Here is a 72,089-nt window from a genome sequence, read left to right as displayed (position 1 = left end):
CCATAAAATTTTTAGTTCTTTAAGAAATGTAGGCATGCATGAAAGTTTAAGTCTCTAGAATTGACTTAATAGTTTCTTGAGGCAAAATCCTAGGAAGCATGGAATGTTGAAAATGATTTAGGCAACTCTTGTTTGGACCGTTTGAGCCTTCCAAGCCAATCTTGATGAAATTGTATCCTTTGAATCCCAACTTTAAAACTATATGGCCTAATTTTATTTGAATCCTTGTAATATCTCTCTTAATTATCTTTAAATTGTCCCAAACACTAGATAGACTCAGTACTATTCAGAATATTCTTTAAAAATAAGTTTGGGGGAGTTGAAAGAAGCATCAAATGCTGTAAAAATTGTAGTACATACAGTAAAATGCTCAGAAAAAAAAGAGAGCACATGTACTTGAAAGAAAATAGATGTAGAAAGGAGCATGTGAAAGCGAAGTAAGTTGGTGTATTGAGGGAAATTATTCCAAAGGTCCGATTGAAGCTAAGTCTAGGGTTTAAAAACCTAAATTTATCTATCTTTTACATACCTCTAGCCTAGCTATATTACAACCTTTTTAAACACCTATTGATTCAAGTTTTCTATGCTACCTACATTAGTGGAGAGAAATTGCTATGTTCAACATATGAAGGCATAAGTTAAACTTAATGATTGCAACTTCATCTTGAATAAGGAAATAAAATCAAATTGGTAAGGGTTAACATGTCTTTTTTAAGGAAGCATTTAGTCTAATTTTGCTATCATAATTGTTGTTGAGATTAATTTGAACAATATGTATACTTAAGTAGCATAACTATCAAATTTCTTGTTTTTGAGCATAAGTTTATTAAATTCATAATTCGGGAAGAATGTTATTCGAAGGAATTTTTCAAAGATGTTTTTCAAGTAATTCTTTTAATTTTGCATTACTCGGGACGAGCAATAAATTAAGTTTGGGGTGTGGAAACATAGAAATTTACACATTTTTACTTACCCTTTTTAACTTAAAATCATACAGTTTCGATAAAATTCTTGTCGAAAAATAATTAATTTTACAAAATAATTAAAGTGCACTTAAAATATGAACATGTTTAATTTTAGTTAATTTTATAATTAATTTTGATGAATTTTGGTTATTTTCAATAGATTTGCACAAAGGGAAAAAAATGGCTCGACAGACACTACTAGAAGCACAAAATCGAGAACCAATTTGAAGTATTGAGGCGAACTAAATTTTAGCCTAAGACGGTCCAAAATTATATGTATTAATTCATAATATAATTAATTTTAATTTATATCCCATTCAATTTGGGTTAATAAATTGTTATTAATCAATTATGAAAAGGTGGTCTAGTTGAACTAAACCAAGTGAACCAAACTGACCAAGAAATGGACAGCCCAAAAATCGTCCTAAGAGATGACCCAAATCAGCTTAGTAGCTGATTATTTGAGCTTGCAAAGAGGCCCTTGAAGACTTGTTCAAGTTGCATTCAAACCCCTCCACAATTGGTGGCTTTATAGATTTTCCCTAAGCCTAATTTAGCAAAGTTGAAACTATCAACCTTGCCACATGTGTGGCCAGCCAAGGGAGGGCTCTTTGGTTGATAATTTTAGCTATTTTTAGCAGCCCTCCTCAGCTATAAAAATCCCCTTAGGCTGGTCACCTGAAAAACACACATCAAGCATGCACATCTTTCCTCTTGTAACACCCCAAAATTCAAGTTTTTAATTTTTGCATGTTTTGTCAAAAATTAATTGTTTGCTTTAGTGGCTTAGTGATTTGGGTGTGTATGGGAGTGTTTGAGAAGCCTAGGTTCAAGTCTTGGCTTTTGCAAAATTTTTAGTTTTTCCCTTAAATGAATCTGGACGCTGGTATATGAGCCTTATTAATAATAGTGTTTGTTTTATGACACAAAAAGAGCCTGTGGTCTAGTGGCAAGGCGGCGTGTGGTGTAATTGTGAGGTCTGAGGTTCAAGTCCAAGGTTGCGCAATGGAATATTTCCTTTGTTGCTTGAGCTGTGTAGGTGGTGGAGTTGGATTAGAATACTATTGAATGGAATTTGAATTGGTCATAGAGAGAGTTGAAGAGGATTTGATGGAGAAAATCAAGGAGGGATAAGGGGAGAGATTTGAGAAGAAAATTTAGAAATGGGTTGAGAGGAGAGTTGTGCTGTTTGGGGAGTTTTCAGCTTGGGAATTTCAGCTGGGGTAAGGGTGAGCTGAATTTGGTCTTTGGCATTTTGGGTAATCGATGTCTTGTGTTATTTTCTCTGCTGGTCTTGGTTTTGGTCAATTTCGTATTGCAGTTATTGGTTTTTGGCAAGTTTCTTCTCAGGTTTGTACAATTTCATATTTCCATTTTTTTCTTTTCCTATTCTCTCTGCTGGTCGAATATCCCTCCCTTCTCTCCTCTTATTTTTGCTGCCAAATCCTCATTTCTCTTTTCCCTTTCCATTCTCTCTTGGCCGAATCCTTTTCCTCTCCTCCTCTTTTTCTTTGACTGAATGTTCTTCTCTTTCTTTCTGTTTTGATTCTTACCTAGTATTATTTTATTTTATTTTCCTTTTGAATTGAGAACTATCTCATTTCTTTGTGTTTAGCCGATTGTTGTTACTCTGTTCGATCACTCCCTACGCTGATCTTCTTTTCGTCGCTTTTGTTGTTCAAGTGCTGCAAGTATTGCACATTATCGGTAAGTTGCGATACTCCTCACCTTTTGTTTTAACCAGTTCCTTTCCATCCTTTTTCTTTAAGCCGAATACCCCACCTGGCCACTTTTATGGCCTAATTTAGTTTATGAAGGTCATTGTTGTGGTACAGATTATTGTTGCAGTATGTGATCACTGTTGGTTAGCAGTTTGGAGCAGTAGGGATGCCCTCATACAAGCAAGGTAAAAATGGTGATTTTTAGGTTGTGTCTTGTAAAAAAAAAAGGGTTTCTTTCCCTAACGGTTAAAGGACTGATGTTGGATTTTGTTGAATCTAGGTTGGGGTGTGTGGAGGTTGCGCTCTTCTCATAATCAGGTGTGTAATCGCACTCTCTCTCAAATGCAAATCGGCGAAAGCTGAAAAGTCGAAAAAGACAGCGCTGAGACCATATGGGCGTGCGAACACTTGTGTGGTAAATTGTGCCCACGAAACACGGAGTTGGACTGTAGATGCCTCTATGAGGATTTTCATGGGCTTAGGTCGAATGGGCTTAAAATGATTGAAATACACTCGAAGGGTAAAATGACCGAAATACCCCCGAAGGGTAAAATGACTGAAATACCCTTAAAGTGTAAAATGACTAAAATACCCCCATAGGGTAAAATGACTGTTATGTATGACTGATTTGATTCAGGATATATGTATAACTGTTACTGAGTATGACATACTGCATACACGTATTATTTATGACATGACATACTGCATGGGGTCAGAAGTCTGATATAGGGAAGTATCTCGAATCGGTAGCTATGCCACATATCTCATTCTTGCGACTTTGTTCCGTTCGATCTTGGCGACCTTTGCTGCGTTATTATTACTTGCAGCTTTGCTGTGATATTGGTGTGTTGGCTAGGTGGGTCGATTTTATCCCTACATGGTGTGTTGGTGGTACGGAGTGGTGTGTTGGCTGGATTGGGATGGGTTGCATCACTGCATTGTTCTGATTACTGTATTGGGCTAAGGCCACATTTATACTGTTTTGGGCTCGGGCCAACACACTGCGACTGTAATGGGCCAAGGCCCACACTATACTGATACTATACAGGGCTCAGGCCCAGACTGATTCTACATGTTGCATAGTGATTGTTAAAGGGGATTACACACTGAGTTTCGTAAACTCACCCTCTCCTTTAATTGTGCAGGTAATCCTCAGCCATAGGTGATTCGGTGCTGCGAAGGACTCGGAGATGGCCACACAATCACCGTTTTTATTATTTGCTACTATTTTAATATGATAATAAGTTGGGTGTCGTTTTCAATTGTAATAAGGCCTTTTATTTGGTTTAAATTTTTAATTGGGCTTTTGCTTTATTATTTTAAACTGCTAGTTAGGTGAAAATGAGTTTTCAAAATAATTACTATTTTCAAATACGTGAACTAAAAACGTTAGAGTTTTCTAATGCTTCCATATTTTAAAACAACCTAATATAACATTAGCAGTTAAGAAGGCAAACATTTGGATAATTGTTCACTTAAACTTTAATAAAGAGGTTTCCAAACTTAAGAAACAAGCTTTATCAACGAGTCTGAATTTTGAGAAACATTTTGATGTGACACACTAGATTCGACCATAACGTCTAGGCTGGGTTTGGGGCGTTACACCTCTCCTCTCTCCACTTTCTCTCTTCTTTTCCATTCCAAAATTCCCTTGGTCTCTTACTGATTTCTCCTATTGGGAAAGGGCCATTCATCAACCATTTGGAGCAGCAATTAAGTATTCATAGTAGCCTTGGTCGACGAGGACAACGGAGTAGGAAGAACGGAGCAACTAGTCAAGCCAAGGAAAAACACTGGATTTGATTCTTGTTCCCTATCTCTTTAATTTTTGTTACTATTATGCTGAACATATCTATGAATATTTATGTTGTTGGAATGGTTAATTTAATCAATTTAGCTTGAATTTTATTCGTGTTAGGTTGATTGCATTTCATTTGTTAAAATTATTAAAATTGTGTTTATGTTGTTATAGGCCTCGGTAAGATGCTTGATTAAGTAAAATCATGACTAAGTTATTATTGCATTACAATTATTAGGTAACTAATGAATTAATTATTTAAACGGATTGAAATTGTAATTAATGGACATAGTACTTAACCAGTGCATGTTTAATCATCTAAAGTGGCTGAGGGTTAGATTAGCAATGGTATCTGACGATACATTTGCCTTGCATAACTTGCAAGATTATTGTGATTAAATTGTTTCAAGGTAACGATACTTTCTTACCTCACATAGTCTTTTATGTGCTTATTAAATCGAGTTAATTGTTTGAATTGACATAGGGATATGTACAAGAGATTATTTTGATTTAATAAGTATGTATGTGCAACAACATACATATTAAGATTTGTTTAATCGGTTGAATTGACATAGGGATATAGTCAAGAGATAGATGGACTTTGGTAGGTGAGTATGTTCATAATTTAGCAAATTACCGAGTTGCCGTAAACTTATTCGTAACCATATAAACATGAATTTAATAATTCTAAGGTAAGAAATGTAATTAATCTAACACAATTATGTCATCTTGATTAAAATCGTATTTTGAAATCGTGCATTTGAGATTTATTTATTTATATAGTTTACTTAGTTTAAAATCTTAGTTTTTAATCACCCTCTTCAAACAAAATATTTTTCTTCACCAAAGTGTTTTAAACAGTATTTATAAATAATTATTTTCACAGTCTTGTCACTTTATTACTTGTTGCGATTGTGTACACTTACACATTTCCGTTGTTCCAATTACTTATAGTGTTAACTATCTATATGATCATTCGACTTGATATCATCATTGTCTCAACATCGTGAATATTTTGATACAGTCAAATGTATATCGTAACAAGTTGTACTAAAAAATTGATGTTGGATATACCACAATCCATGTAGTGGGATATGGTTGATCAAGACTAGATTTATCCCTCTTACATAATGGGAGCAATGTCTTAGGCCTCTTGATGGAGTGAGACTAGAAATGCATGGCCATGCTCGAATAAGTTGATATGAGATATCACACTTCTTTGTTTATTGTAGTATATTTAGAAAAGTCAAGAAATATGAGATTGGACTATACAAGTGTCATTATTCCATGACTTGTGTCCAATCTAGATATTAAGGATAAAACGATCTAATACATAAAAAGATTATCACAGAAATGTTATGTCGAATCATGACTTCTTGTAACTTAGGTAGCAATGATGCATTGCTAGATTCCACTCATTGCTTGTAATGTTAGAAACGTTCTAGTATTACTACCAACACTACAAAAGTCTACAAGGTCACACCCTATAGTTGAAGCGAATAGAATCCAAACAAATTTGGTACTCTATTTAGCTTTCATATGAATTAATTTAGTTGTTGAATTAATTTAATTTGATAGTTAAATATTAAACGCATTATATGTACAAACTTATTGTACATAAATAAAGAACATAGATAAAATTAATCTATGAATTTGATTCATACAAAATATTAATTATATATATTTTACCAAAATTATTAATATAAACCGTTATAATAATAATTTCGGTCAAAATATAAAAGGAAATGGAAAGTGATATTCTTTTGAAAGAATACAATATTTTCTTGACTTTCCATTTGTTTCTATAGTAATAAGAGAATAATCTCATTTTTATTTTCTGATATGATATCAGATTAAACAAAAAGGAAACGAATCCCTTAGTGTGTTAGGGTTACCAAGAAAACAAAAATAAAAGGTCTAGCAGCCTTTCTTGAAAATTCTGTCTGAAAAGTTAAGAGAATTTTGTTTTTCGTTCTTTGACTAGGTGGATTACGTAAAGGACAAGATGTTATTTTTGTGGCTTGTAATCGACATTTCCCAAAAGGATCCCATGAAGAACATCATTCATCGCTTTTCAGTTTTTGAAAGGTATATTTTTTACCCTTATTTCAACTCGATTCGTTCCTCGTACATGGATCATTGGTTTAAAATCGTTCGAATAATTTTTTTCGTTACGCTACGGGGCGTACTGGCAATCCAACATCTATGACATAGGTGGACTCAACTCGAGACATGGGGGAACCAGAGGTATGGGAAGAGAACACGTTAGAAAAATGAATGACGAAAATGTTGTATTGCGTACTGACGGAGGAGCAGGGGATTTGCTCTCCTAGAAGATTGACTGCTTTCCAAATCAGTGGTGGGGCAACTTGAAGCCACTACTTTCTGCAGCACTGCATGACCCCCCTTTTAGCTTTCAATCTCTTGTGATCACCATTACCTGCCCGTGCTCTCGAACCAACAACATCCATAGTTTGGCGTGCACTCTCAAATAGGGCCTCAAGATCCATGACTCCTAGGTGGATCAAGGGTATCGGGGGTGAGAAATGAGTAGGACCTGCAAGGGGAACATCATGGTCAACAACATTTTCAATTAAGTCCCTACTCAAAGACTCACCCCTGAACCCCAGATATGAGGTAAGCCAATGACGGCATGGAACATTGCATAGAGCATAGAAGACATCAAGGGGCTTTCTCTATCTTCCCACAAGAGCCCGAGCTAACTTGTCATCAGCCCCAAATGACCATTCGTTTTGTAACTCCCCGTGTCTGGTGGATCTGATTATGGACCATCACAATTGGACCTATACTTAATAGTTTCTAATTGCACAGCTATAAAACAGTCTAAAAATAAAACTATTTAATAATGAAAATTTTAAAATAATAATTCTTACATCTAAGGTCGTAAGCCACTGAATGTTCAATCCTTCAACTCATTTTTATCTCTAACCAAGTTGCTTGCTTACAATTCAACTCTTAAAATGTATCTAAGGACTATCTCTCCTAAAAGTCCAGATTCTAAGGAGGCTATCTAGCTTCATTGTTTCGATCTTGACGCGAAGCCCCCAAATGGTACCCCCTTCTTATGCGCATGACTCTAAACATATTGCAATCCTCAAAACCTACACTATCTGGCTTAGTCCCTCCTCAAAGTCCTCGATCATCCCTGCAAGTCCTACAAATATATGACAAACCCTTGTAAGTTCAATTTAACTTAGTGATTTCTTTTACTGCACCATAATTTAACCCTATTATATAAGGGTAACAAATGTAAAATAAAATAAACTTAAGTTTAATCCTTGCTTACTTAAGGTGAGAATTCTACATCAAAGTGGCAAACTCTATTTGAACCTTTGAGCTATCAGGCTCACCGTGAGACCTTCCTCAGGTCAGACTCTCCTCTAGCCCGTAATCCAGAAACCTCACCTTATCCGCAAATCCTATCCATACTTCTTGTCTTTCTTTCCTTTCATTTTTTCCCTTACACATGGTGTTCGTTGTCCTCTATCTGTCTTGGTTGTATACATGTGTACCATCTTATACCTTGATGGTAGCACTCTCTTATCTTCCTACCCAACGATCCTCAAGTCATACCCTCTTTGGCGGAGTTCTATGGTTGGACAAATACTTCCCATACTCTATCTTTCCATACACTAGTCTTGAAGGACTTCTTGATGTTTCTGTAATGTGCTGACCTTCAGTAGGTCTCACCCCTCTGGCAAACCCATAGTTTATCATTCCAATGATTATGTAATTCTACCATATTACATACTTGTTCCCTTCCTACGAAGTCTTGACAGACATTCTGTCCCTTGGACCCTTATCTTAGGAGTACATCCCCCAATATTCCTAAAGGTACGCTTTTGACCTCCTCCGTATGAAAAAATATCCAGAGTGTGAATACTGCAAATAAATATGTGAAATTAAGGTGGTGTCCGAAAGTATACATGTTATGTTCTAATATAGTTACAACGAAGTGGGTGAATACTGTGAGGATCGTACCCAAGGGAGGCGAGTACTAAATTAAAGTTAACCTAAATCCAAATAGAATTAATTAGTTAAAGAAATAAATTATATTATAATAAATCATAAAGAAGAATTTTTTGGGGGGGTTTATAAATAAGAATCAAAATTTCATAAATAAAATAGATTTTAGAAAACTAATTTCTGAACTTAATCAAATGTAAACATGGGTGATTAGCTCACTTTAGTGATCATAACCAATTCCTATTTTGGGGTTCTATTCAATCAACTAGTCGTTACCCTAGTAGGATCTCTCGATCTTCCATTAAACTAATGAGTCGACAAGAACTACTTATCTCTCGACCTTGCAGTTTAGACTGATTTAGGGTTAAGATATTCACGGATAGGTCATACAAATTTTAGGTTAATTCCCACCAAATTGACTTCCTTGGGTTTAAGTTCTTCCTCTCCTAATAGTTGATCCGGTAAGAAAACCCTACATAACAATTAGTAAAAAAAACCTCCACTCGCTAATCCCCCATAAAAATATTAGCTCCTCATGGAATCCATAAACATAATAAACTCAATGAAAAAGATATGCATAAAGAATAAATCAAGATAGAGTTTAGAGAATCCTGTTTGTATTTGATTGATGAAGTGCAATAACCCCCAAATGTTTGATCACACTTACAAAGAAAGTTATTTGAAGAACATGAATAGAAAACAACTGAAAATAAACCTAAAGCGTAAAAGAAAGGAAATTTGAAACTAAAATTATAGAGGAAAACTTAGACTATCAAAATTTGTCCTTAAACAACTGTGAAAAGAGCCTATTTATAGAGTTAGGGTTGGTCTTCGTCCTCAACCCTAACATAGCTGACATTTTTGTGTTAATTTCCATTGTGCAAACTAACATACCCCTCGCTCATAATTGTTCCTAAGCAGAGTCGATGTCGCGACACCTTAGTGCTTGTGTCGCGACACAGAAGGTAGTATGCTTGTTTCAGGTTTGACTTTAAGGGTATGTCGTGACATCATATGGTTGTGTCATGACATCAAAGACAGACTTGAAATTCTTGTATTCTTCACCCTATGATGTGACATTTGAACTTCTCATGTTGCAACACAACAACTAGCCTTGAGTTCCTATGCCTTTGAATGGTATCTTACACACTCACCAAGTACGTTAGCTTACCATTAGGCCTCATTTAGCCTATAAGGTTATAAAAAGACTCAGAAAAAACTTTTTATTGAATTTAAAGAAAATTTAGAAAGCTTAAAACATAATAAAAATACTTTTATTCAAGCTCATTAAGTATGAAAACTAGTTTAATATGTTACACTGTATTACGGTATATCAGCTTCCTACGTACAACTTCATTGAGCTCTCCTTGGTGGCTCTTCATTTTGGATCCTTGCTTGTGATCCTTGGACAATTTCTCCTCTTTTATTCCCATTACCAGCTTAGCTCCCACACGACCTATCTTTTCCTCTCGCTCATTGAGACTTCGGCGATACCTTGTTGGCTTTCATTTGTTTTGGCAGATTCCTAAAAGTTAAGTTTCCTCTACTCGTACTTTCTTTTAACTCTTTCCCCTCCTACGGAGTTTCTCATACTGGTCGTGCAAACCTATACCCTGCACCTAAGGTTCGGGGTTTCTTTAAGCGTTTGTGTCCTAGAAGACTCTATGGGATGTCGTAGCCAAGCTATGTTCTAATACCCTTCATACCTCAATTTCTCTCTCAGTCCAACAAACTTACCCGTGTTTACTAACCTGATGGACTTTCCTCATGTTCACTATCCCGGAGGACTATCTCTCTATTGATGCCATGGAGTCTTTCATCCATGGTCTTACACCTACCCGACATACTGGCATGCTATCTTATAATGACATGGAGTCTTTCATACATGGTCTTACTCATCATATATGGTAGCCATAGAGTCTTCTATCTATGGTCTAACATTTAGTACCTTCTATCATTTACCTTGTTACAATGGCATCTTTCATTTATGGTCTTACACCATACAATGTCGTCACAGTGTCGCCCCGAAGTACCAATCAATATTGTCATTATGGTAAATACCATTTCGTTATGTCATTTCCTGAATCCTCCTCCTATTACCTCTTTAACACCACCTGACATTGATGCTCAAACACTACAATGTTTATTCTGCAAGGTTTGAAACATCGCCCGAGGCGGTAATTAAAGGTTCTCTCCCCATTTCCCTTTCTAACTTCATCTATCCCATAAAGGTTTTTCCCATAGACATGCAATGCATGCTCATATAATCATCATTCATGCTTATGCAAACATGTCATACTTAAACAACGTAAACCATAACAGTGAGTTCCGAGTATAGAACTCACCTGAATCCTTATCATTCCAACAACTTAAGTTCCTTGAACACTAGAGCTTTCATTCTCCTAGAAGTAGTTAAGCATTCCAACCAAAAACCATGGGTTATACTCAATATCTCAACTTAGACCCATTTTTCCAAAAACATGTAGAACCATTAAGACAGTTTTGGAAATCCTTAACTTCATTTCATAACTCTTATGTACACAAAAAGGTTTAGAACCTTACCCACTTACTCTTTTCCCTACTTTCCCAGCTTCAACCCCATGGAGTTTGCTCCATGCAAAAACTTTCATGGTTGCTCCATAAAAACAAACTTACTCTTTTAGAAGAAAACGTACAAGACCATAATACTTGTCCAAGATGTTTAACAACCCTCTGCATGCATTCAGATCCTTTGTTTCAGCTCAATCAAGAAAGATTCATGCTTAGCTCCAAGACAAATCAACAATGGTGTTTTAAATGGAAGAAAGAATATCACCCTCTTTTTCTTCTTAAGCCCTTATCAATATATATAAATAAAAACCCATGTTCTTTTAGTAGAACTTGAGACATGTCACAAACTTTCAAAACTGCCTTTAGAAATGGTTTAGAGCTATAAATGGAATTCCAATAGATTTCTATATACTTGGTCCATCCTTTCATTCTTTCCTAGCTATCTAGTTAGAATGTAACCAATATAATAACTCAATAAACTGGCGTACACTACCTTTGGCGACAACTCAAATTACTCATAAATCCTTAATCCCCTTACCCATTTCTTCTTCGTTAAACACATTTAAAGAATTATCCTTGCATAAAACTCTAACATCAACTATGTGCCACTCAAATTACTTTCGGGTTACGCGCCCAACTTCGGACCTACAAAAACTAGGTGTTACTCACCCTGAAGGACCAATCGGTACAGCCTTCGTGATAAATACCTTTCCATAATTCATGTTCTCGAATCCTCTTCCCATTACCACATTTACACCACCTAAGATTGATGCTCAAACATCGTAATGTTCCCTCTACAAGGCTTGGAGCTTCGCCCGAGGTGGTATCTAATAGGTTCTCTCCCAATTTCCTTTCCTAACTTCATCTAACACCTTTAGGTTTTCCTACGATCAAGCAATGCATGCATATATCATCATATCTCATGTTTATGCAAACCTAGCATACTCAAATAGTGTAAATCATAATAACGGGTTTGGAGTTTTGAACTCATCTGAAGTTTCATCATTTCGCATAGCTTAACTTCCTTGAATACTAGAGCTTCCATTCTCCTAGTAGTAGCTTGTTAGTTTCCCTACTTTTCCATTTTAATCCTCATGAAGTATACTCCATGCAGAATCTTCCATGGATATTCCTTCTTTAAGCTATCGAATAAGATAAAGAATCAAAGAATTTGGTCAAGTTCGGGAAGAAATCATCCTAGGGAGCCATCTTCCAGCCATTTATATCCCTTCCCGCTCTACTATCAATACTATGAGAGCCATCCTTGGTTAATTATAATGTCTCCTACTAAGTAACCAGCTTGTTCCATTTTAACCAAACTAGAATTGGATCTCAACCATGTCCAATTTGGTTTCCAAGTTTCCTTTTCTTCCAATATAGGCCACCAACTTGTAGTTTCTTTCAATTTAGTCCCTTATCCATTCCTAATTTTAGGTTATTAGAACTCTAGGTATTACAACTCCACCCCCTAAAAAGAAATCTCGTCCCCAAAATTTCACATCACTCTATTCTCGGAGGTGGACTTGGGAATCCTTATTTATTCTTGCTATCTTAAAGTTCGATATACATTCATCTATTGTCCTTAACAATTCTTTTATCCTGGTTCTATTATGTACATTCTTATTTCTTTTCAGCTCTGCCCAATTGGCAGATTCCTCATATACTTAACGAAGTAGAGGTTCCCACTCCTTGGCGGATAACTGATTACTCTACTACCGGTACCTTCCGTACTATAGCGGCTCCTCACTATCTTAATTTTGGACTACCAAAAGACGCTTCCTTTCCCAATGTTAACAAGTATCCTACCATCATTTGTGGGTTTGAACGGTTTCTCATCACTCATTAAATTTCCATAACTTCCTACGGTCTCTCGTGGCTATAAATAACCAAGACATGGTGGGGAAGTTCATACTCATCCAAGCCCTTTATTTGATCCATCTTCAATTTATCTTCCAGACTCTTCTTCTATCTTTCTTTTCTCACTTATATACAATATTAGTGTGCAATTCCCTACCAGTCCCAGCACACGAGTTCTCTCCAAAACAAATCCCCTTATTTTTCAAAGCTAATTTCCTTCACCTCTATTTTTCCTATTTTAATAGCCTAATACTATATGGGAGTTTTTCCCAGGAAATTCATTTTCCCTACCTTATGGTCTCTATGTGAATCAAGGGAAGTGTTGACCAAGCACCTCCATCAACTACCTTACTCCCTCTTGGAGAAAAAGCCTTACCATTAGGAATTCTATACTAACTTTACTTACAATTAGCCTAAAACGTGGAGATAACCCTTTTCAAGAACTGGAGAGATTTCTCCCTTGTACCAAGCTCGTTGCGGCTCCTTTTGTAACATGGTGGGGAAACCATGTTAGCTTCGCTCCTTTTTCTTCTAATATAAGCCACAAACTTGCAGTTTCTTTCAAATTAGTTCCTTATTCATTCCTAATTTTGGGTTATTAGAAATTTGGGTGTTACATTTTTGTACTCCATTTTTGAAACGATGAATGATTTTTGTTGATTATGTATGCTACGAATAGGTGGAATTTGCATGTTATATGGGTGTCCGCTTAATGGAAGTTCTATGTGCATGAAATTGTTAGGGTTACATGTTTTAATGGATGGCGTACTTAATACTGGTAAGTAAGTGAGACACATGTATTATATGATTAGACAATGGGAAATATCGATGGGTTAGATGAAGTTAGGATTGCGTGAAGGGGTGGAATTGTTAGATACAACCATACAATATTGTAGAGTGAAAACCATGATAGGCGAAGCTCCGGGCCTTAGGTAGGGGACAGTGCGATGTTCGAGCATTAACGTATAGGATGGTGAACTAGAGGAATTGATGGAATGAAACATGAATATTAAAGATCATAACTAGGCCATGGGACCAAACAGAGGCTAAACAACTAAAAATCAGTAAGACCATAGCTAAAAAATGTTATGGTATCCTTTGATAGTCCATTGAGATGGTAAACATGAAGTTCTTTTGTGTAAGACCATAGTTGAAAGATACTATGGCATCAAGTGATGATTTGACAATAACATGAGTAAGACCTTAGGTGAAAGACACTTTGGCATCACAGATAGTCCGCTGGGACATTAATAGGATAATCCGCTGAGACACTAATCACAGATAGTTTGTTGGGACATTAATCACGGAAACTGTACGGGGTAAGATCATAGTTCAACTACGGCGATGTAAACTCTAAATTATATAGATTTTTTATAGTTGTTTATATCACCTTTTTACTTATAATTTATGTTAATACCGAGTATTTACATATTTAATTGGGTGGTTTTTGTTCATATTGAGACAATGGGCATACTTTTAGTAAAGTATGCAATTTTATGAATTTATGTATTAAGTTTTGCATAATTTAACTATTTTATGTTACATGGTAATTTCTATGTTTTAATTGTTACAGTGAAACCATTGAATTAACAACTACAGGAGCTAATTAATATCACATGGACACAAGTTAATTCTTACTCCATGTGGACGAAAATCTTATTAAATTGGACTCACAAATCCAATTCAACCCAATTTGAAAGAAAGTTGCTGAAAATAATGGAGTTTGCTCTCAATTGGGTTGTTAAAACCGTCTAACAAGGGGGAGAATGACCTAAATTCAGAAAGCCATCAAGAGCAGACCAAATTAGCTTTGGGATAATTAATTTGGAGGCCCTTGCACTTATGAAAGAATCATAAATCAACTCTCAACTAATACCCAAGAAATCGTCTAGCCCCTTGCATGATTCATGCATGAAATCAAGCATGAATCAAGCAACCATCAACTTCCCTCTCCACACTTCATGGTCGACCAAGCAAAGGAGAGAACTAAGGAATCATCAAGCTATTTTTAGAAAACTCCTATGCCATCCCTCTACTATAAATACAAACCCTCACTTTTCATTCCCTGATCCCTCATAATTCATTCATCTTTCATTCATAACATTTCTTTTCTCTCTTACACGCATAAACTCTTCAATTTCCCTATCTCCTTTAGCTAGAATTTTCCCTTGAGCAAAATCGCTCTTGGTCAGCCACCTTGAGGAGCATTTTGCAATCACAAGAATTGGAGGAAGCCACCATGATCAATCTTCGGAGAACCGCCAAAATCATTAAGAGTTCTTCTTCTTTAATCTTTTTTTTATTCAAAATGTTTGCAAATTATTTTGATGGTTTTCCATTGAAAATGATGACTTAAATTTTTTTCAGCTCGAATGATTACATTAATTTGATAAAGTCCATTTGATTCATGCTTATGATGTTTTGTGCCTCAGTCGTTCATGCTTCCAATTAAAATCATTATGTATTTCACGCATTAAAATATGTTTGAATGCATTAAAATTAGTTGATCGATCCTAACCAAATGGCAATTGATAGACACGGTAATTGGAAGATGCATGCCTAATTTATATCCTAATTAGAATAAATTTGAGGTTTGTAATATACTAAGAGAACTTTGTAACACCCCGAATTTTGGGACTAGAAGAAATAGGTTTTGAGCAAGGAAACAGTTAGGAACTGCACATAAATACTTAGTTGTGCAAGGAAGTCACATAAAGGAATGTTTGCTTCAGTGGTTAAGAGAGTTAGGAGTGTTTGGAGGTGTCTGAGAAGTTAGGGGTTCAAGCCTTGGCTTATGCAAAATTCTTATTTTAAGTGAATAAAATCCTGGGATCTAGATAGTAGGTTCTTAAATTATTGTGTTTAAATATGACACAAAAATAACTTGTGGTCTAGTGGCAAAGTGGCATGTTGTGTAATTGCGAGGTCTGAGGTTCAAGTCCTGGGTTGCGTAATGGAGTATTTATTTTGCTACTTGAGCTGTGTAGGTAGTGGCGTTGGATTCAAATACTGCTAAATGGAGTTTGAACTGGTCATAGAGAGAATTGAGGACGGATATTTGGAGAGATTTGAGGAGAGAATATTGGGATTTAAGGAGGTTGTTGTTGTGGAGTGATAATAGTAGAAAATTAAGGGATTTTGGGGTTATCAATTGGGATTTTTATTTTATTTTCAATTCTTTTTCAGTTCTTTTCAAAAATTTTAGACGTTTCAATTCTCCCAATCCCCTGTCGATTTTCTTTCTGCTAATTTTCCTTTCTCTTTTCCTCTCTTTTGTCTTTGGTACTTTCCAGTTCGGTATGGCTCGATTGCTGTTGGTGTTCTTGGTGTGTGTTCTAGTAAGTTTAGTTAACGTGTTTGAAATTTAGGTTCTGGTAATTGTTACTAAAGGGTTTGTCTTGTGTTAGGAGAAGATTAAGTGACTGGAGTTCTTGCCTAACAGAGTCGTCGTGTGTTGAATCGCCAATGTTTAGTCAAAGGTAAGGACTTTTGTTGCTGTTAAAGGTTGCTCACCTCGCTGGGGTTGCGAATAGGTGTTAATTGAATGATTGATTGGAGTTTTAATTGATCAAATTTAGGTTCTACTGGTCTCGGGTGTGTTTCGGCATCAAACCGCATCAGGTGTCTAACAGCACTCTATAATCGATATTGGTCAAATGCCGAGAAGTGTGTGTAATCACACCCCCTTAACTGCAAATCGGTAAAAACCAAAAAGCCAGAAATGACGGCGTTCGAGCCCACATGAGCGTACAAATGCTCATGGGGTAATTAGAGCCTACGAAACATGGTGCTTGACTATAGAGGCCGCCATGAGCATTTTCATGGGCTTAGGCCGAAATGGGTCGTGTGGGCCCAATGGGCTCATGGACCCCACACGGATGAAATCCACAAATTGTGACAAATACTAGACTGGGCTATGTAGATCTCATAGCCGTGGCGATTTCTGGGCTAAACGGGCCGCACGAGAGTATGGGCCCACTTGGACCGAGTATTGGCCTTTGGGCCCATTTACACTGTTATGACCATTTAGGTTACTTGAGTCGCTTGAGGCGACTACAGACCTTCCGAGAGGTCGATATCTGCACCGAGACCCCAAAATAGGTAAAATGACCAAAATACCCCTAAAGGGTAAAATGACTATTTTACCCCTAATAGATGAAAATGATTGAAATACCCTCATAGGGTAAAATGACTGAAATACCCCCATAGGGTAAAATGATCGAAATACCTCCATAGGGTAAAATGACTGAAATAGCCCCATATGGTAAAATCACCGAAATACCCTTATAGGGTAAAATGACCAAAATACTCCCATAGGGTAAAATGACTGAAATACCCTCATAGGGTAAAATAACCGAAATACCCCCATAGGGTAAAATGACTGAAATACCCCCATAGGGTAAAATGATCGAAATACCTCTATAGGGTAAAATAACTGAAATACCCCTATAGGGTGAAATGACCAAAATACCCCCACAGGGTAAAATGACTGTTATGGCCTTATGTTATGTATGACTGATTTGTGCTATGATATGTATGACTATGATTGAGCATGACATTTTGCATACACATGATATTATGTCACGACATGTTGCATGGGGTTGGGGGGTTATATTTGGAGGAAGTGTACTGAACTGTTAAGGTCGCATGGGTCGTCCAAGACGACTATGGACCTACTAGTGCCTTTGCCACATATCTCACATTCTTGGCGACTTTATTTGCGATCATCATTCTTGGCGACTTTATCGCGATATTGGTGTGTTGGCTGGGTGGGTCAATTTTATCCCTACATGGTGTGTTGGTGGTACGGAGTGGTGTGTTGCCTGGATTGGGATGGGTTGCATTATTGCACTGCATTGTTACTGTATTGGGCTAAGACCCACACTGATTCTATTTTGGGCTAAGGCCCACACTGTTATTATATTGGGCTAAAGCCCACATTGATACTGTATTAGGATAAGGCCTACACTGTACTGTCACTGAATAGGGCTCAGGGCAAGACTCTTACTCATACTTTTTACTATTTGATTGATAGGGGATTACACACTAAGTTTCGTAAACTCACCCTCTCCTCTTAACTGTGCAGGTAATCCTCAGCCGTGGACGATTCGATGCTGCGAGGGACTTAGAGGTGGCCGCACTACTGCTGATGTTACATTTGCATTTATTTTACTTTAAATTATAAGTTGGGTTTTGTTTTGTAATAAGGCCTTTAATTTGGTTTTTAACTTTAATTGGGCTTTGCTTACATATTTTATACTGCTAGTTAGGTGAAAACGAATTTTCAAAATAATTACAGCTTTCAAAGACACGAACTTTAAACGTTAGAATTTTCAAATGCTTCCACGTTTTAAATCAACTTAATATAATAATAGCAATTAATAAGGCAAAAATTTGGTTAAGTGTTCCGTTAAACATTACTAAAGAGGTTCCCAAACTTAAGAAACGAGTTTTATCAACAAGTCTAAATTTTGAGAGACACTTCAATGTGATACACTAGATACGGCCATAACGTCTAGGCTGGGTTTGGGGTGTTACAAACTTACTACTTTGCATAAATTTAGGTTTATGTGATTAAATTATTTCAAACCTAATTTGTCTCTATTACTTCACATAAATTCTAAGGAATCCTTTGTTAAATTATGACATTGGTTTATGCATATTTTTCTAAGTATAAGATTCAGTTGAACTTATATAAGATTCCTAGTTAATAAATGACCGAGTTGCCATGAAATATTTTCTCAACATTGTTAAACATGAGATGAAAAATGAATTGAGTCAAATGTTGTAATTATTCTAACTTATTCATGTTATTGTTGTTCACTCGTGAAAATCGCTGATAAACCATCACCTTGCATTTCATTTCATTTGCATTTAGATTAACTTACATTTTGTTAATTAATTTAATTTTAACATCTATCACTTCAAAATTATTGTGTTTTCTTTACCAACTTGTGAATTCATAATTTTGAAATTATTTGATTAACAGATAAAACCCTTGTGGTGACGATAACTCTTTTACTTACTTGTTACTTGATAATGACTGTGTATACTTGCACAAATCTACGCGTTACAAGTTTTTGGAACGCGTAGGTTTGTGCAAGTATACACAGTCACTATCAAGTGATAAGTAAGTATAAGAGTGATCATCTCCACAAGGACTGTATTTAAATCGATACTTGTAAAAATTACTATTCATAAATTGGTTAAGAAAAACATAATAATTTTTGAGTGATAGGTTTTAAATTAAATTAATTAACTAAATGCAAGTTAATCTAAATGCAAATGAAATTAAATGCAAGGTGATGATTGAGCACCGATTTTCACAAGTTTAAAAACGATAACATGAATAAGCTAGAATAATTAACAACATTTGACTTAATTCATTTTTCATCATGTTTAACAATGTTTGGAAAATATTCCATTGCAACTCGATCGTTCATTAACTGGGAATCTCATATAAGTTCAACTGAATCTTATACTTTGAAAACTATGCATAAAATAATGTCAAAATTTAACTAATGATTCCTTAGGATTTATGTGAAGTAACAGGGATGGATTAGGTTTGAAACAATTTAATCACATAAACCTAAAGTTATGCAAGGTAATAAGTTCTCTTAGTCTATTACGAACCTCTAATTTATTCTGATTAGGATATAAATTAAGCATGCACCTTCCAATTACCGTGTCCATTAATTGTCATCTGGTAAAGATTGATCAATTAATTCTAATGCATTATGTCACATCCCATATATATTTTTTATTAATATGTGTGCAATAATGAGAACAAGGTAATGTGTAGTCTAGTGGTTTAGAGACTTCTTAGCTATCCTAGAGTTCCAAGGTTCAAGTTCTAATTTTCACACTATTTTATTTAATCTTTTTACAATTTTTCCATGTGACATAAGTGCTTGTTGTCCACCCCCTTTGTTGCCTCATATAAGATGATTCATTTTCTCCATTAAGAGTCAAACTTACCTTAAGTTGGGGGTGCATGATCCCCTTTTCACTCCATGTCTCCCTCTCTTGCCAAAACCTCCCATCTTGCTTATTTGGTATGATTCATTGAACCTCGTCACAATTGACCAAGCTACACACAGCCATTTCCATCCCTACCACTCTCATTTCTCCCATATTCTCATTTTTTTCATCTCCATTTTCTCCCCATTTGACAAACAACCACCACCCAAAATTTCTCCGCTGCGAGCTATAGTTTCACAACCTCGACACCAGCTCACAATATTCTCTTTTCCTCATTTCTTTCAATCACTGCCCCTTACCACTGCCGCCGCCACCGTGAACCGTCGCAAGCTGCTGCGGGAAACCTTCCCTCCTCCACTCATTTTCTTCTCTCTTTTCACTTAACTTTGTGACTGAACCCTATTTCTCTTTTTTTATATTTTTCACCTCATTAGGACCACCGTCGCCGCCACCATTTTCCATCGGGATTTAGTTTTTCTTTCTTTCTTTTCCCTTTCGATCTATCCCATCTTCTCTAAGGATTTAATTATCCTATTTTAATTATTTTGTGTTCAAGACTTATTGATCATATATTTTTGTAGATTGTTAAACCTCTTCACCCCTTAGTCAAGACTAATCATCGATCTCGTTTTATTGTTAAGTAGTGTAAGTGTTTGAGGGGTGTTAGGAACATTCCTTTCTCTCTATTATTTTTCCTTATAGTCGAATGGTGTTAAGACACATTCATTTTTTTCATGTGTTAACACTTTGTTCATATATTCTTTGAAGGACCAAACAACGCCAATCCAAGAAATTCTTAACGAGTTAACAAGTGCATCGAATCCAAGTGTTGATTTAAGGGTAAGTAATTGGTGAGAATTATTTCAATGATTAAAATTTTAGTATTAAGACACGTCCAATAGATCTATAACTAAAATACGTGTTTGATGCGGTAGATTTATTTTCTCGATTTAAATCTAAGCGAAACCTCTTCTAATAGGATTGTGGCAATCAAGTCTACGGATTAAGGTGTGGGATCTATATATTTGATTTGAGTATAATCTTCCATTATGTTATTATTAAATAAAAAGGTATTAAATAATTATTTGAGCGTACACTAAGTACTTGGAACGATGGAAATGTGCAAGTGTACACAATTGCAACAAGTAATAAAATGACAAGCAAATGTCGAGTTATCGTACCCATAGGGATTGTGTACAAAATATTTATGAAATGCAATTAAAAACACTTTGGTGAAGGAAAACCTTTTGCTTTGAGGAAGTGATTAAAAACGTAAATCATGCAAAAACCATCAAAAACCAAAATCCAAAGTCCAAAAGAAAGTGCCAAGCCAAAGTCCATAGAAATAAAAACACATCCCAAAGTATATCAAGTACCAAATAAATAAGTTTTTCTAAAAACGTCCGAGAGCAGCTCCAAAAGTTAAGCCCATCCTAACCTTGATTATTATCTAAAAGGTCAGAACAAAAAGGGGTAAGCTTAAAAAGCCTAGTATGGGTCTCAATTCATAATAACAAAAATTAACACATAACAACATCAGTTTAAGCAGATCATATTCATACAATATTCGGTTCACAGAACCACAGTTATCAGAATGCATAATAACAATGTCAATGCAAATTTTTTTCAAAATCAGTGTAGATATTTTTGAAAATAGATGTTACCGATCTATGTTACACACCATAATGAGTTCCCCAGAAATCGTCCATCCAATAACACACCAATATTGTGGACAAGCCACCAGATAGTGTAGTCGAGCTGTCAAAACAGAATATTGTGGATGAGCCACTAGATAATTGTAGATATACTACCAAGTACAGAATATTGTGGTCAAGCCATCAGAAATTACAGATATACTACCAGATACTTCCTCCGTACACATTATCCCAGCCCCATGCATGTGACATGGCATACAGAATAGATTTTGCAGTCTTTATATGTGAATCATATTTATTTTTGGTTTAACACAGTGCCATACTTAACATGCGAATCATCTTTATTTTTGGTTTAACAAAGTGGCATACTTAATATGCGAATCAGAATCAGAATTATGGCATGCTTAACATGCAAATCATAGGTAGAACAATTGCATGCTTAACATGTGAATCATAATCAGAGTATTCATAATCACATATGAATCAAAATATCAATGTAGCAATATCATGTTTACAATACATGTATTATCCAAATCTCCATATATCACATGTCATGCGTGTAAGGAAATCACACATAAATATTTTTAACAGAAAAATCACACAAACCCATATTTCATCACAAATCTGAAGTTTTGGAAACACTTACTTGAAATCCTCCTTTACCTGCTTTTTACCAACCTATACGAACACTTAAAGTATTCGCCTAATATCACTTTTTAGATAATTCTTTTAAATAGTAATTAATTATTTGAAATAATATATTTATCTTGATTAAATATGGTATCAATCATTGTTAACAAAAATAAATCCCTACACCTTTGCAATTTCGTTCACAATGATCCCCGTTCCAACTTCTAACAAGAGAGTTTGATTCTCAAGCCTCTAAGGTTAAAACCATTGACACGTACTAGAATTGGTTACTAAATAATCCTTCAATTATCTGATTCAGTGAGATACTTACGTAATCCATCGACTTATTCACACACTTCTACAAGTGGGGGTATGAATTCGAGATTTTTTATTTGCACTTCAATGAAACTCATAAATCGAAATGGTTGGCATTGTCTTAATCGAGTATGTATGTATATAATATATGAGAATGTAACAAGAACAAAGGGTCAGTTATACTTACGTAGTAACGGAGGAAAGGGACTCAACTTTTCCCACGAAATAATGATTAGAGAGGAGGATTCGTCACTAAATGGAGAAAACCATATTATAAAAATAAAAGTTAGAAAGAAAAAATAGAATATGGGATAAAATTTTATGAACAAAAAAATCAAAATTTAGAGGTTGAAGAAATCAATTACGAAAAGAGGAGAAAAGAAAAAATCGAGAATTTTTTGTGGTGATTGGAAATGACGACACGACAACGACGGAGGAGAAATGGTGGTAAGGTGGAGGTGCGGAGACCTTATGTGGTGGTGGAGTGGAGGAGAAATGAGAATAAAAGGGTGACTTAGGTGGTGAAATGGAAGAAAAAATTGGAGGAGCAAGATGGTGGACAGCAAAGAGAGGGGAGGAGAGAAAATCGAAAAAAATAAAAAGTGAAATTGATATGTCTAGGTGCATTGCTGACCAAGGTAAGATAAGGGAGGAAATTTGGTATATTGAGTAAACAAAGGCATAGAAGGGGATCATGGGAGTGAAAAGGGGAGAAAAGGGGGAATGTTGACCTTGCAATCAAGGAAAGAATTTCCCAAGTATGGCAAGATGTGGGTTGGACGGCAAGGATGTTCTCACTAGCCTAAGTTATCAAAAATTTAATTAAAAGGGTGAGATTATGAGGACTTGAACTTGGGACCACTTCGAATAAATTCAGAAAACTTAACCACTAGGCTATTTAATCCCTTATGTCATGAACTAGCACAAATAAATAAATAAAATATATGGCGTGACAATTCTCAACAATTAAATATATTTTTCTACAACAACAATTCTAATGGTTTCTATTAAAGAAGAAAAAATTTTCGTTTTCACCCCAAAGATAAAAGAAAACTTTTTATAGTTCTTTGTTTCGATTTAATTGGTCTGAACCCATAATCGAAGCAGTTCGTGGTATGAGAATAGCGAAGAAGATCGTTTGGCTGAAAGCCAGAAAACGTCAAAGGGGAATATCATATTATAAAAATAAAAGTTAGAACAAAAAAAATAGAATGTGGGACAATCTTTTATGAACAAAAAAATCAAAATTTAGAGGTGGAATAAATAAATTATGAAAAAAGGAGAAAAGAAGAAAATTGAGAATTTTCGGTGGTGGTCAACAATGGTGGCGCGGTGGCGGTGCGACTGTGCGATGACGACGGAGGAGAAATGGTGGTGAGATGGAGGTGCGGCGATCTTATATGGTGGGGGAGGGGATGAGAAATGAGAAGAAAAGGGTGACTTATGTGGTGAAATGGAAGAAAAAAAAGGGAGGAGCAAGGTGGTGGACGACAAAGAGAGGGGAAGAGAGAAAAATGAAAAAAATAAAAAGTGAAATGGATATCTCTATGTGCATGGCCGGCCAAGGTAAGGTAGGGAGGGATTTTTGTTTGTTGAAGGGACAAAGGCATGAAAAGGGGATCATGGGAGCAAAACGGGGAGAAAAAGGGGAATGTTAACCTTCTAATCAAGGAAAGAATCATCCCAAGTATGGTAAGAGGTGGGTTGGACAACAAAGGTGTTCACACTAGCCTAAGTTGTCAAAATTTTAATTAGAAAGATAAGATTATGGGGGCTTGAATTGAAGACCACTTAAAGTAAATTCACACAATTAACCACTAGGCTATTTAATCTCTTATGTCATGAATTAGCGCAAATAAATAAAAAATATATAGGGTGTGACAATTCTCAACTATTAAATATACTTGTAAGGCCCAATATTTGCCCGCCCGTAATAAATAAACCAAATCAAAATTTAAAAGTCCAAAGTCCAAATACATGGGCCCAACATGGCCCAAATCGTTTTCAACCCAATACCAATACAATTGAAACCAAATCTAACCCAGACCCAATTCCTAAAACGATAGCCCAATTACTATGTCGCCCAACGATGCAAAATCAGAAGCTGAAGCCCTAGCAGCAATGGTGGGCCTCCAGCGTCGCAGCCACTAGGGTTCTCCCTCAGCCTCACTCGTTCCTCCGTACTTCCACGTCGACTTTCGTACGGCCACACCTGCAACAAACAACAAACAAAGCAACAAAAAGACGGACAAAAAGAGGGGCAACGATAACAAAAAAATACAGCGAATAGGATAGAGAAAAAGATAAAATTCTCTGTAATTTTTTGCTATAAAAAGCTGATTTTAAATCTGTAATGTGGTTGCACAGACGCATTCAGTATACAAAAAAATCGAAATACCGAAAGGTGATTTCTGGGTTTCTTTTCTTTTTCATTTTGCTGGTTATTAGTTTCATTTCATTTCTTTCTTTTTCTGATTTTTGTGTTCATTAATTGTTAGTTAAAAGAGAAATAATAAAAAGAAAAGAAAGGACGTACCAGGTGGTGAGATTCTGGCCTTCTTCGTTGTCATCGAAGAACGGGCTAGGATCAAAAACCGATCGAGTGCCTCAGTACTGAACGGCACAGAGAACATTTGTCCTCTTTAGGGTTTCTAAAATGAAAAAGATGTTTTAGGTTTTAGCCTTTAAGAGCGAAGCTACAACGTCGTCGTTTGTTGCCAATACAATGGCTTCAAAACGACATAGTTTGATGACCAAATCCGAGCGGTGACCCGATCCGGGGTAGGATCCGCGCATTATGGATCAATTGGTCTATTTATTCAATGGGTCCTTTTTTGTTCCAACTAGTTTCAATTTGATTTCCTTTATCATTTTTAAAATTTGTACCGCATATTTGATTCTATTTTCATTTAGATCCAAACTTAAACGGTGTCGTTTACTGCGCTTGATTGTGATTATTTTAATGCTTGTGTTTAATTGTTGGTTTAGTCCTTCAATGTTGAAACAGCTTTCAATTTAATACAAATTTAGTTTTCTTTTTTTTAAATTCAACAATATTTTTAATTATAATTAGTCCTACTTTCATTTATTATAAAATTTAACATAATTTTTCATATTTAACTTTCGATAATATTTTAAATTCACTATTACTATGGTTTTAAAATATATTAAATTATTATTTTAATTTGTTATTGATAATTTTAAATTCATTATATACTGACATTTTGAATCTACTATATTTATTTATTTTATTTTGTTTTTTCTTTTTGTTCAAATTTTATTTAAGCTCCAATTTTAAATTCATTGATATTTTTTATAGTTATTGTTATTATTTTCAAGGTTGTTTTCTTATATTTAATTTTGTCTTCAAAATGTTTTTTTAAATAAATTAATTCCTATTTTAATTCATTTTCTAACATTATTTTCATATTTAGTATGATATTGTTTTCAAACTTATTATTAGTAAAAATTTAAAAAACATAATACATTATTTTTAAAATTATTATCAATATGTTTTAAATTTATCAATATTGTTTTAAATATATATATAATTTATATGAAGTTATTTTAGTATATATATGTATATAGAGTATATCATTAACTTCGGATTAACCTTTTTTACATAATTTTATACATAAATGGTTTATTTCTTAAACCTTATTTATTTTATTCGTTTTTGGGTTGTTAAGTTATTAATATAGATGTTTGTATGATATGATTAAGGTCAATGTTTGTATTTGCCTATTATTTGTTTAATTGCTTCTAGTTTAAGTTTAAATTGTTATTTATCTTTTACATTATATGTATCGTTATTCAATCATGTTCCATTTGTAAGAGTTGAATTTTATTAAAGAATCATAATCTTTTTATTTCATAATCCTTAAAAAAAGCTTGGTGTTCATAGGTTCTCGAGAGAATTGTGCCCTAACTTACTGGGCTTCAATTCTTCTCGATGAATTTAGATAATCAAGTGTTCATTTTATTAAAACCATACAACTATTAAAATAAAATTCTTAAGATTTCAAAATGTTGGATTCTAACTTATTGGATACGATATTTAGTTATCTTGATTTTAAAATAAAGGCAATATTTGATGTTTAAGAATTTCGAGAAACTAAACCATAACTTACTGGATTCTGATTTCTCGATTGACTTAAATAATCAAATATCTTTCTTAAAACATGTTTTTTTTTAAATTTAAAAAGGGACGAATCTAACTTCGAAGATTGAACTGTTGCACTCTAACTCACTAAGTGTGGTGGTTTCTTTCTTTGAAATGGGTCCATCCATTTAACCAATTCAATTATTTAAGCTTTCATTTCATGGGATCGTATTTAAAAATCTTTTCAAGTTTCGACACTAAGACATTAAATAATCAATTAGATACCAATTTTTATTTTCTCAAAATTCGTAGACCAAAAATTATTTTTAAGGTGATCCGATCACACCTCAATAAAAGATTGGTGGTGACTCCATTTTCAAAATCGATTCCCATTTTTCAACTTTTTAAATATGGTTTCGACAGCTTGGCGACTCCACTGGGGATACCAAGAGAGTCAAGCCGTAAAATTGATTGTTTTTGTCTTACTGTCGAAAATTGAAAAATTGATTTGAAAATTACGATCCTCCCTTTGCACTTGTTTGTATGATCACTATAAATCGAGTTTTATATCTTGACATCATATTGTATAAAGACTGTTTAGTCTTACCCTTTTAAGTGGGAGTGAGAAGCTACTCCTTCGTGAGGTTTTCACCTCCATCCAGGATAGTGGATCACTTTCGGGATACATCCGTACCTATGTCTTCATGAGGTTTTCATCTCCGTGCAGTCATAGGGAAATGAATTCCCCATAACCGAACTCGATCTATATGAGCCTATAATGGGTGAAGATCGAGGAATCAGCTGGTTCGGGTACCTTGACTTTAGCACTAAACCACATATAGCGAACTTAGGAACCTAACCCAGGTAGAACTACTCCAAACTCTAGCGATTGACCAGATAAGTGCTTGATTTTCTTATACTTTCTTTGAATTTTATTTTTTTGTTGTACTGACTTATTTGTGTTTTGTTGATATTTTTGCATGTCACTGCATATTTCAAAGAGTGTCGATTCAAGTTCAGTTACTAAATTAGAAAATTGTCATGGAAAACGAATTTCTTGATAAAGTGGAGGATAATGCCATTGTCCGTATATGGTCAGAGAAAGTGCAATTGGAAAAATGAGACAGTCTAGCTAAGGGATATGTGTCAGAGCTGTGGGACTACTTTCGTATTAGTGTGACACAAAATAGCCTTCAGGAGTTAAAGGAGATATGGGATCGGTGGAATGATGAGACCAAACAGTTGTTCTACTTCAACTATGGGGACTTGAAGTACTTATTTGACATCAAGGTGGATGAATAATTGTTTCGAGCCATTGCTCAATATTGGAATCCTGCATATAGTTGTTTTACTTTCGGGAAGGTAGATTTGGTGCCTACAGTGGAGGAATATACAGCTTTACTACATTGCCTAAGGTTTCAGGTTGATAAAACGTATTCCAAAGCCGCGTATGTCCCAGCATTTTGGAAGAAATTGATGAATATTACGGGAATGAGTGGGCAATGAATTACGGCCAGGATCAAGCAGAAGGGTGAGTATAAATGCATCCCATGAAGAAATTTACGAGATTTGATTCTAGCGCATCCGGATGGGAAAAAGAAGGTCGATGTGTTTGCCTTGAGTATCTACGGGTTGGTGATTTTCCCTAGGGCCTTGGGGCATGTTGATGAAGCAGTTTCAGACCTTTTTGACCGACTAGATAAGGGGGTCACACCTATTCCTGCAATTTTGGCTAAAACGTTTAGATCCTTGAATGCATGTAGACGAGCTGGCGAAGGCAGATTTATAGGTTGTGCCCAGTTGTTGCTAGCTTGCTTCCATAGTCATTTCTGGAAGGTGGACAAGATTTCGTACCGAGTTTTCTCTGAACATTACTCCCCGTTAAAAGAGATAATGGCCATGCCAAGAAGGGATGACATTTCAGAGGAAAATTGGATGGCAATTCTTCAAAATCTCTGAGAAGAAGATGTTGAGTGGAGAGCTCCTTGGTTGATTCCTGACAGGATTCTTTATCGATGCAGGAATTTTGATTGGGTTCCGTTGCTTGGAATTTGGGGAGCCGTCAGATATGCACATTTGCTGGTACTAAGGCAATACAATTCAAGACAGTTTGTGTCAGCAACGTACGGGTTAGCTCAATGTGAGTTCTCGTACCGAGGAGATAATTACAAGAAGAGGGTAAAAGAAATTTCTCAGGCTTGGAATCAGGCTCGTAGGATGAAAAGGCTAGCTGTGGGTTCAATGACAACTCCAGAGTACGGTGAGTGGCAAAGCAAGAGAATTAATGATAATATTCCAGAGTTAAATTTAGAAGGTGCTCGACCAATGGAAGAATACTTGCAAGTGATTCCATCGGAGTTGGAAATTATAAAGAAAGACTTCGAAAGGAGGAATTTAGAGCTTGAAAAGAAGATAGAGCGGTTGGAAGAAGAAAAGATGCATTTGAGGTTAGATGCTGACGTTCAAAAGTTAGAGGCTGAAAAATTAAGGAAAGGAAAGAATAAGGCAGAAGAGGACCTAGATAGTTTAAAGACGGATTACAAGAAGTTACGACTATCAATGAGAACTGCTGGGCTGGGAAAAACTTCAAAGCAGTGGCGGCAAGAGATTCAAAAAGAAAGAAACAAAGCCGATCGGTGGTAAAGAAGGTCCCAGGAGACTTAAGTGCAGAAAGAGACTTTAGAACGACAGATGTTAGAAACTTAAAACCATCGAGCAGAACTCAAAGCTAGAATAGCAGAACTCAAGAGATCACTTGCTCTATATAGAAGTCGTAATTCTGTGCTAGATTGAAGAAATGAAGAAGAGGATAGAAGAATTAGAGTATGCATGACAAAGCTGTGAGCACAGGATTGAAGTCCTGGAAGGAAATGAAGATCGTTGGAAAGAGCAACTTTATCACTCGCAGAGTCAAATCCAGAACAGAGATTACATTATGGGCAGGGCTGTGGCTCAGATTCGGGAGGTAGCTAATCATTTGCAAACAATGGCAATTCAGGCTGACGTGTTAAGCGTAAAGTCAGAGCTGGAATCAGATCAGGGTCAGGAGTTAGCTACATTGTTGAAGGGAGTTATAACTTTGAGCATTAGGGCAAAGCCATATTTGTAATCCATTTTATGTAAAGAATTTTGTTTATCAATAAAGTTTTCTAAAATAAATTGGATCAGAATCGACACCCTTTTTGCATTCATTTCATGCATTTGCATTACATGACATCCTATGCATTCAAGATTATTAAAAAAGGGTTTTAATTGGTTAAAATTATGCCTCAGTTAATCTGGAAACCAACAAAAACACATCAACCAAGCACCGTTACGGTACCCGTGCAAAGTTAAAAATTATGGATCAAAGATTGGAAAAGCTTGAGCGACTTCAAAAGGAAATGCAAGATCAGTTACAGATGCAAATGAAGGAGCAGTTGGAAAAATATCAACATGACATGACAGAAAGGATGCTGAAGTCTCAAAAGGACATGATGACTAAGCTGACGCAACTACTGACTAATGGAGTAAATAAGGGGAAGGTCCTATGGTTAATGATGAAGAAGAAGACAAGGATGGACCTCTATATCCTCCAGGCTTTACGCCTCCGCATGCGCAAGTTCAGACTGAGGTGCATCCGCACAGATCCTCTATTTCAATTAGGCCTCAGCAATTTCAAACTAGTGTTTCAATACCGATGAACTTCCAGGCTGGATCAGGCTCTAACCCCAGTGATAATTCGATTAATCTTACTGTCCTGGATTTCGATGAAGTAGCTGAGAAGGATAAAGTAAAGGAAGAATTTCCAAAACAGTTTGAGGAGAAATGGAAATGGATTGAAGAGAAATTTAGGGCAATGGAGAGCATTGAAAGCTATCGTGGTATAGATGCAAAAGATCTAAGTTTGGTCCCAGATTTGGTGCTTCCTTATAAGTTCAAGATGCCAGAATTTGAGAAATATAGTGGGACCAGTTGCCCTGAAGCCCATATCACCATGTTCTGTAAGAGAATGACTGGGTATATTAACAATGATCAGCTATTAATACACTGTTTTCAGGATAGCCTCATTGAAGCAGTGTCAAAATGGTACAATCAGTTGAGCCAAACCAAAATTGGTACTTGGAGAGATTTGGCATAGCCTTTTATGAGACAGTACAATCATGTATCAGAAATGATGCCTGGCAGAATCACTTTGATGAATTTGGAAAAGAAATCGAATGAAAGCTTCAGACAGTATGTGCAGAGGTGGAGAGAGATCGCAGTTCAGGTTCAGCCACCGCTTTTGGAAAAGGAAATGATTATGCTTTTTATCAATACATTGAAGGCCCCGTTCATTACACACATGTTGGAAAGTGCTTCAAAGAATTTCTCAGATATAATCATGAACGGTGAAACGATTGAACATGCTATTAAAAGTGGAAGAATATATGGTGGGGAGAATAATAGAAGATTAGCCCTAAAGAAAAGAGAAAATGAAGTGAATAATGTGAATGCCTACAGTAAGTCAATCACAGTGAGTCAACTAATAAAGGTGGTGGCTAATCAACAAGGCTCATCGAAACAAGAAGCAGGAGTGAGGCAAAATATTGAAAAGCCCCAGTTCACGCCAATTTCGATGTCATATAAGGAGCTGTATCAAAATTTATTTAATGCACATGTTGTTTCTCCTCATTACTTGACCCCTTTACAACCCCCTTATCCCAAATAGTACGCTATAAATGCACAATGTGACTATCATGAGGGAATTTCAGGGCACTCAATAGAGAATTGCACTGCCTTCAAGAAGCTAGTTGAAAGACTCATCAGCATGGGTGTTGTCAAGTTTGGTTACTCATCCAACATAGAAAATCCGCTGCACAATCATACTGATAAGGGAGTGAATATGATGAGTGGAAGTATGGGAGAAGAAGTCAAGAATGATATTGTTGAAGTAAAAACTCCATTGAAACGGGTTTGGAAAGAGATGGTGAAAAGAGTGTTAGTTATTTCAGATTTTGAAGAAAGGGATGAGACTAAAAATTTTTGTGAATTTCATCATGAAACGGGGCACGAAATCCAAAGATGTGAAGAATTTAGAGCTCTGGTCCAAAGTATGATGGATAACAAAGAGATGAAGTTCTATGAGGAAACAGAGGAAGAAAGAAGCATATGCACGTCAGAATCAACGACGAGGATTTCAAAAACAAATCATCCCGTGGTCATCATCTCGCGCCCTAAGAATAATGAAGCTAGGGTTCAGGTAACACCAAAAATTGTAATTTAGAAACCATCAAATTCTCATATAAGGATAGTAAAATGGTCCCCTAGAATTATGGATACAATGTGACAATCGCGGGAGAAGAAGTTGAGGGCAATCAGGAGATAGGTTCTTATACGCGTAATGGGAAGCATTATGATACTCAAGCAGAATTGCCAAGAGAAAAGACTTTGGTGGTAGAACAGAAGACAGGGAAAGCAGTTGAATCTGAGCCATTGGTTAATGAGCCAATAAAAGAAGAAGAAGCAAAGGAGTTCTTGAAATTTTTGAAACACAGCGAATACAATGTTGTGGAGCAACTGCACAAACAGCCAGCCGGCATTTCTGTATTAGCTTTGCTCCTAAGCTCAGAACTACATCGAAGTGCACTGATGAAAGTACTGAATGAAATGTATGTGGCCAATGACATTTCAGTCAGTAAGCTAGACCGGTTGGTTAACAATATAAGTGCTGACAATTTTATCTTCTTCAATGATGATGAAATACTGTCTGGAGGAAGGTGTTCTACTAAAGCTCTACACATGACTACCCGATGCAAGGGGTACACATTGCCGGGGGTTTTGACTGATAATGGATCTGCACTGAACGTATTGCCTTTATCCACTCTTAATCGACTACCTGTGGATAGTTCGCATATGAAAACATGCCAGAATATAGTAAGGGCATATGATGGAATAGAAATGAGGGTTATGGGGAGAATTTAAATACCATTAATGATTGGCCCAACCACTTATGAGGTTGACTTCCTGGTAATGGATATTAAGACTTCCTACAACTGTTTATTGGGGAGACCATGGATACACTCGGCAGGGGAGTACCTTAATCGCTACATCAGAAGGTGAAGTTAGTATCAGAGGGTCGATTGGTAATAATAAGTGCGGAGGAGGATATTATTGCGACGGTAACTGGTGATGCACCTTATGTAGAGACTAATGATGAGGCAGTGGAATGTTCTTTCCGGTCTTTAGAATTTGTGCATGCAATGTTTATTGCTGAGGGGCACAAAATTCTGGTACCAAAGATATCCAAGACCACCGAGATGGGTCTACAGTTGATGGTAGAAAGAGGAGCTTTGCCAGGGAAAGGATTGGGAAAACATCTCCAACGAAGGATTGAAGCACCAATGTTGAAGGAAAAGCTTGATCATTTTGGCTTAGGTTACAAGCTAGATATGAAACAGAAGAGGAAGGAAGCGGAGAAAAGACAAGACAGAAGAAGAGCACGGTTGAGCGGGGATGAAGTCAAATGGGAGCCTTGACCTTTCCCCACATATCTAAAACCTTTGTGTTGGGTGGGTTTATTTATCCTGAACGAGGGGTGCCAAGAAATGATGGCATTGAAGAAATGTTGGAAAATGTTCATATCAATGCCCTAGAAATAATTGAAGGAAGGACATTGTTGGATATCTGCCCTTACGAACCTGGGAGCGAGCTAAACAATTGGACTGCAGAAGAAATCCCTGTAGTCTTTAGAGCTTATTCAGAGTAATGTTTAGAACATTCTTGTTGTTTTAGCCTAAAAATGATAGGAAATACCTTGTGAAATAGGCTCAAGTTTGAATATCATTATTCTAATAAAATACATATTTGCATTCATTTCGAGCAATTATTCTTTTATTCTTTCCATACAAGTAAATATTTTCCATTCGACTGATTGTCTTCCAAATTATTCTTTCATTACATTTATAAACTTATTGTACAAATAATTATCCATAAATTTTTATATTCCTTGTATATTCTTTGGTGTACCCCCCATAGGTCCGCAGATATCAATGACATGAGTGACGCTGCTTCGAACACGGAGTCTCTTTTTGAGAAAGACATGTGTTTAAAGGGATCTCATGACTTTGAAAATGACATAGACTGTGGTATATCTCCAGACTTGTTGAGAATGGTGGAACAAGAGGATAAACAAATTTTACCTCATAGGGAATCATTGGAAATCGTGAGCCTAGAGGAAGAAAAAGAGGTGAAAATTGGAACTGATATCACCGCAAAGACAAAACAATACCTCATTGAGTTACTCCGAGAATTCAAAGATGTTTTCGCGTGGTCATACCAGGATATGCCCGGGCTAAGTGCTAGCATTATGGTACATCGTTTGCCTATAAAAGAAGATTGTAAACCAGTTCAGCAGAAGCTCAGGAGAATGAGACCCGATATTGTACTAAAAATAAAAGAAGAAGTCAAAAAGCAATTGATGCGGATTTTTACAAGAGGTCAAATATTCAGAATGGGTAGCGAACATCGTCCCTGTTCCTAAAAAGGATGGGAAGGTACGAATGTGTGTGGATTATAGGGACTTGAATAAAGCTAGTCCAAAAGACAATTTTTCGTTGCCTCACATTGATACCTTGGTAGATAATACGACAGGCTATTCATTATTTTTTTTTCATGGATGGCTTTTCCTAATACAATCAAATAAAGATGCATCCAGAAGATATGGGGAAAACCACATTCATTACATTATGGGGAACATTTTGCTACAAAGTAATGCCCTTTGGATTGAAGAATGCGGGAGCAACATATCAAAGGGCCATGGTGACTTTGCTTCATGACATGATGCATAAAGAAATTAAGGTCTATGTTGATGATATGATTGCAAAATCTAGAACTAAAGAAGAACATCTTCGAGTCTTGAGAAAATTATTCTTAAGATTGAGAAAATTTCAGCTCAAGCTCAACCCAACAAAATGCACATTTGGAGCAAGATCAGGGAAGTTGTTAGGCTTCATAGTCAGTAGGAAGGGGATTGAGGTTGATCCAGATAAAGTTAAAGCAATACGAGATCTGCCTCCTCAGCGCACTCAGAAGGAAGTCTGAGGTTTCCTAGGAAGACTAAATTACATTGCTCGGTTCATTTCACAACTGACTGAGAAATGTGATCCAGTATTTCGTCTTCTGAACAAACATAATCCGGGTGAGTGGGATGAGGAATGTCAGAGGGCTTTTGACAAGATAAAGTAATACATGGCTAATACTCCAGTACTATCATTGCCTAGTCCAGAGAGGCCATTAATACTGTATTTAATGGTGTTTGACAATTCCATGGGATGCGTATTAGGCCAACACGATGAGACGGGAAAGAAGGAAAGAGAAATATACTATCTCAGCAAGAAATTCACTGATTGTGAAATGAGGTACTCGTCCATTGAGAAGTTGTGTTATGCCTTAATCTGGGCAACTCGAAGACTAAGGCAGTACATGTTGTATCATACGACTTGGCTGATTTCAAAGTTGGATCCTTTAAAGTATATGATGGAATCAACTGCTTTAAATGGGAGAATGGCTAGATGGCAGATTTTTCTCTCTGAATTTGACATAGTGTATGTAAGTTAGAAGGCCATAAAAGGAAGCGTGATAGCTGCTTTCCTTGCTAGCAGAGCCTTGGGAGACTATGAGTCTTTGAACTTCGATTTTCCAAATGAAGACTTAATGTATGTGGCAAACACTGAAGAAAATTCCTAAATGGATCACATATGGAAGTTAAATTTCGATGGAGCTTCAAATGCTATGGGTAATGGAATTGGGGCAGTCTTGGTATCCCTAAGTGGAGATCATTATACTGTCGCTAGCAAGTTGGACTTTGATTGCACAAAAAATATGGCAGAATATGAAGCATGTATTATGGGCATTCATGCAGCTATTGAATGTAAAATCAAAGTGCTAAAAGTATATGGAGATTCCGCATTGGTAATATACCAACTCAAAGGAGAATGGGAAACTAGAGACCTTAAGTTGATCAGTTATAAAAAACTGGTTCTTGAATTGATTGATGAGTTTGATGACATCACATTCTGTTACCTCCCACGAGATGAAAACCAAATAGTTAATGTATTGGCTACTCTAGCCTCAATGATTAAGGTGAACAGGTTAGAAATCATGAAGCCTATTCAGATTAGCATCTATGAGGTTCCAGCTCATTGCCACAATATTGAAAATGAGAGAAATGATGATCACCCTTGGTATCAGAGTATACTACAATATGTGAAGAATCGGAAATACCCTGATCAAGCGACAGAGAATGACAAGAGAACACTGAGAAGAATAGCCATTGAATATGTCTTAGATGGGGAAGTGTTGTACAAAAGAGGGAAGGATCAAGTGCTGTTAAGATGTGTAGATGCCGTGGAGGCTAGAAAGATCCTGGAAGAAGTCCATGAGGGCATTTGCAAAACTCATGTAGATGGTTTCACAATGGCCAGACAGATCATGAGATTTGGATACTATTGGTCTACTATGGAAGGAGATTGCATTAGTTATGCCAAGAAGTGTCATAAATGTCAAATTTATGGAGACAAGATACGTGTACCACCCTCACCTCTTCATGTGATGATTGCTCCGTGGCCGTTCTCCATGTGGGGCATAGATGTTATTGGGCCAATATCACCGAAGGCTTCAAATGGGCATCGTTTCATCTTCGTGGTCATTGATTACTTTACCAAATGGGTGGAACCTGCTTCATATGCAAACGTCACGAAATCGGCGGTTAGTAAATTCTTGAAAAAAGAGATCATTTGTAGATATGGAATGCCTGAAAGAATCATATATGACATTGCGTTGAATTTGAATAATAGCACAATAGCGGAGGTCTGTAGTCAGTTTAAGATCAGAAACCATAACTCGTCGCCATATCGCACAAAAATGAATGGTGCCGTGGAGGCGGCCAATAAAAACATTAAGAGAATTGTGGGGAAAATTATTGAAACCTACAAGGATTGGCATGAGAAGTTATCGTTTGCTCTCTTAGCTTACCGAACATCTGTTAGGACCTCTATTGGGGCAACACCATTTTCTCTAATTTATGGGATGGAAGTCGTTTTACCCATTGAAGTGGAAATTCCTTCCCTCCGGGTATTAGCTGAATTAAAATTGGATGAAGCAGAATGGGTTTAGTCTCGATACGACCAGTTGAACTTAATAAAAGGGAAAAGGTTAAAAGTCATTCAGCATGGTCATATGTATCAAAAGCGGATGATGCAAGCCTATAACAAAAAGGTTCGTCCCAGAGAATTCCACAAAGGGGATCTGGTGTTGAAGAAAATTCTGCTTATACAAAAAGACTTTAGAGGAAAATGGATGCCAAATTGGGAGGGTCCTTATGTTGTAAAGAAGACCTTTTTCGGTGGAGCTTTGATTCTAAGTGAAATGGATGGTAAAAACTTGTCAAACCATGTAAACTCAGACTTAGTCAAAAAATACTTCACTTGAAGGAAAGGGAACCAAAGTGAAAACCCGCAAAAGGCACTTTGATTCCTAAATAATAATAATAATAATAATAATAATAATAATAATAATAATAAAGAAAAGACCAAAGTGAAAACCCGCAAAGGGCGGTTTGAAAAAAAATGGAGAGGCCAAGGTAAAAACCCGCAAAGGGCGCCTTGAGACCAAAGGAGATTTGAGTTGAAAGCCCGAAAAGGGCGGCTCAAATATTGATCAGAATGGGGCATGAGGTGATCAAGGCAGTTCAAATTTTGGTTGGATTGAAGCTGTGACAACCCGATTTCGACCCTAATCGGACATAATGGTTTCGAGACCACAAATCTAAGTCAAAAAAATATTTTAATATTACTTTGGGAGTTTACTATGTGTGAATTTGATTGTGTGAAATTTTCGTGTTTAAATTTTGTTGTTTGAGTAACTGATTAAATAAAAAGGACTTAATCGCGTAAAAATAAAAATTTAGGGGTTAAAGTTAAAAGTATCTATTTGTTGTTGTCTTTTTATTTGGAAGGTTTAAATATGCAATTAGACCACTAAATAGTTACTGGATGGCTAAGGACAAAACTAACCTTAATATATATATAAGTTATATTTATTTAAATAAGGCTAAATTAGTAATTAACAAATATTATAATATAAGATAGTTAAAAACATAAAAACATTAGATTATTATCATCTTTCTTAGCCAAAACCAAGAAGGAAGAAAGCAATTAAAGCTTAGTCAAGTTTCGGCCATATTCAAGCTTAAATTCAAGGTTCGTTTTTGTTCGATTTTCGATAATTTTTACGTTTTTGAGATCGTTGCTTCGAATACTTTAAAACCCATGCCTTAATTTTATGAATTGTTGATGATTTTGAAATGTACCATTGATGAATGCTTGAGCTTTGTGATAGTTGATAATGAAATATGAAAGATATGTGAAAGATTAATATGTTTTGTCTTTGAATTTTGATGAATTTGAGTAATTAGGGTTAAATTGTAAAATAAATTTTGAGGGTTAAAATGTGAAATAAATGAAATGTATGGGCTTGTAAAGATACTAGGAATATTAGGCCCTAAAGGAGTGTAGTCAAATTTTTTGTATTTTGTGTTTTGAGCAAAAAGGACTAAATCGCAAAAAATGTAAAATGTTAGGGGCAAAATGGTAATTTGCCCATTTATGTATTTTTGGATTTAATTGAATGTTTTGATGAATAAAAATATTAAATTTGAATATGTTTAGATCGAGAAACGAAGAAAACGGATTTGGATCGGGGAAAAACGAAAGTAGTTGAATAGTCGATCGTGTCCGTTGATATCCGAGGTAAGTTTATTAGCTATTTAATTTTATTAAATCAGTTTATAGTACATGTATGAATATCAAATGTATTTATGTTGAGTTAAAATTAAAAGTATATAAATCGAACGAGAAGTATGAAAATTATGTATATATATGTGTTAGGTTCGAATGAGTATGAATATACAAATATATATACATCAATGTCTTTGTAAATAATTTAGGTATGGAACTATAGGCATGTCATGTATTCAACATAGGTATGTATATATGTCAATAAAGTTTTAATTTAGTTAATGTTAATTGTTTTATATGTTTACATGATGTTGAATAGAGATATATATAAAGATATATATATGTATATGTATCAAATATTTGTATAAGTTGGATTGCATAAGCATATATATATATGAATAAATAATTATATTGAGTATAGGTATGAAATTATATTTATATATATGTGTGTTAATTTGAATATGTATGTGTATAATGTATAAAAGTACAAGTTCTTGTTTCTAATATAAGCATAGAGTAATATATATTTGTTAGATTCAATATGTATATATGTACATGTATAAGATCTTGTATTGAAAAGGTATATGAAATTATATAGGTATATATGGAATTCAAATGTTAAAAGTACATAGTATATTATAAGTTAAATCTTATGATATTAGTAGTGGAATCTAAAGTATGAGGTTATATATATATATGTGTTTGGTTGAATTATTGAATTATTTAAGTTAGATTTGATGATTGGGATTTATATATATCCATGTGTTTTAACGATATAAGTTATGAATATTGAGCTAAATTTTATGTGGATTTTATATACAAATATGAGATACAACTTCTGTGAATTGAGATTCTTTTGTTAAAGCTCAGTACCAATCAGATTTATAGCCAGTGAAATTATTCAGACTATACGTCTAGCAGGCTAAGTGCCGGTGATCTGAATCAGGTTATAAACCTAGCAGGCTAAGTGCCGGTGATCTGAATCAGGTTATAAACCTAGCAGGCTAAGCGTCGGTGATCTGATTCAGGTTATAAACCTAGCAGGCTAAGTGCCGGAATCAGGCTATAAGCCTAGCAGGCTAAGTGCCGGTGAATCTGTTAAATTAAGTGATTATATGCATTTGATATATACATATGATTTTGGTTATATGTAATGGATAAGTATATGAACATTTATTTATATGTATTTGATGAGCATACAAATGTTTGGATCTATGTGTTTAGTGAATAGGCACATATATTGGTTGTTATGAAAATTGTTAAATATACATGTATGCATTCGACACATGTGGATTAGAAGCATAAATGTGCATTTGGTTCATGTAGTTGATAAGTAAAAATATAAGCTTTTGACTTATGTATTTGCAAGATCATAGATATGCATTCGATGAAATGCAAATGATAAGTATATTAGAAATTAGTATATGCAATTAATGATTATGCTCAGAACTTGATTATAAGCATATAATTTTTATACATATGTTCGTTTATATGTATTTTAGATATGCTATAAACTTACTAAGCTATAAAAGCTTACTTTGATTGTTTTTGTCCATTTGTTTTATAGTTAAAAACCAAGCTGCAGACTCGGGGATCGTTAGCGAAGATCATCACTCTATCTACTATCTCGGTATTAAAACGTTTAAATTTTAACTTATGGCATATATAGGCTAAATAAAATTTTGGGAGTCGTACTTTAATGTACTGTATATACATAATTAATAGCCATATGAAACTAGCTTATTTTTCTTACAGTTTAACTGAACTAAAATGTTTTGTTTTGTTAAAAAAAGTTAAATTAAAATTTATAATTATACTTACTTCATATTTGACTAATTTAATATAAATGTAAAATTCTTGAATTCTACTGAATGTCTGTGTTAAGTTGCGTTTTATCTGGTAACGCTTCGTAACCCTAATTTATCAACGTATACGGGTTAGGAGTGTTACATTTTATTGGTATCAGAGCTACGGTTTAGTCGATTCTAGGACTAATGTAGCGCGTATGAGTCTAGTTATACATGCCATAATTTATACTGAGATAGTGTGATGATTTCTGACATCTAAAAATGTGTTTTCGTATAGTAATGGATCCCGATCGAGCCGTAGCTGATGATGTTGAGAGTATAGCGTTTGCTCCCGTGCAAGGGACAGAGCCGGTAGATTCTAGACCAACTTCGTGTAACCAGGAGGGAGAGGCTAAATAAGCCTTCTACCAAATGATGAACGACTGGTTTACTCAATATATTCGGACTAATTCGGCTGCACAACAACCTCTACCCCCGATTAATCCATATTCAGTTCTTGTTATACCTCAAGTGAGTGATCCGATGAGATTACTTAAGCCTCCTGTTGATAAAATTCGAAAACACGGGGTCGAAGAGTTCAGAGCAACTGATGATGATGATGCTGAGCGAGCTGAATTCTGGCTCGATAATACTATTAAGTGTTTGATGAGTTATCTTGCACCCCTGATGAGTGCTTGAAATGTGCCATATCTTTGCTACGGGACACTGCATATCACTGGTGGAATACACTAGTATCGGTGGTTCCAAAAGAACGAGTGACCTGGGAATTCTTTCAGACTGAGTTCCGTAAGGAATACATCAGTCAGAGATTCATCGATCAAAAATGCAAAGAATTTCTTGAACTGAAATAGGGTCGAATGACAGTGATAGAGTATGAGCAAAAATTTGTGACACTTAGTAGGTACGCCCGAGAGTGTATATTAACCGAAGCTATTATGTGTAAAAGATTTGAAGATGGGCTGAATGAAGACATTAAACTGTTAGTTGGCATACTTGAGATAAAAGAGTTTGTAGTACTTGTTGAAAGAGCTTGCAAAGTTGAAGAGCTTGGGAAAGAGAAGAGAAAGGCTGACTTTGAAGCTAGAGATTCCCGTAAAAGATCATTCAATAAGTCATTTCAGTCGACCTCAAAGAAGTTTATAGATGACACTAGCCGTTCAAAGGCTACTGTGGGATATTTACGACGAGACAGGGATAGACCACCTGTAAGTTTGAGAGCTACTTCCGTAGCAAGTGTGGGTAATGTCAGATTAAATCTACTTGAGTATGAACATTGTGGAAAATGACATCTCGGTAGCTATAGATTGCTTAATAAAGCCTTCTTTAAATGTGGATTGAAGGATCATTATATTCGTGAGTGCCCTGAGTTGGCGAATCAAAACTGGTACAGAATACTAGATCGGGTAACACTGCAGCTAGAGGTAGACCCTCCAGAAACATGGGTGATATGAGTGGTAGTTAAAGAGGTACTAAAGATACAGCTGTTAGATCCGAGGCTCGTGCACCTGCTAGAGTTTATGCCATACGCACACGAGGGAAGGCCTCATGCCCAGATGTTATTACTGGTATGGACTGGTTGACTTTGCACGATGTTGTGGTTAGCTGTAAGCCACCGATTCGAGAAGTAGAGTTTGGGATTGAGTTAGTGCCAGGGATAACTCCAATTTCGATAGCTCCGTACCGTATGGCACCGACTGAACTAAAAGATTTGAAAGCATAGCTGCAAGAGCTGACAAATAGAGGTTTCGCAAGACTGAGTTTTTCTCCCTGGGGTGCACAATGAGAATGTGTATCAACTACAGACAGCTCAATAAGGTAACTATAAAGAATAAGTATCCATTACCGGGAATAGATTATTTGTTTGATTAGTTAAAAGGAGCTACTGTGTTTTCGAAGATAGATTTGAGATCAGGTTATTATCAGTTGAGGGTTAAAGATTCTGATGTGCCAAAGACTGCTTTTAGAACGAGGTACGGACATTACGAGTTTCTGGTTATGCCTTTCGGACTTACTAACGCACCTGCTATTTTTATGGATTTGATGAATCGAATCTTTAGACAGAGTCTAGATCGGTTTGTAGGGTATTTATAGATGACATTTTGATTTACTCCCGTGATGAAAACGAGCATGCCGAACATTTGAGACTTGTGTTATAGACTTTACGAGATAAATAATTGTATGCAAAGTTCAGTAAATGTGAATTCTGGTTACGTAAAGTCCATTTTTCTGGGTCATGTAGTATCAGCATCGGGTATTAGGGTTGATCCAAGTAAAGTTTGAGTTATACTTGATTAGAAACATCCGAGAAATGTCTCTGAGTTTGGAGTTTTCTGGGACTCGTTGGTTACTATAGATGGTTTGTGAAAGGTTTTTCTATGATTGCGACTCCGATGATTAAGTTGTTATAGAAAGATGTTAAGTTTGAATAGTCATAAAAGTGTCAGAAAAGTTTCAACCAGTTGAAAGCCTTGTTGATCGAAGCTCCAATATTAGTTCAGCCAGAATCGGGAAAGGAATTTATTATTTACAGTGATGCATCTTTGAGCGGCATGGGTTGTGTTTTGATGCCTGAAGGCAAGGTCATAGCTTATGCTTCGAGACAGCTAAAACTGCACGAAAAGAACTATCCGACACATGATCTAGAATTAGCCGCTATTGTGTTTGCTTCGAAAATATGGTGCCATTATTTATTCGGTGAAAAATATTATGTTTATTCTGATCACAAAAGCCTAAAATATTTGATGACTCAGAAAGATTTGAATTTAAGACAGCGACGGTGATTAGAGTTGTTAAAAGATTATAAGCTGGTAATTGATTATCATCCAGGAAGGCTAATGTTATTGCTGATGCTCTAAGTCGAAAATCATTGTTTGCTTTGCGTGCAATGAACGCGCATAAAGTTATGTCTGATGATGGTGCGATAGTAGCTGAGTTGAAAGCAAAATCGTTATTTGTTTAATAGATTTGTGAAGCTCAGAAAGCCGATGAGGATTTAATTGAAAAAAAACAGACTCAGTGTGACTCGAAGGTTGATTCAGAGTTTCTAGTTCATATGAAAGATTGTTTAAGATTCAAAAATCGATTATGTGTTCCGAAAAAAAAATTAATTAAAAATTAAGAGTTAATTCATATGATCTTAAATGAAGCTCATAATAGTCGATTATCTTTTCATCTGGGTAGCACAAAAATGTATAATGATCTAAAACAACACTATGGGTGCCGCGGTATGAAACAAGACATTTCTAACTTTGTTTCAAAGTGTTTAATATGTCAGCAAGTAAAAACCAAGCATCAAGTACCTTTTGGATTGCTTCAGCCGATCATGATACCTGAATGGAAATAGGACAAAGACATAATGGATTTTGTATCTGGTTTACCGTTAACACCGAGCAAGAAAGATGCAATTTGGGTTATTGTGGATAGATTAACTAAATCGGCACATTTTTTTTCTTTCTTTCTGGTTCGCACAGATTATTCACTTGATAAATTAGTTGAGTTATATGTTTCTCAGATTGTGAGATTTCATGGTGTACCTATTTCTATTGTTTTGGATAGAGACCCGAGGTTTACATTGTGGTTTTGGAAGAAACTTCAAGATGCTTTAGGTACGAAACTACACTTTAGCACAGCTTTCCATCCGCAAATAGATGGTCAATTCAAACGAATCATTCAGATACTTGAGGATATGTTGAGATGTTGTATTCTCGAGTTTGAGGGTACATGGGAACAATACTTGCCCTTGATTGAATTTGCATATAATAATAGCTTTTAGTCTAGCATCAAAATGGTACCTTATGAGGCTTTGTATGGTCATAAATGTCGTACACCATTGTATTGGTCAGAGCTCAGTGAAAATAAAATATACAAGGTTGATTTGATTAAAGAGACCGAGCAAAAAGTGAAAGTGATTCAGAATAGTTTGAAAACAGCATCGGATCATCAGAAATTGCATGCAGACTTGAAAAGAAAAGATATAGAGTTTAAAATTGGGGACAAAGTGTTTTTGAAAGTTTCACCATAGAAGAAAAATACTCAGATTCGATCGTAAAGGCAAATTGAGTCTGGGATTCATCGGACCGTATGAGGTTATAGAACGTATCAGACTGGTTGCTTATAGATTATTGTTGCCACCTAAGTTAGAAAAGATTCACAATGTATTTCATGTTTCGATGCTTCATAAATATCAATTCGATCCTTCACACGTGGTTAGCCCGAAAGAGATTGAAATTAAGTCCGATATATCATACGAAGAAGAACCAATTCGCATTCTGGCTCGTGAAGTTAAAGAGTTACGAAATAAGAAAGTTCTGTTAGTAAAAGTACTGTGGCATAAACACAGAGTTGAAGAAGCAAGTTGGGAACAAGAGGATACAATGAAAGAATGTAACCTAAACCTATTCACTGGTAATATTTTCGCGGACGAAAATTCCTTTAGGGGGAAGAGTTGTGACAGCCCAATTTCAACCCTAATCGGACATAGTGGTTCCGGGACCACAAATCTAAGTCAAAAAATATTTTAATATTACTTTGGGTTTCGTGTTTAAATTTTGTTGTTTGAGTAAATGATTAAATAAAAAGGACTTAATCGCGTAAAAATAAAAATTTAGGGGTTAAAGTTAAAAGTATCTATTTGTTGTTGTCTTTTTATTTGGAAGGTTTAAACATGCAATTAGACCACTAAATATTTAGTGGATGGCTAAGGACAAAACAAACCTTATTATATATATAAGTTATATTTATTTAAATAAGGCTAAATTAGTAATTAACAAATATTATAATATAAGATAGTTAAAAGCATAAAAACATTAGATTATTATCATCTTTCTTAGCGAAACCAAGAAGGAAGAAAGCCATTAAAGCTTAGTCAAGTTTCGCCATATTCAAGCTTAAATTCAAGGTTCGTTTTTGTTCTTTTCGATAATTTTACGTTTTGAGATCGTTGCTTGAATACTTTAAAACTCATGCCTTAATTTTATGAATTGTTGATGATTTTGAAATGTACCATTGATGAATGCTTGAGCTTTGTGATAGTTGATGATGAAATATGAAAGATATGTGAAAGATTAATATGTTGTCTTTGAATTTTTGATGAATTTGAGTAATTAGGGTTAAATTGTAAAAATAAATTTTTGAGGGGTTAAAATGTGAAATAAATGAAATGTATGGGCTTGTAAAGATACTAGGAATATTAGGCCCCAAAGGAGTGTAGTCAAATTTTTTGTATTTTGTGTTTTGAGCAAAAAGGACTAAATTGTAAAAAATGTAAAATGTTAGGGGCAAAATGGTAATTTGCCCATTTATGTATTTTTGGATTTAATTGAATGTTTTGATGAATAAAAATATTAAATTTGAATATGTTTAGATCGAGAAACGAAGAAAACGGATTTAGATCGGGGAAAAACGAAAGTAGTTGAATAGTCGATCGTGTCCGTTGATATCCGAGGTAAGTTTATTAGCTATTTAATTTTATTAAATCAGTTTATAGTACATGTATGAATATCAAATGTATTTATGTTGAGTTAAAATTAAAAGTATATAAATCGAATGAGAAGTATGAAAATTATGTATATATATGTGTTAGGTTCGAATGAGTATGAATATACAAATATATATACATCAATGTCTTTGTAAATAATTTAGGTATGGAACTATAGGCATGTGATGTATTCGAACATAGGTATGTATGTATGTCAATAAAGTTTTAATTTAGTTAATGTTAATTGTTTTATATGTTTACATGATGTTCGAATAGAGATATATATAAAGATATATATATATATGTATCAAATATTTGTATAAGTTGGATTGCATAAGCATATATATATATATGAATAAATAATTATATTGAGTATAGGTATGAAATTATATTTATATATGTGTGTGTTAATTTTAATATGTATGTGTATAATGTATAAAAGTACAAGTTCTTGTTTGAATATAAGCATAGAGTAATATATATTTGTTAGATTCGAATATGTATATATGTACATGTATAAGATCTTGTATTGAAAAGGTATATGAAATTATATAGGTATATATGGAATTCAAATGTTAAAAGTACATAGTATATTATAAGTTAAATCTTATGATATTAGTAGTGGAATCTAAAGCATGAGGTTATATATATATATATAAATGTGTTTCGGTTGAATTATTGAATTATTTAAGTTAGATTTGATGATTGGGATTTATATATATCCATGTGTTTTAAAGATATAACTTATGAATATTGAGCTGAATTTTATGTGGATTTTATATACAAATATGAGATACAACTTCGTGAATTGATATTCTTTTGTTAAAGCTCAATACCAATAGGATTTATTGCCAGTGAAATTATTCAGACTATACGTCTAGCAGGCTAAGTGCCGGTGATTTGAATCAGTTATAAACCTAGCAGGCTAAGTGTCGATGATCCGAATCAAAGTTATAAACCTAGCGTGCTAAGTGCTTTAATCGGGCCATAAGCCTAGCAGTGCTAAGTGCCTGTGAATCTGTTAAATTAAGTGATTATATGCTTTTGATATATACATATGATTTTGGTTATATGTAATGGATAAGTATATGAACATTTATTTATATGTATTTGATGAGCATATAAATGTTTGGATCTATGTGTTTAGTGAATAGGCACATATATTGGTTGTTATGAAAATTGTTAAATATACATGTATGCATTCGCCAATGTGGATTAGAAGTATTAATGTGCATTTGGTTCATGTAGTTGATAAGTAAAAATATAAGCTTTTGACTTATGTATTTGAAAGATCATAGATTTGCATTCGATGAAATGCAAATGATAAGTATATTTGAAATTAGTATATGCAATTAATGATTATGTCTGTAACTTGATTATAAGCATATAATGTTTATACATATGTTCGTTTATATGTATTTTAGATATGCTATAAACTTACTAAGCTATAAAAGCTTACTTTGATTGTTTTTGTCCATTTGTTTTATAGTTAAAAACCAAGCTGCAGACTCGGGGATCGTTAGCGAAGATCATCACTCTATCTACTATCTCAGTGTTAAAACGTTTAATTTTAACTTATGGCATATATAGGCTAAATAAAATTTTGGGAGTTGTACTTTAATGTACTGTATATACATAATTAATAGCCATATGAAACTAGCTTATTTTTCTTACAGTTTAACTGAACTGAAATGTTATCTTTTGTTAAAAAAGGTTAAAGTAAAATTTATAATTATACTTACTTCATATTTGACTAATTTAATATAAATGTAAAATTCTTGAATTCTACTGAATGTCTGTGTTAAGTTGCGTTTTATCTGGTAACGCTTCGTAACCCTAATTTATCGACGTATACGGGTTAGGAGTGTTACAGAAGCATATGATCTTACTATACCTGAATCAACAAGAAAGGGTATGTGACATCTTGGAGCATTGACAAAGTACTGCGGATCTCCTAAACACATATCAAACTCAGAATGGTCTTCAGAAAGTTTGTACAGGCTGCAGTAACTGAGGCACCTAGTTCTCATACTATTTATATTGAATTTGTTATTCTTCGAATACTTCTTTCTTTTCCAAGATACACATTCTCAATCAATTACTTTGTTATCCTCCTTTTATTATTCTTGATATTTTATTTCTTTCGTGCGATGCTCAAAATCGACTTTATTTCTATCCATTGTTATGCCCTGTTTGTAAGCCTGTTGCATTGGAATAATGATTAATGGACTAATAAAACTTTGACAAAGGAAGTTTTGCATATTACTCTAAAAAGTTTCTAAATAATACAGTAACCAGAAACAGGACTATTGTTTAGAACATATCAAGTTTAAAGGTCAGAAATCTGAGAAGGAAAAGTCTGAATTAAGACCATCCTGTTGGATTTTGTTGACAGAAACATTGATTGAACAAAATGACAGGATAAAAAAAGTAATGATCATGGGGTAGTAAGAAGAGGTCTCCTTGGAGGAAAATTCTTCATGCATAAATACATGGTATGGCACCTTGAGAATGGTATAAAAGACCAAAGAATTACACATCCGGTATCCTTAAATTGCAATCGGAAAGGATTGAGAAAAGACCAAGATTTCTTCATTTTTGAGTTACAGTCGGAGAATGAGAGTACAACTTTTTTGCATCTCAGTGAATTGAACTTTGAGGTTTACAATGGGGGCAACTTAACTAAGTGTTTCTTTGGAGACGTCAATTGAGCAGGAACATGTTGAAGCACGGCCGTGACAAAACCTTAATAAACTTTGAGCAATGATAACCTAAGTGATGAAAAGGGATCATTCTCAAGAAAAAAAAAAGTAGCATCCTGCATTCATACAAACATCATTCACACATGTCTAGTTAGGAGCATCTGATGTATTTTGATCATGTCATCCTAATCTTAGGCATAATTGAGTTCATTATAGAGGTCATGTTCCTCGGAGAACAGATCAATGAAATTACAGATCTTATCTCCCTAAGCAGTAGTGGAGCAGATTGAAGCCAGTAATCCTATCTCTCTGAAGTTGCAGTGGAGTGGATTAAAATAAAAGATCTTATCTCTCTGAAGTTGCAGTAGAGTAGATCGCATCAGGTCTTATCTCCCTGAGGTTGCAGCGGAGCAGACCAAAGAAGCAAATCTTATCTCCCTAAGCAGTAGTAGAGCAGATCGAAGATGGCAGATCTTATCTCCCTAAGTAGTAGTGGATCAGATTGAAGCCAGTAATCCTATCTCCCTGAAGTTGCAGTGGAGTGGATTAAAATAAAAGATCTTATCTCTCTGAATTTGCAGTAGAGTAGATCGCATCAGGTCTTATCTCCTTGAGGTTGCAGCGGAGCAGACCGAAGAAGCAGATCTTATCTCCCTAAGCAGTAGTTGTGCAGATCAAAGTCTCCAGCCTTGTCTCCCTGAGCAGTAGTGGAGTAGGTTGAAAATTACAGATATTATCTCCCTAAGCAGTAGTGGAGCGGATCGAAGATGGCAAGCCTTATCTCCCTGAGCAGCAGTGGAGTAGGTTGAAGATTGTAGACCTTATCTCCCTGAGCAGTAGTGGAGTAGGTTGAAAATTACAGATCTTATCTCCCTAAGCAGTAGTGGAGCAGATCGAAGTCCCCAGCCTTGTCTCCCTGAGCAGCAGTGGAGTAGGTTGAAAATTACAGATCTTATCTCCCTAAGAAGTAGTGGAGCATATCGAAGTCCCCAGCCATGCCTCTCTGAGCAGCAGTGGAGTAAGTTGAAAATTACAAATCTTATCTCCCTAAGCAGTAGTGGAGCAGATCGAACACCCAAGTCTTATCTCCCTGAGTTGCAGTGGAGCAGACTAAAGATAGCAAATTTTGTTCTTTTGAGAAGCTACAAGCTACAAATCCTATCTCCTTGTCGTCGCAATAGAGTGGATCAAAGCACCAATTCCTATACCTCTAAAGATGCAGTACGATGGAATGAAGCTACTTGAAGAAGAAGAGCACCAAGGTCCAGCACGACCGGGAAAAATTGACCCTTTTTAAGTCTTTGCTTCATTCCCGTTACACGACAATGAGCAAAGAGGGGCAGCTGTAAGGCCCAATATTTTCCCAGCCCGTAATAAATAAACCAAATCAAAATTTAAAAGTCCAAAGTCCAAATACATGGACCCAACATGGCCCAAATCGTTTTCAACCAAATACCCATACAATTGAAACCAAATCTAACCCAGACCCAATTCCTAAAACGGTGGCCCAATTACTATGTTGCCCAACGATGCAAAATCAGAAGCTGAAGCCCTAGCAGCAATGGTGGGCCTCCAGCGCCGTAGCCACTAGGGTTCTCCCTCAGCCTCACTCGTGCCTCCATATTTCCACGTCGACTCTCGTACGGCCACACCTGCAGCAAACAACAAACAAAGCAACAAAAATACGGACGAAAAGAGGGCCAACGATAACAAAAAAAATACAGCGAATAGGATAGAGAAAAAGATAAAATTCTCTGTAATTTTTGGCTATAAAAAGTCGATTTTAAATCTGTAATGTGGTTACACAGACGCATTCAGAATACAAAAAAAATCGAAATACCAAAAGGTGATTTCTGGGTTTCTTTTCTTTTTCATTTTGTTGGTTATTAGTTTCATTTCTTTCTTTCTTTTTTCTGATTTTTGTGTTCATTAATCGTTAGTTAAAAGAGAAACAATAAAAAGAAAAGAAAGGACATACCTGGTGGTGAGATTCTGGCCCTCTTCGTCGTCATCGGAGAATAGGCTAGGATCGAAAACCGATCTAGTGCCTCAGTACTGAACGGCGCAGAGAACATTTGTTCTCTTTAGGGTTTCTAAAATGAAAAAGATGTTTTAGGTTTTAGCCTTTAAGCGCGAAGCTAAAACGTCGTCGTTTGTTGCCAATACAATGGCTTCAAAACGGTATCGTTTGATGACCAAATCCGAGCGTTGACCCAATCCGGGGTAGGATCCGCGTATTATGGATCAATTAGTCTATTTATTCAATAGGTCCTTTTTGTTCCAAACAGTTTCAATTTGATTTCCTTTATCTTTTTAAAATTTGTACCGCATATTTGATTTTGTTTTCATTTAGATCCAAACTTAAACGGTGCCGTTTACTGCGTTTGATTGTGATTATTTTAATGTTTACGTTTAATTACTGGTTTAGTCCTTCAATGTTGAAACAGATTTCAATTTAATACAAATTTAGTTTTCTTTTTATTTTAAATTCAACAATATTTTTAATTATAATTAGTCCTACTTTCATTTATTATAAAATTTAACATAATTTTTTATATTTAACTTTCGATAATATTTTAAATTCATTATTACTATGGTTTTAAAATATATTAAATTATTATTTTAATTTGTTATTGATACTTTTAAATTCATGATATACTTGACATTTTGAATCTACTATATATATTTATTTAATTTTTTTCTTTTTGTTCAAATTTTATTTAAGCTCCAATTTTAAATTCATTGATATTTTTTATAATTATTGTTATCATTTTTCAAGGTTGTTTTATTATATTTAATTTTGTCTTCAAAATGTTTTTTAAAATAAATTAATTCCTATTTTAATTCATTTTCTAACATTATTTTGATATTTAGTATGATATTGTTTTCAAACTTATTATTAGTACAATTTTTTAAAAAAATACATTATTTTTTAAATTATTATCAATATGTTTTAAATTTATCAATATTGTTTTAAATATATATATATAATTTATATGAAGTTATTTTTAGTATATATATGTATATAGAGTATATCATTAACTTCCGATTAACCTTTTTTTACAAAATTTTTATACATAAATGTTTTATTTCTTAAACCTTATTTATTTTATTCATTTTTGGGTTGTTAAGTTATTAATATGGATGTTTGTATGATATGATTAAGGTCAATGTTTGTATTTTCCTATTATTTGTTTAATTGTGCTAGTTTAAGTTTAAATTGTTATTTATCTTTTACATTATATGTATCGTTATTCAATCATGTTCCATTTGTAAGAGTTGAATTTTATTAAAGCATCTTAATTGTTTTATTTCATAATCCTTAAAAAAAGCTTGGTGTTCATAGGTTCTCGAGAGAATTGTGCCCTAACTTACTGGGCTTCAATTCTTCTTCAAGTGTTCATTTTATTAAAACCATACAAGTATTAAAATAAAATTCTTAAGATTTCAAAATGTTGGATCCTAACTTACTGGATACGACATTTTGTTATCTCGCTTTTAAAATAAATGCAATATTTGATGTTTAAGAATTTCGAGAAACTGAACCCTAACTTACTGGATTCTGATTTCTCGATTGACTTAAATAATCAAATATCTTTCTTAAAACATGTTTTTGAAAAAAAAAAAAGGGACGAATCTAACTTCGAAGATTGAACTGTTGCACTCTAACTCACTGAGTGTGGTGGTCTATTTCTTTGAAATGGGTCCATCCATTTAACCAATTCAATTATTTAAGCTTTCATTTCATGGGATCGTATTTAAAAATCTTTTCAAGTTTCGACACTAAGACATTAAATAATCAATTCGGTACCAATTTTGGGTGTGACGAGGGTGCTAACCCTTCCTCGTGCGTAACCGACTTCCAAACTTATTTTCTCCAAATTCGTAGACCAAAAATTATTTTTAAGGTGATCCGATCACACCTGAATAAAAGATTGGTGGCGACTCTATTTTCAAAATCGATTCCCATTTTTCAAATTTTTAAAAATGGTTTCGACAATACTATTCCAAAATAACAATTCTAATGGTAGCTATTAAAAAAGAAAATTTTTGTTTTCATCCCAAAGATAAAATAAATCTTTTTCTAGTTCTGTGTTTCGATTTCATTGGTTTGAGCCCATACTCGAAACAGTTCATGGTACGAGAATAGTAGAGAAGATCGTTTGGCTGAAAGCCAGAAAACGTCAAGGATTTGCTTATCTGAAAACACATGTATGATTTCAGTTTAAGGTTTATTGCTATAAATATCACAAGAGTTGATTTTCAAAATTTTAATTTTCCGCTATGCAATAAAACCATTTTCAAACCGATTTTTTCCAACACTAATTAATACCTTTTAACTTATAATTCTATCAATTAATCAACGTGTTGGATCTAAATCGGGCTAAATCAAATTGATTCTAAATAGAATATCCTTTCAATCTCATCTATGTAAAATACTACCTTAAGTCATCAATTCTAAGGTTTCAAACACATTAGATTTAATCCAATTAATTTGTTTTGAACCCTAATTTAGATTAATTACGCTCATTTCAATTAACCAATCTCCCTACGAATTTAGTTACTACCCATTCTAAATACACTTAACCTAATTAATTCGTAAAACATCAAAATAATGAAAAGCGAAGAATAAAGGTTAAGAGATGCTCATGAATCCAACGAATCTGATGCTAAAGATCACTTAGGCGGCAATGGAGATCCTTGAACACCCGCGTCTAAAAATTCTATAGTAAACCACGAGTGCGAATAGTAATTAAAAAAAGCGAAGAACTAAATTAAAGGAACTAAAATTTACATCAAACGAAAAACTAAAAAAGAACAATAATTAATCTCTAAATCTATGTACTCTACTAAACTAAAGTATAATTGAGTCCCCCTTTTCTAATGTTTTTAAGTTACAATTATTGAGTTCATGGTCTTGGTCGACTTGGCCCTTGATTACAAGCTAATGTTCATTGTGTGGATAGAAATACCCTTGCAGATTTTAAGCCCATTGAGTATGAATGTAGCGACATTCCTGGTCCAATGTCGCAACTTTGGAGACAATTTGCTCGAGTCCTTGGAGAAAGGTTGAATGTTGTGACTCTAAGGTCCAATGTTGCAACTTTGACCACAGTTTACTTGTCTTATCAATGTTGGTCGCAAATTCGTGTAAGTGTTGGAACAGCTTCAATGTCGCGACTTTAGTGTCTTAATGTTGAGACATTCGGTCCACAGTCCACTAACTCCTTGGCTTTACATGGTTCAAGTCATTTCTTGCACACTACCTCAACTATTTAGAATTCATTAGGCTCGAATTGGCCTAATTGGTTAAGGAACATAATAAAAGGACTCATTTTATTCAATAAAGATTTACTAACATTTAATTTGTAAAGCTACTAAAATAGCGTAAAAATGTTTGATTACAAGCACCTTAAGTATTGAAAACAACACCTTAAGTATTGAAAACAACAGATCAACTTCGTTAGTGACTTAATGACAATGACTAAAAAAATCAAAGTTTAAAAATGTTAGTGACCAAATCGAAATTTTTTATAATTGAGTGATCAAAATAAAAATACTTATAATTGAGTGATTATTTGTGTAGTTTATAAGCTTATAATTCTACCTTCAAAATTAAATTGATATCAAGATTTGTCACTATTGATGTATGTCAGAAAAGTATGCCATACACAAAATTTATAAAGCTTGAATCAAAGCTTTGGTCAGTTGGCATTGAGCTGAGAATGAAAGGAAAAAGAAAAGGGCTAAAAACAACTAGGCATTTGAAGCTATCGGCCATTAGAGCATGGGATAAAATGTTTGTAAATTCGAAAAACTAACTGTTGGAGGCATCAATTTTCACTAGGAATGGAATGATCCCTTCAGCATTTTTTCGCTACATTATCCAAATCAGAACTCATTTGACAATAAAAATTTAAATGAAAAATCATACTTTCGAGAAATGGGATTGGTCCAAAATGTGAAAGCAAATTTCAAATTCAAGCAAATGCAGACAGGATTCTTTAATTTTAATAAGATAAAGAAATAACTGACTTTAAATATTGTATTTTTTTTCAAATCAAGAAATAGAACACATTAGTTGATAAAATCATTAATATAAAAAAAAGGTTGTTAAAATCATTAAAGTGTAATTAAACATACAAATTCAAGTGTTTTTTTTTTGCCCTTTTTTGGTATCGACACATATTCAAGTAAGAACTGAGAAAAATTTCAAACATTGTATTGAAATTATACAAGGAAATACCTTCAAATTTCATGGAAAAATGAGAATCACTGAACCAGAAAAATGCCCGCCACATACTGTACTGCAAACTCTAAGCCAAGTACGGTAAAAATCAAGCATTTTAAGTGCAAGCCAAGTCAGAGTGTAGAAGCAAACAATTTGACAAAAGATGCTTTTCCACTAACATCAGTAGGGAAAAAGAGCAAATGCCCTATGGAACAAAACCTCATTGTTATAGGTGAGAATGTTAGCTCTAATTCAACTACACAATTGAAAAGCGAAAATCAATGAAAAGGATTACAATTCTATACCTCTGAGCCAGATTCAGAGGTGTCTTCAACCTCCCTCGCTGATATCAGACAACTGAAAGGTGGCGGAGGAGGATCGGCAGGAAGTGTGCCCTCCAACACCTTCACTACCTCCCCCATAGATGGTTTCACCCGTTCATCTGCTTGAAGGCACCAAAATGTGATTCTCAATGCACATTCCAATTCCTCAGCATCCACTTCGTTCTTGAGTCTTTTATCTACTACGTTCTCCGGATGGCCTTCCATCCATTCTTTGTAAGCCCAATCAAGAACATCCTTCACTTCTTTAAACCCACTAACTAATGTCAAAACCATCTTGCCAAAATCTTCCACATCTTTCTGTGCTGAAGCCCTACGGGAGGATGCTTCACCATAAAGCATCCCCAACCCAAATTCCTTCACTTTGGCCTCAAAATTTTCATCAAGGACTACATTTTCACATTTCAAATTTCCATGGCATAGAAATTCTCTACACTCGGTGTGCAAATAAAATATGGCTCTACCAACGTTTATGCTAATATCCATCCTCTTTCTCCATGTCAGTCTCTCAGCAAGTGTTGGATTTTCTATGTATTTCTCCAGAGAGCCATTCTCAGCATATTCATAGACCAAATACCTGTGATTGAACTCACAACAATAGCCTTCCAGCTTGGCAAGACCTTTGTGATAAATGCTTCCCACCTTTGACACAGCAGCTCGAAACTTTCTTGCTTCAATAGTTCCTTCCAGCTCTTTGACTGCGACTGGTTGTTTATCAGGTAAGGCACCTTTGAACATTTTCGGCCCAATTTGATCATTGAAATTCCCAGTAAGCTCCTTAATCTCAGTGAAGGATAACATTATTAAACATTTTGAACCAGGACGGGAATGAGCTAAAGAAGCCAATCTCCTGTAGTTGTTTTTTCTTTTGTAAAGGTAAAATCCCATTCCCAACTGAATCACAATAAAAATAAAAATTGTGCCCGAGGCTGCTCCAACTAGACAAGGAATGCAAATATTATAAGGCTCCTTGTGTGCTTGCGGTGGAGACTTCAATGGGAAGATGGGATCAGCAGCTAAGGGGTCCGAACACCTCTTAACAAAAGAGGTTGCACTAAGTGATGGATCCGAATAACCACTGACATACTGAGTTTTCATCATCCTGCATTTTGCACTTCCATCATTTGTGAAGGTTACTGCAGTGCAACTTGGGTCACTTAGGCACATGCTTTTGCATTTGTCTAGACTAGTTCGGGAGATAAAATCGTGAACTGGGTAAATTCCGTAAAGGAACATTTTGGCATGCTCAACCATAATGGATCCTGGTTTGCAGTCATGCTGAGATGAAACCAAACATTTTGAATTTGATTGCACTGCATGGTGAAATGGGCAAGTGCAAACATGGGAACCAGAAGCATTAAATGCGCAGATGCCTTGTTGATCACAAGTTGCAAAGACATTACACTGATTCTCAACAGCTTGCCAAACTGATCTCCACGTTTGTGAAACCTCCATCCATGAATATAACCGCAAATTACCATCCACATCCAGCCGGAGGAACCTGAATCTCACAGCGTCATTATGATCTTCTCCAAACACAGACCAAAACCTTTCCAAATTGGGGGCCACAAGTTGCAGGCTTCCATCTGAAGTGAGAACAGCACTGAGATTTGAATGAGAAGGCCTTCCGGCACTCCAATAGATGATGCTGCTCTCCCACTTTAGTTGTAACTGACCAGACACATTCATGTAGAGGCTATATAAACTCGAAACATAGTTTTGACTGGCAGCTCTCAATGTTCTAAAAGTAGAAAGTCTCTGGCCAGGAAGAAGTGTATCTGTTGGACTATCGAAGCTTTGCCAAATTACATCTCTATTCTCATTCAGTAAGACGAGATTGCCATCGTCGCGAAGAACCGCTAATGCCACAGATAATTGGCTTGTTTTGCTGGTCCACACTTCTTCACCCTGCAAGGCATCAAAAAGAACCAATTCCCCATTCTCTTGAAGCTGGAAATATGAATTGTTACCCACAGTAACATCACCTCCGGCAACCCAAACCACTGTCTGTTTATCGACAGGAACAGACTTCGAATTGAAACGAATGCCAACACTAAACTGTTTTGGCTGATCAGGGAAGTTATAAAATCCAATTGCAAAATCACCATTAGAAGAAACCCAGGAAGTACTTTCTCCTACAGAAAGTTTTGACCCCAATGGAATTTCTGAAACTGCAATCCCAGATAGCAATGACCCAAGAGAGATACATAAAAGGAGAGCAAAACCATGGAGAAGTTTATCCTGTTCAAGCATATTGCATATGCTTTAAAGAGTCAACACAAGAAAATCAGTACAATAACACACAAAAAAGAGCACTATAAATCTAGTCATTTAACCTCATTTAGCATATAATTAGGCTAAGAAAGGAGGAAAATAGGCAAAGTACATCATTTTCAAGACCAAGCATAATGCAGCTCATAGAAAACTATAACTGAAACCTTCAAAATTCGTGACCTATTTATGTTTAATCAACGTGATGGAAACCACATTTCAATGATGATTAGGTAAAAACCGGCTAAAAATTGAACATTTCAAAAGATTGACAGCAAAAATCAAAGAAAGAAAACGTAAGGTTAATAATACTGAAGAAATGGAAGCAAGCATTTTCCTCGTTTGGTACCTGAAAGGTAAAGTCAGGAGCCCACAAATTCAAGTAGCCGGCATAAAATACCACCTTGACCATAACCCAAGAAGAAAAAGGGAAGAACCCGAGGTTACCCTTCAGGTCCCTTACCAACGAATGAGCATTAATAATTTGACTAAAACAACAAGATTTGAGGAGTGATTGAGTGAATATCAGGATAATGGAAAAGAATATGACTTAATCCAAAGTTATTTATTAATGCATGAATGAACTGTAAAGAGATTTCAAAACATGTGGTTTTGATGAGCAGGTGGATTAAAAAAAAAAAAGAAACTTTTAAGGCATAGATGAGACCTAAATTTAGGAGCATAGATATGCAATGTTGGAAAAATGCAGTCCTATTCAAAGCTGGAAAAGGGATTTTAGACAAAGGTATCACAAAAGAAAATTTTGTTTAAGATTAAAACAAAAAACAAAGCTAGAAATTTTTGAAGAAAACAGAAGTAAAAAAAGAAAAAGAAAAAATTCCACCTACTAGAACAGTTTATTAGAATAATGATAAGAGCAATTAAAGTCAAAGTTGAACTGGGTTTGGTTGTGATATTGATTTCTGAGTTAGACATGCAAAGAAAAAATAAAAATAAAATCTTTTTCCTTTGAAAGTTGCAATATAAAATATGCCCTTCACAAGGTAAAGATACTTTCTTTTCTTTTCTTTTCTTTTGGCTTTTTCCCCTTTACTGCTGAAAATAAAAGGAACACAGAAAATAATATAAATACATGAAAAGTAAAAAGTAAGAAGAAGAGCAAGAAAGGGTTACTGAAGAAGAAAAGGAAGAAGAAATTAAGATATTGAAGGGAATGTGGGCTGGAAAGCTTCAAGTTTAAGGCCTTAAAAGATGAGGAAAGAAATTAATATATGTGATTGTGTAACATATGACTTGGTAGAAAAGCTGCGTTTTCCTTATCATTTTGTTTCTCATTAATAGTTTTTTAATCACCAAAGCTAATGATAATAAAAGAGAGACAATATTGACTACGAATTAAAAATAATTTATCTATATTTTTTGATGGGGTAAATTAACCAAATTTTCTATTTTTTCGGGATATGTTGCTTTGGGAGAGAGAAATGAAAACACACTTTATAGGATGCGTTGTTAGGAGATAGAAATGAAAACGCGCCTTGTAGGTCAGTTTTCACTTTGTTAAAAAAATTTCTTTTTTTTGGTTAAAAATTAGAAATTTATAGATTTATTTTTGTCTGTATTTGAGATAGACAATGTTATAGTTTTAAGGTACATTTGAATTCACGGTGATATTGTGGAAAGCGGTGACCTAAAAATTTCATCTGTCATCTAAGAATGGCCATCACCCGAGAAGTCGTGATTGCTTTGCAACTCAAGGTCCCAGTTGACGTTGATTAAACAGTCACGGATTGAAGTGTATCTAGGGCTTCAAGTTTACAAAAGTTATGTTGTCAAGGGATGGGGTATAACTGGGGGCCCCAATTGGCAGTGGTTATGCGGACATGGCAAAGAGTTTCACCTCATCAAAGAATGATGTTTTATAAAACTCATACAAAAGTCTAAGTCATAGTCATAGCGAAAAACACAAGGATTTTCAAGTATAATCAAGTAATTTATTTTATCCGTCTCTACCAAATGCGGTGAGCTCGTTGCTGTAACTTGTGGCAGAGTTGACGGGAACAAGGTTTCCAACAGGGAGGAGTTGTTGTACAATGCAGAAAAGATGAAATGTGAATTAGGCCGACAACGGCTTCTTAGTGAAATGCAAATCGGGCCGGTCAGAACTGATACTTCAAGATGAATGCCCATGCAAATTGTTCTTCTTCAAAGTCACTCGTGGAGGTCTCGATACATTTGAAGTTCTCCTCCAACCACCCCATCTCAATCCAGCTACCTTAAACTTGTTCGACACCTTTCCTAATAGTTGCTCGCATATTGCACTCCAGTCGGCAATTGCCACTAGCCCCGTATCGACTTTCCCATCAACTGGTAGATCGAGCTGTAAATCAACGTTCTCGAGTGTAATTGTACACTCAGCGTAAGGAAGATGAAATTTGTGTATTTCAAGTCTCTATCTTTCCACCAAAGCACTAATAAGTGGGGGATCCAATTTAGTCCCCCCGAGCATGAGAGTCATATATAGGAATCTCACAACTCGCAAGTGTCCATGAATGGCAACCGATGCACTCACACTTAAATTGTGTATGTATGTCTCCAAAATCTGATATTCAGCCCGAGTATATAAACATAAAAATTTAATAATGTTAACAACATAATAATTAACTAATTAAAATTAAATAATTTCATAATATTTTCTTACCATTTGTAATTGAACGCTGGAGATGTGCTTGTCATCTAAACGAATAAGTTGATTTTTCATTTTACAAATTATAAGGAATAAAATAAAATCGAAGAGAATAGGATTCAAAGAAAGATTTAAAATGAAATTATCGAGAAAATTGGGAATTAAGAATTGAGTTTGAATTGAAAAGAATGAAGTTTGGAGGAGTTTATAAAGAAAAAAATATGGTTGTTGGGGTGTAGCTGTTGGAATTGTGACCGTTGGAAAGGATACCATTGCCCTAAAAATGCATTATACGAGGCATGTTTTCATTTCTCTCTCTTAAAAACATGTCTTGTAGGATGCGTTTTCATTTCTTTCCCAAAAAATAGCATATCCCGGTAAATGTAAAAAAACAACATTAATACTTAAACTAAAAATATTTTTTTTTAATTTACCATTTTTTAATGGGCAATTACATATCCAAAAAAATTTAACCTTCATAAATAATATGATTAAGAATTTAAAAATAATATAATATAATTGTTCATTTAAAAAAATTGTATTATAATTAATATAAAAATGTTAAATATAATATAAATTCATATACAAATAATAATTTTTAGAAATTTAAGCCTAAGGTCAAAATGTAACACCCTAAGTTTGGAGAATCCAAGGTTCTGGGGCACAAACCTAAATATTCGATTTGGCGTGGTAGTATTCGCCCAAGTATTTCTTTTGGCGTTCAGGATAGGTGCATTCCATTACATGTGAAAGTTAATGGTGGTTCAATGTCAGATTTCTGTGTTATTTTAAAATATAAACCAAGTGAAAGGGGTAAGCATGGAATGAGTACACTTCAGAGGTGTAGTGTGCATTACTTGTCTAGAGCACTATGCAAGTTAAGTTACAAGGTAAGTTTATTAAGAATCAATGGGATGAATAACCGGGTAAATAAAATATTAGATTTTCATTTATAACTATAGATTATTAATAAAGGTAATCTTGTAGGAATGTGACACATGTCTTGTTTTACTTTGAGGACATAAGTCTTGTATATATATTTATTTATGAACTTAAGAAAAGGGGATTTTCTTCTTCCTTTATTATTCTTCCATTGAAAATGTTGCTATAGTTTTCTTTGGAAGCTAACTAAAGTTATCGTTAAGCTAGAACTAAATATCTGAGCTTAAGCAGAAGATTATTTCATATCCTGGGTAAGTATTACAATTATGCATGTGGAATTTTGTAAGAGAAAGTCTGTTAACTATGGTTGAATAGTAAGATTAAAGGAAATGGGGTTTGTTTATGCTTTTGATGATGGTAATGATGTATGTGAAGGAGTTTTAATGATGTTTCTATGTTTCATAGGCAGTGGATGTTGCTGGTTTCGTGTTAGATGTTCAGATCTAGTGTTTGATCTGGGTTTACTCACTAAGTTCTATCAAGCTTACCTTTGTTTATTTTATATCATAGGTAATCTAAATGAGACTACGCTAGGAGGGACGATGCCAGGGTTACGCCAAAGAATGGCGAGATGGGCTGTTATGCATACAGATCGAGCAAAGTGGAGTGTTTGAATTTCACAAAAATACTGTGAATAAGCTAAGAAATTCATTTTTGAACCTTGTAGAGCAAACAAAATATGTAAGCAGTAACAATGTAGCCAATAAAATTGGTTAGAGGCAAAATAGATAGAACATTGTAAATAAGTATGATTTATATGATCTTCTAAGACCTCACCGAGAGAAAAGTTTTGTTCAGTAGTTGTAAGTACATAATGTATACCCAAACATAAGTTAGCCAGGTAGCATAACTAAATATGATATCTATATTTCAAAAAGTTTGCATATTTTGTCTTAGTATGAGTCTATAATAGAGTGGCAACACCTGAGATATGGATCTGGTGAATCAGATTAGGTTGAGGGCGTTACACGAAAGCTCATCCATATCGCTTTGAGCTCATAATGATTTGAATTCGAGAAAATTTGACTATGAGAAAATAAAAACTCGAGAAAGCTTCCAAGCCCAAAATCAATTTAAGCTCAAGCCCAAGATAAATAAGCTTTCAAGCCCAAAATCAATTTGAGCTCAAGCCCAAGATAAATATGATTAAATATCCTAAAAAGTCCAAATTTATGGAAATATTTTATAAATTATAAATAATAGTGATTTTTCATGTTAAATTATAAATTAAAGTAAATTTTAAAAAATAATAATTCTAAATATAGAATATTTTTAATGCAATTATTATATATATACAAGAAATATTCAAAGTTAATAATTATTAAAATTTATAAATTTTAAATTTTAACGTTTATATAAAATATATAATGATATAATGTATTAATTTAATTATATAAAAATCTGAAATAATAAAACAATTGCTAAGAATCAAACTACTAAAATGAAGTGGTGTTTAAGGCAGTGGTTACGCCTTCAATCACCAAATGAAAATTGTAAAGACACAGAACACAAGAAGGTTGTTTCCGCTATTTAGTTTTCTTACATTTTAGATCAAGACCCTGTTGACTTACGTAGAAAAGGGATAATTACATAATAGTCCCTAAACTTTTGCAACTATTACAATTCAGTTCAAGTAAGTTTGTTCGGTTTGTAACTTAATATCTATAATAATATGCTATGGAATAATGGATATTTATTGTTATATTAATTATGTGAAATTACTCGAAAAATGCCTATTGAATTACTATGTTTGGGTCAGATGAACGTGGGATAGAGTATGACTAATTACATGGCATGTTATACGAGGCTTGGAGAGGAAGAGATGTTACATGAATTATATATTTCCTGAGTATACCGACGTTCAGCATTTGTTGCGAGCCATCGTGTATTACTCATTGATTCTGGCGTGTTATCGGGGGCAAATGTAAAGCCTTCAGGCTGACACTTAGTGCTAAGGTCTGTTTTGGAGGGATGTTAGCCTACAAGCTAGGCACTCAGTGCCGAGGTGTGTTATTGGTTGGATTAGCTCTTATAATCACTTGGCCTGTTATTGGTTGGACAATTTGTGTACTCGTATCTATAAGCCATTCATTAGGTCGTAATTATTGGATTAATTGCTTGTTTAAAGACTTCGAAAGGTATGTTTTATACTTGATATCTTGAGGTGATTTCGTTATAGACATGTATGCCTTCCGAAAAATTAATATTTGAGAATTTAATTGAGCTATGTAATTCACTGGTTTGAAATCGTGGATGACAGGAAACATTAGTTGTGGAATTATATTTGATTAATTTGCCATGTTTATTTCGGTAAGATTCATTGTTTCTGTCCATCAAACTTACTAAGCTTCAATAAGCTTACTTGTGTGATTTGCATTTTATTGTAGATATCTTTTTGTAGGATGGAAGACCGAATCAACACTTAAGTCACACTATCCATCCGATTTTGGTAGTTTTTGAATGTTCATTTTGGATTATATAGCATGTAATAGGTTGTTAAATCAACGACCTCGTTTGATATGTGTATATATAAGCATGTGCCTAGTTGATCTTTGGATTTATGTTTGATTCGTAATGTGAAGATATTATATGGTTGCTAAGTGTGGTGATAAACATAAGTTTGTTAAATGTAGTTTGTAGTTTAGTTTTGGTAAGCTTAGCTAAGAATAACAATCGGTATAAGTTTGATTTTAACTTGGTAAATTATGAGGTTGGATAATTGGCTCAAATAGAATAAGCATGCATGTTTGAATGGTTGAATGGTTGAATGGTTGATGATTTATATCATTGTACATGTATGTATAATTATGGTACCAATAAAGGTGCATTGGTTAAGCACTTAAAATGGTTGATTTGGCATGATTTGAGTAGGTTTAATGATAATTTGAATAGGTCTAAGGGCTGGTAATTGGATTGCTTGGTGTCCAAGAAAGGTTGAAATGGTAAACTTGTTTTTTAAGGTTCATTTTGGTGTACACGACCTTAGACACGGGTTACCACATAGCCGTGTGCTATACACGATCTGAGACCCGGTCCACAACATGGCCGTGTGTATCAAGTTAGTGAGTCAAATGGTCTGCGATACGTCCATGTGTATCAAGTTAGAGAGTCGCATGGCTTATAACACAGTCGTGTGATCTAAGTCAATGAGTTACACGGTTTAAGAAATGGGCTAGGACACGGTTGTGTGTCTCATTGTTCGAACACTATACGGTTTGGGCTATGTCACACGGCCGTGTGACCCCTGTTTTCTAAATTTCTAACTTTTTCTTAGATTTTTTGAATTATTTCAAATTAGTCTCGTTTTGATTTTAAGACCCAAATGTGTACACTTGTTAGACTTATATAAGATTTAAAAATTATTAATAAATAACATTATTAATGTAATTCGAAGTTATTTATTCCGATTTGTAGGCTAACATTCTTAGCCCTTGTCCGACGACGAAAATGGGTTAGGAATTTTACATTTAGTGGTATCAGAGCTACGATTTAGTCAGTTCTCAAGCTAAACGTTGCGTGTGTAAAGTCTAGAATTACATACCATATAAACCTGTGATAGTGTGATGTGTTTGATTTGATCTAACCTTTGTTTTTCTTATAGATTGTAAAGATGTCGGTCGGATTTGATCATGTTGACACTGATGAGGTTAATAGTAATGTACCGAACATAGAACAAGGGACAAGTAGTAATATTACAATTCCACAAGTATCTAAAAACGAACTTAAAAACATGTTCTTCAGGTTTATGAACTAGTGGTTTAAAGAATTTATGCAAATGTCCTTTTGCACATCCACATCCTTCTGTGACTGGATCTAGTCAATGTATACCGATTGAAAAGCTTAGGAAATGTGGTGCTGAAGAATTCTGAGGTAGGTCAGAGGATGATCCAGTTAAAGCTTAGTATTGGCTTCAAAATATCCTATGAGTTTTTTAAGAAATGACTTGCTCTCCTGATGATTTTCTTAGATGTGTCGTTTCACTGTTAAAAGAGGAAGTGTATTGGTGGACTACGTTAACAATAGTGGTACCGAGAGATAAAGTTTCCTAGGATTTCTTCCAGACTAAGTTTAAAAAGAAATATGTTGAAAAAAGGTATTTTGATAAGAAGAAAAGAGAACTTCTTGAATTAAAGTAAGGAAATAAATCAATGGTTGAATGTGAAAGGGAGTTTGTATACCTCAGTAAATATGCTTGAGAAATTGTACCTACTGAATAAGAAATGCGCATCCGATTTGAAGACGGCCTGAATGATGAAATCAGAATGATGATTGGAGGTAATGAAATCCTAGAATTTGTTGGTCTATCTAATCGTGCACAGAAAATGGAAGAACTGTACAACCACAAATTGCAAAGAGATAAACAGGCTCGGGAAATTAATAAAAGAGGTTTCTCCAAGTCAATTTCTTTACCACCAATAAAGAAAACTATAGAAGACTTTAGTCGAGCTACTTCAGCATCTAAGCATCCGAGCAAAAATAAATCAGTTCAACACGATTTTAAACCTCCTACAAAGCCTATGAACAGTGTGGGAAGTGTGCGGAATGTTCCAAAGTTATCTTGTAAACATTGTGGAAAATTTCATAATGGTGATTGCAGAAGCAAATTGGAGGCATGTTATAGATGTGGATCAACAGATAACTTTGTGTGAAATTGTCCGAAACAAATAAGGGAAAGTGAATAACAGAAAGAAAAGTAATTGTCTACATCTCAGAAAGGTAGACGTCCAAGCCAGAGCAATAATACATAAAACCCTCATACAGGAGCAAAAGATATAGTTGCCATATCAAAGTCTGGAGCACCTACTCGAACATATGCCACCCGAGCCAGAGAGAAAACTTCTACACATGATGTGGTCGCTAGTACATTTTATCTCTTTGATGTTACTGTATATGCATTGATTGACCCTGGGTCAACTCATTCTTATATTTTCACTACATTAGTAATGGAAAAAAAACTACCTATTGAATCAACTGAATATGATATTCAAGTTACAAACCCACTGGGTCAGAGTGTGATAGTTAACTTAGTTTGTCGTAAATGTCCACTTAAAATTAAAGGTTGTGAATTCCCTGTTGATTTGATGTTATTACCCTTTCAGGATTTTGATATTATTTTGGGCATGGATTGGTTATCATTACATGATGTCGTGGTAAATTACAGATATAAACGAATTTATTTGAAATGTCAGACAGGAGAAATGATTTCAGTTGAATCTGACAGATCGAATAGTATCGCTAGAATCTTTTTAGCTATTTTTGCACAGAGATTGATACGTAAAGGTATTGAGGCATTTTTAGCATATATACTTGATACCCGAGATTCAGAATTAAATTTAGACCAGCTACCAATTGTTAATGAGTTTACTGATGTATTTCCCAAAGAGTTACTGGGTTTGCCACCTTAGCGTGAGGTTGAGTTTGTTATTGATATGGTTCCTAGAACTGCACCGATATCGATATCACTGTATAGTATGGCACCAGCTAAGTTAAAAAAAGTTGAAAGCTAGTTGCAAGAATTGTTAGACAGAGGGTTTATTCAACCAAGCGCATCTCTCTAGGGTGCACCTGTGTTGTTTGTGTAAAAGAAAGACAACTCCTTAAGATTATGTATTGACTACAGACAATTGTAGAAAGCTACAATAAAGAATAAGTATCCCTTGCCACATATCAATGATTTGTTTGATCAACTAAAGGTGTCACAGTGTTTTCCAAGATAGATCTCAGATCTGGGTATTATTAGTTACAAGTTAAAGATTGTGATGTGCGAAAGACTGCTTTCTGAACTCGTTATGGCCACTATGAGTTTCTGGTAATGCCATTTGGATTAGAAAATGCTCCTATTGCATTTATGGATTCAATGAATCGGGGTTTTCAGCCTCATTTGAATATATTCGTAGTTGTGTTTATTGATAATATATTGATCTATTCTAAAACTGAATCTAAACATACTCAACACTTGAGAATCGTGTTACAGACTTTGCGAGAAAAGCAGTTGTATGTGAAATTTAGTAAGTGTGAATTCTGGTTTTATGAGGTTGGATTTCTGGGTCATGTGATATTAGCTGACGGGATTTGAGTCGATCCGAGTAAAGTTTCTATTGTAATGAGTTGAAAACTCTGAAAAATGTTTCAGAAGTGCGAAGTTTTCTAGGTTTAGCAGGTTACTACCGTCGTTTTGTTAAAAACTTCTCAATTATTGCTTCACCTACGACCAGGTTACTATAGAAAAACTTCAAATTTTTTTGGTCTGATAAGTGTCAACAGAGTTTTGATCAACTAAAAAACATGTTAACATAAAATCCAGTATTGACTCAGCCTAAATTTGGGACAGAATATGTTGTTTGCAGTGATGCGTCTCTCAATGGTTTAGGTTGCGTGTTGATGTAGTCAGGGAAAGTAGTAGCTTATGCTTCTCAACAATTAAAGTCACATGAAAGATATTATCCGACTCATGATCTTGAATTGGCCGTGATTGTCTTCACTTTGAAGATATGGAGGCATTATTTATACAATGAGAAATGTCATGTGACACAAAAGTTTAAAGTATTTAATGACATAGAAGAAACTAAATCTAAGACAGCGACGTTGCTTAGAGCTACTGAAAGATTATGATATGGTTATTGATTATCATCTGGGAAAGGCTAATGTGGTTGTAGATGCACTTAGTCGAAAATCATCATTGTTTGCACTTTGAACAGTGAGCACTCATTTAGCTCTAAATAACAATGGTTTTGTATTGGTAGAGTTGAGGGCTAAACCCATGTTTCTTCAACGAATTCGGGAGTTACAAAATGACGATCTGAAGTTGATAATGAAATGAAATTTGGTTCAGGGTAATTGTAATAGCCCGTTTTTAGTAGTGTCGAAATAGTGGTTTTGGAGCCACAAATCCGATGTGTAAGTCCATAAATATTGTTATTTAATATTTACGAATAATATATGATGTAATGATAAAAATTGATTTATTGATTTATGGTTAAATGGAAGAACAATTAAGTTCTAGTGGTATGACCCTAAAGTCAAGTGGTTTTAGAAAATGAGGTATCTAGACTTTGTTTATATAAATCTAGTTGTAAATGTTTTTATAAATATTTACGGAGTGTTTTTAAGGTTGTATTAAATTTTAGTTAAAAATAATTTTAGATAGTTAATTAATTAAAAGGACTAAATCGTAAAAGATGTAAAATTTGATCACTATAAGATTTGAGTGATTAAATGGCTTAATGAATAAAGGTAAATGGACTTAAATGGTAAATAAACCATTTAAGGAGTTAGTGGACAAATATGGACATGGATTTGGTCTTTTTTTCAATGATTAACTAAGGTTAAAATGGTAGTTTGATAAATTAAATTAAATTAAATTAAATTAAATTAAGCAACAGCTTTTATCTTCTTTTAAAAGTCTTCATCACCTATGTAAAAGGGGGAAGAAGCCATTTTTAAGGTTTGAGGTTTCAGCAAGTTCAAACGCTAGCATGGTATGTCATTTTGGCCCTGTTTCTAATACTTTTTATGTTTTTGAGATCGTTGTAACTAGGTCCAGCTATCTCATGCCTTCATTTGTGAAACTGTTAAAGATTATGAATGTTGCCATTGATGAATCTTTGTTATTTTAGATGTTAAATGATGAATTTGAAGTATTAGTTGTTATTTATAAGTATTTTCTTAAGTGATTTTGATGAATTTAACGATTAGGGATTAAATTATAGAAATAGTAAAAGTATAAGGATTTAATGTGTAATAACAAAAAATATGGGCTATATTAATGTCCCAATAAATTTGGATAAGCTTAAATTTGAGAAAAATGGTTAATTTGCATGTTTCAGGCTCAAGGACTAAATTGAATAAAAGTAAAATATTGGGGGAAATCTTGTAAAAATGTCAAAAAGAACTAAACTGCATAAAATGAATTGGTTTTTCTTTCTAAATTAATGAATTGAATGAAATTGTTAATTTAGATCGAGAACGAGTGGAAAATCGAGGAGAAAAGAAAATTACCAAATAACCCCTATATTTAGTCATTGCCGCAATTTAGTTAGGTAAGTTCATATGAATTGTACTCGGTATAATGTTGTTTAAATTGAATGCTTATTGTGTTTTTTTTAAATGTAAATCAATTAGTATACCAATGTAACGAGGTAATGATAAATTGACAGATGTCGAGTCCTAGTTGAACCTTAAGAATACGTAGGATAGAAATGACATGCCATTAGGGTTACCATGTTTTGGGTGTTGGTCTTGAATGTCTTACCAATGACTGAAGTCTTGCATTTGTTGCAGATACTTAACAGCTTGTGTGAGCAGCATTGCGTAGCTTACATTCTGACCATTAGCTTGTGTAAGCAGACCCATTTCATAGCTCGAGTGAGCAATGATGTAAAGGAAAATGAAAGGTTACGACTGTATATTTAGCACACTTTGTGTGAGCTTTTCTGCGTATCCGATGGTATTCTAAATGGTTCAATGGGTATGAAAAGGAAATGAACGGTAAGTATTCGAATGACTTATGACATGAATCTATGAAAATGATTGAAAAGGAAATGTTCAATGAAAGTATGTCTATGTTCATGAAATTGATGATTTCAAATGATGTTGTTCATGTAATTATGAATTGATGCACTAACATGTGTTGTTGATGATGCTTAGGATAGTGCCAAGCTTATGGTTGGATTATATCATGCTTAATCTTAATGATATACATCAAAATGGTAAGTGTCCAAATGGAAATATGTTTATGTTCATGAAAAGATTGTATGAATCAAAAGATATATTTTCTTATAAAATGGCTTATCATGTGGTTGATTCCAAAAGAGTTAAGTATAAATGCACTAACTTGTATATTGATGATGATATTTAGGCTTATGTCAAGCTTGTGTAATTGGTTGATGTTTATGCTTATGTCGTGTATTATGCAAATGATATGGGTAAGAAAAGGTAATGAAACAGTAAGCTCATAATTGATATGTAATATGATGATTAAAAGGATTGAAGAGTTAAAGAACTTACTTATATGTGAGAAATTTGCTTATGCTATGGATGAATTTACCTATGTCATGAATAAACACACTAGTTTGTGAATTGAAAATATTATTTAAGCTTATACTAAGTAAATGGAATGGAAAGTAAGTAAATGAAATGGAAAGTAAGTAAATTGAGTGGTTCATAGTCTTATGAAAAGGTTAATGATTGTGTAATATGTCTATAAAATCTTATTATGTTAGGAATGAAAAATATATGAGATGTTGATGGACTTACTCATTTGTGGCTAAGATTTGATGCATGTTTGAGTGACCAAATGGTATGTTTTAGGTGGAAGTTCTAATGATCCTAACCATGGTATGTTTTAGAAGTGGTATTGAATTATTTGTAAATGATTGAAATGTGGTAGATATACATGTTTAGGGAATACTTGAATTGATGCCTTTGAGGTGCCTTGTATGGTATATTGGTATTCTAAATTGGTCATTTCATGCATGTTTTGGTAAGGTTTTGGTTTTTTGAAATTGGGCACAAATTACTTGTAGGTACATTCTTGAATTGGTGATGGGAATGGCTTGAATTTGGCCAATCTCATGTCCACACGGCCTTAGGCACCGACATGTGACTCAACCGTGTGTGACACAAGGCCATGCGACACAGCCGTGTGCCCTCTGTAGGTTTCAAGGTTTGCAAGTCAAGCAGTTACACTGCTTGGCACACGGGCATGTGGCTTGGCCGTGTGACCCAACTTCGAAAGTTGCATGGGAACGAACACAGGCTGGGACACGACCATGTGTCCCTATTTTGATTGTTACACGACCTTAGACACGGGCATGTGTCTCAGTCGTGTAAGTCACATGGCCTGGACACACGACCGTGTGACCCATGTAGTCTAAATTTTCTAACTTTTACATAAAAATTCTAACTGATTCCAATTTAGTCCCAAATTGTTTCTATTGCATTTCTAGGGCCTTGAGGGATCAGTTAAGGGACGATATGCATGTAATGAATGATTTATGCTACGATTATGTTTATGTATGTTTTAAAGTTACATTTTTACTGTAATACTTTGTAACCCTAATCTGACAACGAATACGGGTTAAGGGTGTTATAGTAATTTGGCTACTCAATACAGTATTGGTGATGATGATACAATGTATTATCACGATAGAATTTGTGTTTTGAATAATCTAGATTTGAAACATGATATTCGGTTTGAAGCGCATAGTAGTACGTATTCCATTCATCCTGGTAGTACGAAAATGTATTGTGATGTGAAACAAATGTACTAGTGGCCGGGTATGAAACGTAAGATTTGTGAGTTCGTAGCAAAATGTTTGATTTGTCAGTAGGTAAAAGCAAACCATCAGGTACTGTCAAGATTATTACAACCTATTAAGATTCCTGAGTAGAAGTGGGATCGAGTCACGATGGATTTTATATCTGGTTTGTTTGTAACTTTGAAAAACAAATATTTGATGGGTGATTGTTGACAGGCTGACTAAATCGGCACACTTTTTTCTCGTCATAACAGGTTACTCACTTGAGAGGCTAGCGGAATTATATGTGTCTGAGATTGTAAGATTACACGGAGTTCTGACATCTATTATTTCTAATTATGATCCAAGGGTTACATCAAGATTTTTGTGTAAACTTCATGAGGCTTTAGGCATTAAACTCAATTTCAGTATAGCATTTCATCCTAAGACTGACGGGCCTCAAACCTTCATATTAGAAAAGACAAGGTCATGAGGGTCATTAGTAAGCTCAAAACTAGGTTCGGCTTTCCCACCTACTGGTCTCTACCTAGGGAAGACATCTATTTGCAAATCAGCCTGTTAACTCAGGAGTTACTTGGAAACAATTCAAACGGTTAAAGGTGGGGCGTGTTCTAAAATTGGGGGAAACAGTCACTGTCAGACATCTCTTCCAATATTGTCTTCAAGAACTAAGTCTCAATGCCACCAAGCCAATAAACTTCTATTATTGGTAGATTCTCGAAATGTCCCTTCTATTGAAGCAGTCTGGCCCCATAACTCTAATGAGGATCTGGCACGAATTCTAGTGGGAAGGATGAGGGAGCCTCTCTTTTTTTTTTCTATGATCAATATGGACTGCATCCACGCCATTGGAACATTATTTGTCATGGTGCATCTTCCACTCCTTCTCCCAGTCGGGGTAATTCTTCTGTTGATGTTGTAGGGTCTACTCCCAATTCTCATACTTCTACACCCGCTCCAGCAACCAATAAAGATGTATTAGCTTTGCTAGATAAGGTTCACAAGAATGAGGATGCTATGACTGATAGGATGACTCAAAAGAGGCCAAGGGTGGAGGGAAGCACCCAACATACAAAAGATAGTAACCACCCACAACT

General features: G+C 34.8%; 2 protein-coding genes and 1 long non-coding RNA gene across 3 annotated transcripts; 2 read left to right on the top strand and 1 right to left on the bottom strand.

Annotated features, from left to right (window-relative positions):
• Nucleotides 1–35,426: 35,426 nt before the first annotated feature.
• On the top strand, nt 35,427–36,695 carry LOC105789627 (uncharacterized). The gene is made up of 2 exons (XM_012616998.1): nt 35,427–35,988; nt 36,550–36,695. Exons 1-2 carry the CDS (start codon nt 35,427–35,429, stop codon nt 36,693–36,695), a joined length of 708 nt encoding a protein of 235 aa, XP_012472452.1.
• Nucleotides 36,696–37,716: 1,021 nt separating this feature from the next.
• Nucleotides 37,717–40,050, top strand: LOC128034657 (uncharacterized). Its single transcript, XR_008190784.1, has 3 exons — nt 37,717–37,780; nt 38,249–38,329; nt 39,885–40,050. It is a non-coding gene; the product is annotated as an uncharacterized LOC128034657 (long non-coding RNA).
• Nucleotides 40,051–54,687: 14,637 nt separating this feature from the next.
• Nucleotides 54,688–58,261, bottom strand: LOC105788382 (G-type lectin S-receptor-like serine/threonine-protein kinase SD3-1). Its single transcript, XM_012615263.2, has 2 exons — nt 57,497–58,261; nt 54,688–57,139 (listed from the first exon to the last, which is right to left on the bottom strand). The coding sequence occupies exon 2, from the start codon at nt 57,127–57,129 to the stop codon at nt 54,835–54,837; it is 2,295 nt and encodes a 764-aa protein (XP_012470717.1). The 5' UTR covers nt 57,130–57,139; nt 57,497–58,261; the 3' UTR covers nt 54,688–54,834.
• Between the last annotated feature and the right edge of the window lie 13,828 nt (nt 58,262–72,089).

The sequence above is a fragment of the Gossypium raimondii genome, chromosome 2 (assembly GCF_025698545.1).
Source record: "Gossypium raimondii isolate GPD5lz chromosome 2, ASM2569854v1, whole genome shotgun sequence".
In the NCBI taxonomy this organism is placed as follows: Eukaryota; Viridiplantae; Streptophyta; class Magnoliopsida; order Malvales; family Malvaceae; genus Gossypium; species Gossypium raimondii.
This window is presented reverse-complemented; position numbering and strand designations above follow the sequence as displayed.

Excerpts from the sequence above, each read along its gene's own strand:
- LOC105789627 (XM_012616998.1), top strand. The coding sequence starts at position 35,427 with ATGGGCATTCATGCAGCTATTGAATGTAAAATCAAAGTGCTAAAAGTA. Across the intron at positions 35,989-36,549 it reads TTGCAAAACTCATGTAGATG|CTTACCGAACATCTGTTAGG; the intron begins GTTTCACAATGG and ends TTGCTCTCTTAG.
- LOC105788382 (XM_012615263.2), bottom strand. The coding sequence starts at position 57,129 with ATGCTTGAACAGGATAAACTTCTCCATGGTTTTGCTCTCCTTTTATGT.